Source organism: Amphiura filiformis, chromosome 10 (assembly GCF_039555335.1).
Source record: "Amphiura filiformis chromosome 10, Afil_fr2py, whole genome shotgun sequence".
In the NCBI taxonomy this organism is placed as follows: Eukaryota; Metazoa; Echinodermata; class Ophiuroidea; order Amphilepidida; family Amphiuridae; genus Amphiura; species Amphiura filiformis.
In genome coordinates, this window is record NC_092637.1 from 19,619,108 (window position 1) to 19,691,196 (window position 72,089).

The following is a 72,089-nucleotide window of genomic DNA, read 5'->3' on the forward strand; positions in this document are numbered from 1 at the left end:
TCATACCCTAAAGGATTGCTGTGTTATTTCACAACCTTAATATGGATCAAGGATTTTCGAGAAAATTTCAAATTTCCACCACAAATTTTTACATGCTTTAGGAAGATCATTCCTTTCATATTTATCTCTAGATCTATTAAAGGAGGATTTTGTGATCCTAGCATCCTCTTTTTATGACATTTTTCAGTAGGTATCCACGAAAAAAGCTTATTCCCAAAATTTCAGTTGATTCCACATTTTGCGTTTGAGAAATTTTTGGTTCATAAACATTATGTAGCCAGAGGTTTCCAGTGGTATAAATATCTCAACTTTTTTTTTTAGAAAAGTGGGGGGATGAGGCTGTGGATCACGAAATGCATTTTTAATTTACATACTTCCGGGTATTAGCACATTGGAATTTTGCTACCCTTTTTTCCAATTTTAGGCCTAGGCCTACATGTTTTTGACACCCTAAACACGATACTCGCGTATCGTCCCTACCTACGAAAAACTGCCCTTTTTACGCGTTTTTTTTTCTCGCGGATAGTGTACCCGTTGGCACTGTGACACAATACAGAAGAAGGCGTAATGCAAGATACAAGATATTTTTTATTTTCCCCATAATCCACATGAAATCACACAAGTATGAATTTAAAAAAACAAATAAACAAAGGCAATATCAAACAAACGAATTATGGAGGGGTGACCAGAAGGCCACCCCAAGCCTGGTCCTGTTCACTGTTTGACATCATTCTTAAACATGTCCGATATGGCTTTCCGTAGTTGCCACCTATCATGGATGTCGCAGTGTGGTGCAATCAGGTACGTAATACGTCTAAATATAATCATAGACCATTTATGGTCTATGATATAATTATGTATGGTGCAAGTTACAGTACTAGTATAGTATACTGATAATTTCACACCAGAGCAAGTTCTGCAATCATGGCCGTTGGAGGAAATATACACGAGTGGCAAACAGAATTATATTGTACACAGGATAAATCGTTTTGGCCGTGGAGGGGACGACATATACTGGCACAGTACGATGACGATACTATTGTTGTGTATCAAGCATTTAACTCTGATATCGCTGATTATGCCGTGAAAAATCAAAAGTAAGCAATATATAGCAGATGAAATACATAAATTACTAATAATTTTCCAATTTTCATATCTCATGGTAAATTTGTCCAAGCGTTTCACGATTCAATAGCCTATAGATCTATTTGCCCGTCTATTTGTTTAGGCCTATATGGTGTATTTTTATTCGAAGTGGTAATGAATGTATGTCAACCGTTCAATGTACCTATGAATAATTAAGCAGGTGACGTAAATGAGGATGCATTAATTTCGCTTGTTTTGACGAATACAAGTACAACCACTGTAGAGTACCATAAGAATATAATAATAATAATAATAAATAGATATAATAATGATGATACAAAAAAATTATTATTATTATTATTATTATTATTATTATTATTATTATTATTATTATTATTATTATTATTATTTGTTATTATTATTGTTAGTATTATTATTATTATTATTATTATTATTATTATTATTATTATTATTATTATTATTGTTGTTATTATTATACTAATAATAAAAATAATACTAATACTAATACCTAGTATTAACAATAATTAATAATAATGTTAAATAATAACTAATAAATAAGTAATTTAAAATAATAATAATGGGGGGGGTCCGATTTTTCCCCAGTTGTATAAAGAATAAATGTGATATTTTAATATTTAAGTGTTCAGGGTGACACAAAAGTTATTACAGGGGGTAGATATTAATGTATTTTACATGACTGGAGTATGATATTTAATCTCTTTTACAAAAACCAAGCTTGCAATTCCATGTTTTATATCTTATCTAAAAATATGCATTTTTCTTTTAATTCTGCAACATCACCCTTTCACCCTTGTGTAGCTTATGCTGATACATCATTTTAAAATTGGTATAACTCTGAATCAATATCACTCTTCTGGAAGGGTATCAAGATGGGCTATATTAAAGCTTTAATGTGAGCACACATGTTTGCCTACTATGAAAATGTTTTCATATGTTGTATGGGTTAAGGGAAGGGGTATAGGCCCTATGGACGTTTGGACAGTATTTATTGTGGGACATTAGAGCACATCAGACATATCGAATTGCATTCTGAATACGAAGAATGGCCTTCTGATATCAAATAATTTTGATTTTTTGAAATTCGCAATGTAATACACATTTATGGCAAATCATTAAAAATTGATACTTTTGATATTTAACAGTACTCGAAGTAAACTTTATAAATCTGATGATTTATACTTAAAGTGTATGTAGGTGGGATGAAAAGCCGACGATCAATTGAAAATTGTGACCTTTCGTATTGAAGATATGGATTTTTTTCCCCAAAACACCAAAAAAATTAGGTCTTTTTGGGGAAAAAATCCATATCTTCAATATGAAAGGTCCAAATTTTCAATTGATTGTCGGCTTTTCCTCCCAGCTACATACACTTTAAGAATACGTCATTAGATTTATAAAATTTACTTCGAGGACTGTTATATATCCAAATTTGAAAAATATCAAATTTTTATAATTTGTCATAAAATTTGTATTATATCGTGATTTTCAAAATTGAAAATTATTTGATATCAGAAAGACATGCTTCGTATTCAGAATGCAATTCGATACGTCTGAGGTGCTCTCATGTTCCATAAAAAAATACTGTCGAAACGCTCAAAACGCTCATTCCAGATCCCTTAAGGGAGGTCTAATGAGCGTGAACCTGGTTTGATTGCAGAGGGAGTGTGCCTGTAACAGACACAGCCACCAGAAAAGGACCAGCTCAGATCGCGCGCCAAATAAGTTTGCAGTCCAGAAATTTCATTTTTTTTCTCAGCCTGAAAATTGGCAGAGGTGGGAATCGAACCCGGGACCTCCGTGTTGTAAAACCTACTGCGTTACCACTGAGCCAACTGACAATTAGCTATGAGAAGTTTGATAGTAATCCTTGATATTGCTGAATAGAATAAATCAATACTGATAGGTCTATTTATACGATACTATTCAAATTGGCCTATAAACTAGGAATATAATGTGAAATGACTATCAATCGATCAATTAATCAAGTTGTCAAGTTATCAACAATCAATAATAAACCGACGTAGGCCTATCATGGAATATTACTATTAAACTAGGCCTACTAACTAATATACCAAATAAATAAAATAAATAAGTCAGTAAATAGATAAATAGGCATAGGCCTAAATAAATAAATAAATACATAATGCAGAATGCAGTTAGTATTTTAGTTGCAAAATTCCAAACATTCTATTCACACATTCTATTATAATTTTCTGCTATACACGCAAAGGACCTGTGCCTTTAATATGTCCGCGCCTAATCAATAATGAGTCTTTCACCATGCTCACACACCATGTTAAACTATTGTATCCCTGTATAGTATTATCTACTGACCAAGTCCTAATACCTCAATGAAATGGATGCTATAACGTACCCAATCAAGCGAACATATCAAGGTCATATCAGGGCGTTATACAAAGAATGGTCAAAGGTCAACGTTTCCAAAGAAGTATAGTAATAGATGTAGACACAAGCTTTCGTGCGGGAAACATAAACACATAGTCGTCAGTCGTCGTGGTTTTTATGAGATTTGATACGGCGCTGAAGTCTATGGCTGTCCCAAAATCAGTACCAGACCCGGTTACCAGACGGCAATGTGTGTGTTGTTACAAGGAATACAAACTCATTTTACCAATAAGTGAACCACATAGAGGAATACGACATCTATCGTGAGCCGATCTGCATTCTGTTGCCTGCAAAAGCCGACGATCAGGTAAAAATTCTAAAAGCAGCGTGACTAGATATTTGCGTTAATTTCATGATACGTGTAAAACGCATTGAAAACGCCAAATTGCAGTCATAAAATATATAATATTAGTAAATCACCCAATCGAATGTTAACGTAGGTATGTGGAAAAGAACTGCAATAACAATAACAAACTATGTGCCCAAAGAGTTGTCTTTGGCATGTCGCTTTTTTGAAATATCACCAAAAATATCAAATTTTGGAAAAACGCCCCAAAATTTAAAACAAACACGAACCTTCCAAAATAAATATATATTAGCACTCGGCGGCCCAGTCACTACCTGCCGCTGTGATTTGGGGTAACTCATTGCTTCCCCTCTCCAGATACCGGTACTTCAAGGTCGCTCATACCCCAGCCCTTAAGGTTACCGTATATATTAGGCTATTGAAACTTAACTTGATGTTGAGTTTAGCGTCCCATTTTTTTCAGCTCTAAATGAGGCAACTATTTCATTATTCATTATTTTCAAGTTTTCTCAGCGGCCTTTTACCAATGCTTATGCGCTTTTGTTCATTCTATTTATGGTGTATGTTAGCATTATCTTTTAAATTACATGTAGGAACTGATATTGTAAATACGGAATATCTAAAAGAACTCACGTATTGCCCAACCTGACGTGCAAACTTAAATATTTTGGGCACTCATTAATATTGTTGTATATTGAAATATACAGCCTATTTTAATAGTGTACCTATATTAACCTGATTAAAAACATACACGTCGCGTCGAAGTTATATTTTGAAAATAGTTTATTAAAAAACTGTCAGGGGGGCCTGAAATATTTGTCAGTTGTAAGGGGGGGGGCGAAATAAATAATAGCAAATAGAACAAATATTATGAAGAAGGCCCATTCCCCCTGCCATAAATAACGATTGCTCCCTAAACATTTTGCAAATATTTGTAAATTGTAATTCGATACATATACGTCGAAAATAAATCGAAAAATATTTCATTATGTAAAAAAAAGAGACCGTTTTAAACAGTATTAAAAGTGGCATCTGAGTCCATAGGAGTCAGATCTCAAACAATGGGCTATTCCAGATAAAACATGCACCCCCCCTATAGAGGGCAAAATTTTTTTTCTCTAAAATGTCTGGAATTCCAAAGCATACTTGAGGAAGAAACCTGGATTTCCGGCCCTGTTTAGTGCATGTAAAATCTGGAAATCCATGGAGGGTATAGAGGGTTTTTAAAAATTATCAAAAAAAAGTTGGAATTTTCAATTGACTTACCAAAAAAAATCTGGAATTCCATCGCCCTCTATAGAGGGTATCTAAAATTACACAAATAAGTTGGAATTTTTTAATTGACTACCAAAAAGTCTTGAATTCCATGTTAGGGTTTTTAGAGTTATTTTAGGCGTGTATAGTAGGTGTTTATTGTTGTAAAGGTTACATTATATTTGCTTTATCTGCATTTATTCCAAGTCATCTATGATGTTTTACATGTATAGGCCCACCACCAAGGCGTGTGTTTGGCAGTAACCAGGCCCGTACGCAGGGGGGGGGGCGGGGGTGCGACTGCACCTCCCCAAATTTGCAAAAGTATCCAAAAAGTCCCCAAATTGAAGCATTTGCGAGCGTAGCGAGCAAAAAAATCAGGTTTTTATGGTTTTTGGTCAAAAAGGTCCAAATTTGGGGGAAAAGTCCACATTTCACAAAATCGCCCCCCCCTTTGGAAAAAAGTCCACTTTTTCAAAATCAGCACCCCCCCAAAAAAAAAATCCTGCGTACGGGCCTGGCAGTAACATACGCAGGTTTTCAAAGTCTGGTTCAGGGGTCTCGATTCTCTGACTGTTTTAAAATTTAATAACTAATTCCCCAGTTTCCCCCGATTGGGTGCATTATTTCCCCGATCTTTTTGACAAAAGGGGGGGGGGGCACATCCCCCTGTCCCCTTTGCGCACGCCACTGGTGTTGGTATCCTAGGTAACCACTAAAATTAAGCTTCTCTTTTGTGAAGGGTTGCTGTTCTCCTTACAGGTTTTCAATAACAATATGTGGTATGTAGGCCTACTAGTTTCTATATTAGGCCTAAAAATGTTTGATTGGCGTAATATAATTTTAACATTCTTGTTAAACCGGGTCTTTAGATCCATGAACTGAACCACACAAAGGGACGCATACTTTTTTTTAAATCTTTCCCACAAGACACAAAGTGCCCTGTGCTTTTATTTTCATTATATATTTTCAAAATCACAAGAATCAATAAAAATCACACAAGAAAAATCACAAATGCAGCATCAATATAAAAATGTTACATCACTCTGTCGGCAGCACACATTTCGAACTATAAAAGGATTGTATTGTGAAACTCAGTTTCTTGCTTCAGCTCTTTCTAAAAATTCATTAGGGCAAAATTCTTTCTTTATGTCCTTAATTATTCTTTATTTATTCCTGTTCTTTCTTTCTTGAGGCCTAGATCTTTTTACCCTACTTTACAACACGAATATTGTTGTATTGTCAATGGAAGTCCGTAGAACGTTCGCCTAATGGCGCTATGGGCCCCTTTGATATAACTGGTATTTTAGACACAAACTTAAAGCGCTCTCCCACAAAATTCCCACCAGCAAATAAGGGCATGCACACACCCTTAATTCTTGTTGTGATTTTTAGAGTAGGTAGCTCTCTCTTTGTACATGAAATTTACCCCAAGGCAAAGGAGCCATGTGCGCCATTAGGCGAACGTTTACGGTACATAAGAATTCAAACTTTCTTACTTTGGTTTGAGCTGAGACTAAAATACCTAAAGCCTCAAATGTTGTTTTTATATATTAAATACATACCTGTATTTGAATGAAATAGAGATATTTATAATAGGCTGCATGATAAATACATGAAGCCACATCAAGTAGAACGAGTGCAACCTTGCTGCAGTACCTTGTACTACGCAGGTGCTCCTTTGTTAAAAGGAATTCCCTGATTGGGGAGTGGACATCAAAGAGCTCATATCTAAATTCGTTGGGGACTGTTACTTTTTAAAGTTTCAACGTCCGTATACATACGACATGTAGCCTATGAATAAAATACGACATGAATCAAGTAATAATAAAGTGACCTAGTTCTTCCCTTGCCCTGTTATAGCTAATATTATAAGATGAGCTCAAAGTGTATATTTCTACATTTTGAGCTCAAAATATTTAATCAATGATAATATAATGTATATTAGGCCTAAAAAATGTTTGATTGGCGTAACATAATTTTAACATTCTTGTTAAACCGGGTCTTTAGGTCCATGAACTGAACCACACAAAGGGACGCATACTCTGTCGGCAGCACACATTTCGAACTATAAAATGATTGTATTGTGAAACTCAGTTTCTTGCTTCAGCTCTTTCTAAAAATTCATTAGGGCAAAATTCTTTCTTTATGTCCTTAATTATTCTTTATTTATTCCTGTTCTTTCTTTCTTGAGGCCTAGATCTTTTTACCCTACTTTACAACACGAATATTGTTGTATTGTCAATGGAAGTCCGTAGAACGTTCGCCTAATGGCGCTATGGGCCCCTTTGATATAACTGGTATTTTAGACACAAACTTAAAGCGCTCTCCCACAAAATTCCCACCAGCAAATAAGGGCATGCACACACCCTTAATTCTTGTTGTGATTTTTAGAGGAGGTAGCTCTCTCTTTGTACATGAAATTTACCCCAAGGCAAAGGAGCCATGTGCGCCATTAGGCGAACGTTTACGGTACATAAGAATTCAAACTTTCTTACTTTGGTTTGAGCTGAGACTAAAATACCTAAAGCCTCAAATGTTGTTTTTATATTAAATACATACCTGTATTTGAATGAAATAGATATATTTATAATAGGCTGCATGATAAATACATGAAGCCACATCAAGTAGAACGAGTGCAACCTTGCTGCAGTACCTTGTACTACGCAGGTGCTCCTTTGTTAAAAAGGAATTCCCTGATTGGGGAGTGGACATCAAAGAGCTCATATCTAAATTCGTTGGGGACTGTTACTTTTTTAAGTTTCAACGTCCGTATGACAGGGTTCGAGGTTTGAGGACGGTTTCACTGCCAAATGTGTGAAAAAAATATTTAGGTGTGAAGAATCTCACCTTTCATATTTAACTGCAACCCTGATTTCCCTCCGCACTGTGTTATATTTTGCTGTTATATTGTTATTTGTTTCCACTACCTGGATATTCAACTCTTAAAACGTCCAGTTATACTTGGTCTCATTTATCATATTTTGCAAAATTACTTTCCAACATTCCAGGCATTTATGCTCCACAAGCAGTGCTTGTTTATTCTTGCTTTAAATAGTAAGTTTGTAAAATCATTCTCAGTTGTAAGTTGTTGTAAGTTTAATTTTTGTAGTTTATCTAAGATCTTTGAGCAATCGCTGTTCCATCGTGTATTTGATACACATTGATGTGCTCAATTGTAATTTTACTTAACTTTGTATAACTTTGTTATACAAAGTTATATTAATTTTGTGTTATTATCTGTTTTGTGTTTTATGTTCAACTTGTCTAACGGACCCAGATTTGACCCATTTAAATTCAATAGTACCCTCAACCCTCATACCACGACTTCTGATGATGACTGTAATATTGACTCTATTCAAAGCCCCATTGTAGCTACTACCTTTGTGACGATCTCAATGACAAACTAAAAACCGCGCGCAACAGTTACCCTGAGCTTTCCTTATTTCATCATAATATCCGCAGCTTGAATAAACACTCTAACGACATCACCAATTATCTTTCCGCTATCAATCACAAATTCCACATTTATGGCTTTTCTGAATCCTGGTTCAGGTCTGATGATGATTCTAATTTAGTTGACGTCGGTGACGGATATAGTGTTATAAACTCTATTCGTCATGGCCGTAACGGCGGCGGGGCATCCCTTTTTATTGATCCCGATATTGACTATACAATTAGACCTGACCTCAACATCGACTGCCCAGATTGTTACTCTGTTTTCATTGAGATAAACAACTCCAAAAACCCCTCTCTCGAAAGAAACACAATCGTTGGCATTATCTATCGTCCTGATGCGGTCATCCTGGACTCTTTTTATACCGAGCTTTCACGCGTTCTTGATACAGTTAATAATGAAAGCAAACCCTGTTACATCATGGGAGATTACAATATTGACTTGCTTAAATTTGAAACCAAATCTTATGTCAGCGATTTCATTAATCTGATTTTCTCACATGGCTTTTTTCCAACCATTGATAGGCCTACCCGTGTTACCGAAACTTCTGCAACGATCATCGATAACATCATCACTAATGATCCTTCGGGTCGCATTGATTCTGGCGTGCTAGTTACCGATATCTCGGACCATTTTCCAATCTTTTCATTAAAAAATCGCAATATCAATTCTAGTAACGCAACACGGCCCAGCTCAGATTTCCAAACGCGGCAAACGCGTCAATTAAAACCCAATAACATCAAGGGATTTCTCCACGGTCTGTCGCTTACCAACTGGGATAGTGTATACAAGGATGACAATCCGGAAACCGCATTTAATGAATTCCACGACAAGTTATCTCAAATATATAACATCCACTGCCCTATCAAATCAATAAAGCAATCTAAACGTAAAACACCTAAGAAACCCTGGATAACCATAGGACTAATTAATTCAATAATTACTAAAGATAAACTTTTCAGGAAATACCGATCAAATCCCAGCCACGACAATAAACTTAAATATACTAAATACCGTAATACACTCAATCATCTCCTTAGAGTCTCCAAAAAAAATCATATCACTGCTGAGCTCGATGCCCACAAAAACAACATGAAGAAGACGTGGCAAACCCTTAACCACATTCTTGGCAGGAATAAATCCTCCAAGCCACCTTCTCATTTCATTGACAGTGATGGTTCAGAAATCAAAGACCCTGTCCAAATTGCGAATAAACTCAATGACTTCTTCACCAACATTGGTCCGTCCCTTGCTGCAAAAATACCTCCGCCCAATAACACCAAATTCAGCAATCCAAATTCACTAAATCACAGTATCTTCCTATCCCCCACCACGGAAGAGGAAGTGCTAGATATTTCTTCATCTCTCAAATCTAGCACCAGTTGTGGCGTTGACGGTATAAGTTCAAACCTCCTCAAACAAATCATGCCTAAAATTGTCGGTCCTATTGTTCATATTTTCAATAACTCCATTTCTACTGGCATTGTTCCATCAATTTTTAAAACTGCCAAAGTAATCCCTATTTTTAAATCCGGCGACAAATATTTATTTAATAACTACAGGCCAATCTCCATTCTACCTGCGTTGTCAAAAATTCTTGAAAAATTGATTTACAAAAGGATCATTAACTTTGTCGAGAAACATGACATTCTTACCAGTGACCAATTTGGTTTTAGGCCAAAACTTTCAACCTATATGGCCATTAATAAATTATATGATAAAATTGTCACATCTCTCGACAAAAAGCTTTGCACGGTAGGAATTTTCTTAGACTTAAGCAAAGCATTCGACACGTTAAATCACCAAATTCTTATTAACAAGCTTGATAATTATGGTATTAGGGGAATTGCCAATCTTTGGATTCAAAATTACCTGAATGATAGGAAGCAGTTTGTTGTTTTTAATCAACATCGCTCTTCCACCTTGCCAATTGAGTGCGGGGTTCCCCAAGGTTCGATCTTAGGCCCCCTACTCTTTTTATTGTATATTAATGACCTCCCTAAATGCGCTCCAAATCTCCTTTTTATCATGTTTGCAGATGATACTAATATAATTTATTCGGATAAAGACCAAAAATCACTGGAGTCTAAGCTGAATAAAGAACTTAATGTTATATCTGACTGGTTTAAATTAAACAAACTTTCTCTAAATATTAAAAACTAATTTCATGTTATTTAAAATAAACATACCCGCTTTCCCCGTCAACTATTAAAATTTGCATTGATGATAAATTAATTGAACAAGTTAATGTAACTAAATTTCTTGGCATTCTAATAGACGACGACCTGTCGTGGAAATCACACACATCCCATGTTACAAAAATTGTCTCGAAATACAATGGTATCATTAGGAAGGTTAGACCCTTTCTCCCCTGATTCTTTGATCACTCTCTACAATACTCTTGTTTTCCCTATCTTAATTACTGTGCCATGATCTGGGCTGACAAAAACAATTCCCATCTCCATACACTTTTTTTTGATGCAGAAGAAAATTATCAGAACATGTACCTATTCAGTTTGGCTCGCCCACACCGACCCCTTATTCAAGTCTCTCAGGACGCTTAAAATCCAAGACCTGTACTTTTTCCAAACCGCCCAATTTATGTTCAATTACCTTCATGACCAACTACCATCTCATACTACTGACCCAGACTATTTTATAACCAACAAAGACATCCACACCCATGACACCCGTTTTTCGAATGACCTTCATGTAAGCCTTACCAATACCAGGCTGGCTGAAAATATCCTTCGGATTCAGGGTGCCCTGCTCTGGAACTCCCTCGACCAATCATTGAAACAGTCTCCAACATTGGCTATTTTCAAACATAGACTTAAAGATTATTTAATCGAATCTTATACCACAACTGATTAAGGGTATTTTCAAACTTTCCATCTCTCTTGGGTCTGTCTCGTCCTGTCCTGTCTTGTATTGTTCAGTCTGTCCATACCCCATTAATTTATTTGGCACAATATATTTGATTCCGATCTTGTCCAAATTATCTTAATGTGAAGGAATCATACGCTTCTCTTTTCATTCAGCTTCACGCTCTGCGTCTTTGCGGCATCCACATCTCTTCACTGCTCATGTTCTTATATTGTATTTCTATAAGTAATTATCATTAAGTATTTCTTATCTTGCATTTCCATTTGTATAACTTTTTGTGAATTGAGATGAAATCAAATAAAACTTGAACTTGAACTTGAACTTGAACTTGAACTTGAATACTTCTAAAAATGAGCATATATAGTATTTCTAAGGTAAAAATGTCTGAATTTTCAATTTTTCTAACTTAGAATACTGTATCTTAAGTCGTTTTGGGGTTAAACATGGATTTATGGCCATTTTTTACTGAAAATGACCAGTTTTAGGTGAAAAAAAAATTCACCATTAATTTTTAATCCCTAATATTTTCTACTATATAGATAAATGTTGTCTTTCTCTGCTATTTTGTATTACCGGATGGTTTATTTGTTCAAATAAAACTGTTTTTAATTGATTTCATTGCTTACTTTGTATACCATACCCGGATAAAGTTGAACTTGAAAGTGAAAAAACGAAGCCCAAAAAAGGTCATTTTCGAGAGATTTGTATCTTAGTTTCGCCATAAAATTTGATGTAAAGGGGCTAGAGACCTCATTAACCCCTCATTTTAGAAAAATTGAAGAAAATTGCAAAAATGTTACCCCTACCCCTAAGCGTGAAAAAAATATGGCAAATTGTAAAAAACATTATTTCGGAAAAACTGATGGAGGTACAGCTCTGAAAAGTTAATCGATTGTGCACTTCACCAATCCCCACAAACGATTAGATTTGTGAAATGATGCCATGTATACTTTTTTCAAAATAATTTTTTTTACGACTCAGATTTTACCCCATTTTGAGGTTCACGCCACTTTTCTGATGTATCAACCCCTCAAACCCAAAGGTCACACCCATAAAAGTTATTCCAGGAAGAGCAGTCAATGCCTTTCATGTTGTGCCCTCAAATATGTAATTATAAAGGGATGATCTGATGATAATACGACCACCGATGATGAAGAATCTTTCACACCGGGAGATGTAGTATGGGCAAAGCATGGTTGCTTCTGGTATCCAGCTAAAGTCATTTCCCCAACTGATGTACCTGAACATCTGAGAGTTCTATCCTGAGAAAACTGAAACAGAATCAAGTAATAGTCAAGTGGTATGGTGAAGAGAACTTTAGTTCTGTACCAGCTCATCACATCAACCACTTATCAGAAAATAAAGTTGATGCAGCCCGTGCCGCTAGATCACACAATATTCAGTTGCGCTATCAACTAGCCATTTCTGATGTCAGGGGTGAATAAAGTGCTATGCTTCAGTATAAACATTTTAAGATTGTGTAAAGGTAATCAGTTATACATTAACACTTTAAGAACATCATTTCTTTATGAGTTTAGACATCAATAGATTTATTGTCTTGACACCAAACCTGCATGACCGCTATATGTTTACTAAATGTATAGGAATACAGGGGCCTCAGTACCAACATCATTTCATTTTCATACATGAGAACAGTGTTTAAGCAGTCTTTATAGTTTGTTTAACATATTTATAAATTCAAAACAAATTTAACTGAAGTAATAATGCTCTGTAACTTTTTTTAAATACAGGATTGGTTAACATTTTCATTTTCATTCTTCGTAAAAACAGCATGCGCTTAGAATTTGTTACATATCTTTAAAATGGTGATACCCTGTGTATTAAAAACTTCAGAAATGGACTCAGCACAAAATTCTAGTCCAGAAAACATGTATAATGTTATGATAACATGAACTTCATTTTCCCCCCATTTTGGCAGTAAAACCGTCCTCAAACCTCGAACCCTGTCGTATACATACGACATGTAGCCTATGAATAAAATACGACATGAATCAAGTAATAATAAAGTGACCTAGTTCTTTCCTTGCCCTGTTATAGCTATTATTATAAGATGAGCTCAAAGTGTATATTTCTACATTTTGAGCTCAAAATATTTAATCAATGATAATAGGGATATCATATGTCTATACTGTGATGCGCATGCATTGTGTGTGGGGGTGTGGGCTGTGGGAGTGAGTGTGATGCTGTTTTAAACAAATAGGCCTATAAAACAAAATCTTCGCACAAGCTAGAATGAAGAGTGAAGACCCAAGTCGGGCTGGGGATCACCATTGCAGGGGATGAACCTATCGACCCACACCACTCTTCGTCATATATAAATTCCCCCAGCCACATTTTCCTAACATAATATGAAATTTAAAAAAAAGAGGAAATTTAGTTCGGCAGAGGTGGGGCTCGAACCCACGCTGCACCGCTATCATGTATACAGTATCGACATATTACCAGCGCCTGTACGGTACCCTGTTTACCGCTCGGCCAACTGACTTGTTGGGCCATCTTGAAAATTTGAACATATAATCACAACTTCAATTACTTCATTACTTCAACATACCACGTGACAAGCAAAGACAGAACACGTCATACTGCAGTTACTGTCCATTTTCCTATACACAATACACAGTGCTCTTACCATTGACGCGTAACCTCTACAAATAGCGTACGTTAGAAGTATGGGTAATTGCCTAGTTAACGTCGGTGTGTGAAAAATAACCGGCCAATTCTAGAAAATATAGTTTTGTAACATGTCCTAAATTTTTAGCTAATTTAGATGTTTGGAAATATTCGTACTTTGGTGTTTTAGGAAGGATATGTAAACGACAGATAACACCAAAAAATATGAAGAAATTATTTCCAACCCGTGTTAAGTCTGCAAACCACCATGCTTCTCATTTTCAAGAACGCTGGTTAACAATAAGCAGAGTATTGTCTCATTTCGTAAACAAAAGCCCACACAGAATTGTTCTCTAGCGTTCGCTTTATAATCGTTCACCCAACTGAAACTATAATACCAGCTCATTGCTCCATTGTACATGTAAAGCAGAAACATATGTTGTGTGTATTTAACCAGAGAAGATATGATTTAATCAGTTGAGCTGTTTTCAATGAGTGTTATCTTGGTTTAATAGCTTTTAATGGGGTTTAAGTTCTGCAAAGGTCATGGTGAATTCCACTGTAGACATGACTGCATCATGTACCGTATTTTGGAATTTTATCTGCTTAAAAACATTAATGTGTAGAGCTACCATTAGGCCTATTAATATTGTTTAATTCTCAGGCGCATACAAACAATACGAGGGGCCTATGATACATACACAATTCATTTCGTGCATGCACGTGCCCTGCAAGGTAGGGAGCCTAGCCTACCATTTTTCTTGTAAGACGGTCTGGATTCGTAGTCCACGTAGGTCCCCAAAGTTCTTTCAGATATTAAAAGATTAAATTCCCATAAAGACGAAACAGTAATCTTTAGTGGGGACCTACGTAAATTTTACATCAAATTTCCGCCATCAATTCAGTGTTAATTTTTATTATTCAGAAAATATTTTGGCGTATATAAAATTGAAATAAATTCTCTGCTTCCTAAACCACATAAACTGAAGCATGATTGGGTATCACGAATCGCTATATATGATGTACAGTTAATATTCAAATATTCTTTTACACATTATGATGCTTCAGTTTTTACACAAACAAGAATTTGTCTTTAAAAAAGATAAGTTCACGGATCAGGTGTATAGTACATATACTTTGAGCTACTTTGGTCTAACATGTAATATTCATATCTAACCTACTCTGCACTTATTTGACAATAAATAAGTGATATGAGGCTTAATAATGATACGTGTGTCTTGACTCTGAAAAACAATATTTTTTTAAACCTCATTTTGCATTTAGTTTTTTAAGCCACCTCGAAGCCACCTACACTACAGGATCTCATTTTGCATTTAGGGTTTTTATTGCGTTGCAAAGTAGCAAAACTTTCTGGCCCAATTCGTGACTGGAAAAGGCTATCCCCTCTTACAACCTATCAACAGGTCTGATTTCTATAATGAGGTGTCACCGGGTTTCATGAGATAATAATCATAATACCAAATCTAAACACCATGAAATTCAATACATCACGACCAAGCTCACATTGGGCGCCCCATTCCTTTTTTAAAGGAATTTTTATTAAGCCACCTCCAGGAAACAAATTTGGCTATAAACTACGAAGTATAAAGTCTAATAAATAAATAAAATTAAATGAAAATTGTACATGTATGCAAGAATATTACTAAAGTAAACAAATTACACAGCCATTTGCTCTTGCTAGTTTTTGTCAGGGTCATGGATATTTGTCTCATAGTCCTGCTTTTATGAACACTAATATTATACAGGTTACTACACATGGGTTATTACAAGAGTCAATAAACATTTGACCAATTAACTATAGATAATGGACTTAGTTTTATGCAATGTAGTTATATTGAACCTTTTCTGAAGTAAGTCGCCTGCTGCATAGTTTTATTTACAGATGATATGTTTACTTTGTGATTAGGCCTGACCATGACCTGCTAGTTTGATTAACCAATCAGTTATGTGCATTGTCAGCATGTGATGGCTATAAGCCAATTGCAAACATATTTATAAAAAAAGGCTAAAAATTCCTACACTGAGCAGACTCTTTGCTGGGTTTAAGGGCTAAATAGTAAGTTGTCATGTGGGGCAAGATTAGATAAAGGCATACAAACTAGGGTATGAGATATTAGGAATTATTTCCTAGCCTCTTAACCACAGGGTTGGGCTATATAGCTATTCAAGACACAGGGTATGTAAGGGATAAACTGTGCATATGAGATGTGGGGGCAAATGGCATCATTTCACTGACATGAAAAAATATTTCATTGAAAACCCTCCCACTCAGCTATTTTAAAAAGGTAATCAGGCTTCCTCAGCATATCACACATGTTATGGTATTATTTTGCGAATTGCCCTGTGGTACTTTATGGAGGGAGCCTGGGAGGGGAGACTTTTATTTAAATACGGTATAAAGGACGAGTGGCCAGTATTCGGTAGGGTCTACATAGCCGCTTTACAAATTCAGAGTCTTGCAATTATGATTTTAGAGCCAAAATTATAAAAGGTTAGAAAGTCAGTATTAAAAGCAAGTCAGTAAGATACACCTCTACACTACAGGCTGCACTCCATAGTAGGCCCACAGCTAAAAACGACACTGACAGAAAAAAAAACTCTAAAAAGGGGAGAACTTTTTCATTTTTATTTTTTCTACAATGCAAAATTGATCATTAAGAGGAGGAAGCAAATTGTATTGCCAATATGTTAACTTTAAGGGATCTAAAATGAGCGTTTATTGCGTTTCGACAGTATTTTTTGTGGGACATGAGAGAACCTCAGACCTATCGAATTGTATTCTGAATACGAAGCATGTCTTTCTGATATCAAATAATTTTCATTTTTGAAAATCACAATATAATACAAATTTTATGACAAATTATAAAATTTGATATTTTTCAAATTTTGATATATAACAGTCCTCGAAGTAAATTATACAAATCTAATGATATATTCTTAAAGTGTATGTAGCAGGGAGGAAAAGCCGACGGTCAAATGAAAATTTTGACCTTTCATAATGAAGATATAGAATATTTTCCCAAAAGGACCAATTTTTTTTTTTTTTTTTTGGGGAAAAAAATCCATATCTTCAATACGAAAGGTCAAAATTTTCAATTGATCGTCGGCTTTTCATCCCACCTACATAAACTTTAAGTATAAATCATCAGATTTATAAAGTTTACTTCAAGTACTGTTAAATATCAAAATATCAATTTTAATGATTTGCCATAAAATGTGTATTAAATTGCGAATTTCAAAAATCAAAATTATTTGATATCAGAATGACATTCTTCGTATTCAGAATGCAATTCGATATGTCATATGTGCTCTAATGTCCCAAAATAAATACTGTCTAAACGTTCATACCCCAGCCCTTAATTTTCCACTTTTATGCAAGAAATAAAAGAAGAAGATACAAATTCCCTTTAAAAGGGGAAGCCAGCTTCAATGCAGAAGAGCTCTTGTAATTAGTTTAGGTGGAAGGCATTTTAGGATCACTCTTCTGTGATCCTTCTGCTAAAATAAAGCACACAGTAAATTTGGAAACAGATAACACTTTGTACTGCATGGATGAAGTGTGTGTGCACTATCTATGTGTGCAATGTCCCATGAACAAACAATTACGTAATAGTATTGACTTTTGTTGAACTTGTGAAAGGTCAGTCCAGAGAGTTTCTCTGCTCGTACTAAATTACTGTTCAAGTGGTAATTTTCGCGTACAGTTATTGTCGCGATTTGGAGTTACAGAGACATTTTTGCAATTGTTATTTTCGTGATGCTTAGTTTTGCCCTATACTTGCAATACATTATTATATATATTCGCGAGGTGTTAATTTCGTGGATGGAACTCCATTCGCGAAATCCGCAAAAATAAACCCCTCGCGAAGTGTGCTTGCTTTCTGTGAACTTGTTTTCATTAACTTAAGATAGTGCACTTGCTTTAAACTGTTTCTTTACTCAATGAAACTCTCATTAATTGAGTAAAGAAACGGCTTATTTTCAGGGCAACCATTTTCTTGGGGGTGACTTCATTTGGAATCTACACCCCCTGTGTGAGAGACTTAAGTAATGTCTTCCATACAGGGTGTATGTCTTTCAACTGAATAGCCTAAAATGTGTATATCATATACCTGGTATATGGCCGGATTTACCTTTTGATGGTCCTGTGGGCAAGGCAACATGATTGTCGCAGATCTACTCACTCAAATGGCTTTACCAAGATTGCGCGCAAAGCGCGGCAATTTGGTCTAAAATAGGCCAAAAGGAGATGCAAATTGTAAATTTTGTCACAACATATCTGTCAACTGAGCAGGGGAGGGGTCTGATTCGCCACCCTGCGACTTGTTTTCCGTCAAGTTGGTGTACCCTCTTTTTCTTTCCTACTAATAATTAGAGCTTACTCAACAAGAACTGAAGAATGTTGGTTGTCATGGTCACTTGGGCTGTCAATCATGATGATTATAACTACTAGTACCACCAACTTGTGGGGGGGGGGGGGGGAGAAAACGCCCCCAACATACATTATGCACATACATAATGACAAATTGCATTAACCTGGAAGAGAATGGAATTCCTGATATCTATTTGCACAAAAGGCTGGAAATCCTGACAAATTACTAACAAAACCATCTGGAATTCCAGCACCTCAATGGACAAAAATATGGATTATTTTATTGACCAGAGGCAAAAAAGTCTGGAAATCCAACCAAGGATAAACACAATAAACCTGGAATTCCAAAACCCTCTATGCCTTCAGACTAACAAAATGGTGGAAAAATCTGGAAATTTTGCACCAAGCATAGGCAAAATAGGCTGGAATTTGGAACAGCATAAGTAGAATAGGCTGGAATTCCAAGCCCCAAAGACCACCAAAAAATCTGGATTTCCGTTGCCCTCTATAGGGGGGGGGGGTGCATGTTTTATCTGGAATAGCCCAATACAGTATAGGCCAAGCCTAAGTGTTTGTTAAAGAAACCCTGACTGCTATGGACTCTGATGCAACTTTTAAAACAGCCTCTTTTCTTACACAATAATTGTGACTGAACGCAATGATGTGTGACGCTATAAATTGGTGTGAAACAAATAGGGCTATCTTTTTACATTTTTACATTTCGTAAAATATGTTTTAACTTATTCTAAAAAGTATTAGGGGGAACTTTATAAGTTGTGGACTGTATATCTTATAATCTTTCAGACTTGGTGGGGAATACTTCAGTTTTGATCGGATGTCTTGGATTAAAACTAATTTCCTGTGGATGATGTACAGATGTGGATGGGCTAGAAAAAAGAACCAAGACAGAGTCTTAGCCATCAGATTGACCCGCGCTAGGTTTAATGAAATACTATCTAACGCATTCAATTCTAAGGTAAGTAAGATATATTATTATGCATTAGAAACAAATTAGTTCGATCTTTCGATCGAAAATCTATGCTTGGTCTATCCTTATCATCTATGAAATCTATTAATTAAACTACTGTTAATTGTAATAACATAATATTTTTGCCTGAAGTGATATTGACCAATATGAATTTTATTCTGATTAATTAGTTGATAGTTAATTAATAACAAGCATCGAATCATCATCGACGGTCGATCCAAAGATCGAACAAATTTGTTTCTGGTGCCTTATTATGAATATAATAATTATTGTTACGATTGTTAGGTCATTTGCTGCCTTTTGAGACGCATTTTGTGTTTTAATCTTTGTTCATAATTTGTGATAAGTTTTGTTTTTACCAATCCGCCATTAAATGATGATGTGTATTAGAGAAAAGTGCGAGGGCTTAGAGCCAGAATTAGCTATGTCCACAATTACATGTTACTCATTTCGGCAACAAATAGACGGTTAATTCTGCCCTCTACAATATAATGTAAGTGACTTTGCCTTTGGGGTATGTACATGGTCGAGTCTACCTAACCATGCTAACTGTTTTTAAACTTAAAAGTGACCATGCATATACCCCAAAGTCACTTGCATTTATTATGGAGGGCAGGATTAACCATCCATTTGTTGCCGGAATGAGTAACATTGTGACATAGCTACATCTGGCTCTAAGCCCTCGAGTGTTAGCATGTTAGGTGAACATGGTGAATATAGGACTACTCTGTTGCTATGGTTGCCCCATTTGGTGAAACAAATATCAGTGTGGCCTCAGTTGGTCAGGAACACGGTTATCGAGGCGATTGCAACCGCCTGGTAAAACTAAAAAGTAGATTAAACATGGCACGGTCGGTTGTTGAAACAGAAATTTAATATGACATAATTTTGGTCACGTGATTTTAACTGCTTAGAGTGATGGTCACGTCGACTCTTGTCACGTGGGACCCACAGAAACCTATCCGAGGGGCGGTCAGTAAGTAATGAAAGTTGTCTTGTGACCCCATATATGGATTATTTTCAAGCCATTTCTGTATGGTTACATACGTGTTTTTCAGATTCGGACTGACGACGTGTTTTTCAGATTCGGACTGACGACGCGGGTGACGACGTTTCGGAGTGAAGACGTTTAGGACTGAAGACGTTTCGAACTAAAATAGTGCATTTCATTTTCGAACTGATGACTGTTGTGACTGAGGACATTTCGGACTGAAGACGTTCCGGACTGATGCGGGCACCCCACATATTACATTGTACCTTTGTCTTTCAGATGGAAATTGATAACGCGACACTATACTAGACCAAATCTGTTACAACATTAATTACACTAAAGTGTATGTGACATGTTATATTGACATATATTTACCATACCGTGGCTTGTTTCTAATAAAACAATTCAGGGTTAACGGATATACTTTAGAATTTTTTGTTTTTTCAAATCTTAATAGATTTATATTATAAATCTGTTTGTTTTTAGTTACTGAAATCTAAAGAGCATGGTACGATTCGTGTACGTTTACAGTGGGATCCGGATCATGCTCCCTCAGGCGAGAGAGTGTACAGGAGGGCCATACAGCTCGGTCTAAAGGGGGAGGTTAGTATCTATGTAACATTTATTATCGTAATAAACAGCAGCTGAAGGGAGTATCCCATCATGCATCTGCTTGCTCCATAGCAAATACATACAAAACATAAGTAAGAGCGGCTTAGATATTGAGAGCTATGAATAGTTTCACAATACTTTGGAGATCATCGTAATATAAACAATGTCAATTGATATTGATCAATTCTTACCACAAATTGATAAATTGGGTGTATGAACCTTGTTTTAGGGTCAAGACAGGATGATTTGTGACGCGTCAAAAGGAGACACTTTTGGGCAGGATCGTAAATGGAGAAATAGCCAAAACTCTGCCCGGGGTGATTTTTTCACAATTTGGGTTTGTTGCGAATTTGTGATGTTATTAACGTTAAAAAGATTGTCTGATAGTTTCAGACCGGAATATAACTGGCATCTTGTATTTTTTGAGACATTTTTCAAGGTAATTCCTACTCTCAACATTGTCAATAATATTTTTAAAGGCTGATATCTCAATTTCCAAATTTTTAATACCATAACTTACGAACTCAATATCTTCGCTTAGGAATGTCCGATTTCATTGGGGGAAACGGCGGTGTGGAGCCAAATATCTCTATATTTAAGATATGTACGACGTAAAAACCTCAAAATTGATAACCTGCCCAAAAGTGTCTCCTTTTGACATGACACGTCACATTTATCCTATAATTAGACATCCATGTCTGAAAGACGGGATGCCTATAATACCACTCTTTTCAAAGAACCCAATCTTACAGGTGCGAGTGATTAGCATTTCTTGACATCTATGATTCAATGCATAGGTACCGCGCAAACGTTGTAGTGCAGGGCGATCTATTCAAAATTGTATTCATCTATTGCTATTGTAATACGCTGTCCAAGTGATGATGTAACAGGATTAATTACCATAGCAATATATGAATACAATTTATGAATAGCTCGCCCAGCACTACAACGTTCACGCGGTACATAATTTTTTTATGCATTGAACCATAGATGCCAAAGAGAGGCTGATCAATCGCACCTGTGTAGATTAGTATTTTTGAAAAATGCGGGATTGTATTCAATCTATGCAGACATACACAGGTGCTGAGTGCAACCTGCTTGCAATGCAGGGGGATCTATTAAGAAATTGTATTCCTCTATTGCTATGGCAGTTAATCCAATTATTACGTAACTTCGACAGCGTATTAATCCTGTTACATCGTCACTTTGACAGCTTAATCAAACTACATGTGGCTGATCGGACTCACAATCGGATTTGTTTGTTCTTGCATGATTCCTAATCTTTAGCTTATTGATTTTGCAGATTTTACGAAAATATGGAAAGGAGTGGATCGTTCAGATAGACGATGTCACAGAATTTGTCACAGAACAATATCAAAAGATATTCAAGAAAAATAGCAAGAAATACCTGAAATCAGGCGTGACCGGACTGCTCACTGCGAGGGAAAGAGTGTACCATGTGTCCGACCCCGACCTAATATATCGCTTAGAACTGGATACTTATGAGGATAAAAACAAACATTCAGTTGTTGCGGCAGACTCAATGAGTGTTAAGACATCTAGTGATGTAACACCTTGTGAAGACAGCACAAATGCAGATGAAAGCTCACTCGAAAAAGGTCATGATATAACCACAGATTCAGTAGAAGATGAAAGTTCACCTGGTAGTACTTGCGATATAACGCATTTAGCAGCAGATACATATGGATATGACAATGATGATAACACAGATTTAGCGAAAGCTGCAGCATTAAAACCAGTGGAAGTAGGACATTCATCTAAGAGTGGTATTGATTTACAACATTTAGGAGATGAGCATAGGCAATGTCATGATAATGACGATAAGGCACATTTATCAGAAGGTACACCGCACAATGATAAAATAGATTCAACGGAGGACGATGATCTATCATGGGATTCACTATACCCAGATTAATAAAGCCATAATTATTGTAGCATTTCCATATAAATAGATTAGTATTCTCCATAATAAATTAGTATTCTCCATAAAACGTTAGCTTTTACTTTCTAGATATGTCCCCTTTTAATTTTGATCCAAACAACTGAGGTAAAGCAAAAAAAAAAAATGGAATTTACTACCAGCTCCGATGCCGCCAATGCGTGTCACTCCGTTGGTTATGCTACGGCACGGTCCTTTGAAGTGTACATAACCGTCCCGCACGCTGTGTACGTACTATGTCATGAAACATTTTTTCTATCGTAATAATTAAACGACGTTTCTTGCGTTTTATTCAAAATCTCGACGAAACTGCAGCTTGATTTTTGTAGGGTATGTGCATTTAATAATGTATATTACAACCGTGTCCAAAAACAGAGAGGGCGTCCTTCTCAACAAATGTTACAATATGGCTTTAAGATTAGCAGTCCCAGAACAACGCCAAATATGGATTAAAAGACCTTTGACCTTGGATGTACAACAGCATGTTATGATCTAATGGGAAACTGTGCACATCAACAAACACCATTTCTATCAAAAAGGCAACGTCTGATATAATTTGAAACCACATAAATTACTAGAGTTGGTTCTTCTCTTGGATTTGGACCAAGCTTTAGAATATCGAATGTTGCGTTTTGAAATAAAACAAACCAGAAATTTATCACCCATTGTAAAAGATATGGCACATGTACCGAATACATGTACATACATTGGCTGACCTTGTGGATTTCCTGGTCCAGCCATGCTAACCACATAAGGAGATTATACGATTAACCTAGTGCAGCTATTGTCATAGCAGGGTATTATTATGTAATACTCCTGATCCATATTTGGCGTTCTCTTGGACTGATTAGTAAACCATGCATTTCCTGATTATAAGTATGACTTACATATCGGCCACACGTAGTTTTTGAGGCTTTGATGTATCTGTTTTCGAGTCTTGTTATTAAACTCTAGGTCCAGCCATAGTATGTCAGACCCAGTATATTATTCTGTTGAACAGATAATTAAATTTGTTCAGTTTTATTTCGAGAGTTCAGTCAGGAAATGGAAAATATTCTTACAGTATATAACACAGCAGCGAATTCAACTTAAAAACCCCAAACAAACCTAACTGCAAATTGTTATTCATTTCATTATGTTGATGGAGATACAGCCTGCAGAAATGCCTTCACCAAAAAGTGTTCCTCTCTAATGACCATCTTCCTTTATCACCAAGAGCAAGAGTCAAGATGCTTTAAGATATGCAATATTTAATTTGTCAATGTGATTCTTTCGTGCAATAAGTTTTTATGAAAACAATAAGAGAAAACAAAGAGCAATAAGAAAAAATATGAATATGAAGATGTGCTTGTGTTCAACTTCCGTTATACAATATTTTTATGATTAGTCACACCTATGTCATCTTGCGCTCATAAGTTAAGTTACTTTTAAGATACAGAGTTGAAACTTAATAAGCAATTACAAAAAGGATGAATAAATGATACCTGAAAAAAAAATGACATTGTTTTGTTATATCATCGCAAAGTGTGGCTCATTATTTTTGTAACCTTTTTATGAGACACCTTGTACAAAAGTACCCAAAGTAATAACACTATGGTGCCCAAGGAGGTGGGGGTTCCGGGTGGGGTTTTGCCTCGATTGGCCAACACAGTTTGCGCCCCAGGATATCACAAAGAGGTGTATAGGTAAGGAAAGGTAAAAAAAATGATTTGGCACTACTCGACTGTCCCATTACATGGGGGATTGGCTTAATCCATACACTTTAAATTACAAGAATTTAAAAATAAATCCCTAAGGATTGTAATTAGGGACCAATCAATTTTAGATTTAAAATTAAAATTGATTTTTATATGCTTAAAGATTGAATTTTAAATCTAATACTTGATTGGTCCCTAATCACAATCCTTTAGGATTTATTTTAAATCCTTGAAATTTAGAGTGTAGACAATAGAAAAATCCCTTTCTCTGCTGTCTACATATGGACGACAGACTTTGTAAGAGCAGCCAAGAACAGCACAAAACGATCGCTCAATACGTTAAGTATGTGCAGGGAATGATCGAGTGCTGCAAGGAAAACGAAGCTTGCTCTGGTCACCACACATTCCCGGAACGACCCAAAAGGTATGTTATTACTTATTATTAAAAACACATAAGCAAAATGAACATTGTAGCCTTACTCGACTAGAGGTGTGAAGTCCAAGGCACTTTAATCTGCGGAGTACTTCTTCTTGAGCCGGGCCGCATAACAACAGTACGCTATCTACGCACTGGTTGTACTATACCCACACATAACGGTAACGGTATTGCCCAATATATGCTCTGGGTATCTCTATCACTGTGTCACCGACTCGTCAGATGGTCGCCCCGGAGAGAGGGACCCTTCTCGACCACTCTCGACTGGATATCATGTCCACTCTCGACTCGCATAGTGTAGTTACGCTGCACAGCAAACATGATTCGACCTTTGCAGTACTTAAACCTGGATAAGAGTAAACTACTCCAGCAAAATCAATCTATAAAGTCTTGTCTATCCTCCACATTGAATGGTGGACTGAACTTATGCCCAAATATGGCACTTGCCAATCAATAATCACCCACTTGAAATCCGCTGACTCGCTGCACTGACCAAAGTTATGGACAGATATGGGAGCTTTTTTTGCTGTTATCTGTCATTTACATATTCAGGGATATATGAACATTAATTAAGAAATAAAGGGTAATGCATTATCCTTTACACAAAAATAATGTGTCCGAGGCAGTAAAAACGTATGCGCCTCACCCATTATTTGAACGTTTTTACTGCCGAGGACACATTATTTGCGTGTAAAGGATAATGCTGCACCCTTTATATCTATTCTATTACCACAAAATAGTGCGATTTAAAGAGAAAATATCACATTTTTGCCCAAATATTTCAAGTTGTTTACTTCAAGGTGGCAGCGCGTATCGCGGAAATAATGCACGCGCAACCAAGCGTAATGCTGTGCGTAGAATGTGTTACGGCGATCGACCCATTATTGAAGAACAATGGACTCTCACGTGACGCGTTTTAACAAATCACAGTGCGAGATTTTGAATAATGGGTCACGGGGGTAATAGAATTGCAGATACTCCACCTACTCAGTTTTTAGCCTAGAGTCATGTAATGTATACATTATTCTTGATTGACAGCAAGTACAAAAAATATCCGTCAAGTGGTTTAGCTTTAATGCCCTTCGGAAGAGAGCGCTCTACAAGTGAGTTGAAAAAGTTGAATTCGATTTACACAGGGAATTTTGCAGGCCATGCCGTGCCTTCCTTACTAAAACACCAAAGTGCGAATATTTCCAAGTATCTAAATTAGCTACAAATTTAGGACATGTTACAAAACTATATTTTCTAGAATTTCAGAGAGTACAATAAATATTGGCCTGATTTTTTCACACAGTGACGTTAACTAGGAAATGCCCTATACCTCTAACATACACTGTATAGGTCACGCGTCAATGGTGAGAGCACTGTGTATTGTGTATAGGAAAAAGAACAGTAACCGCAGAATGGTATAAGGTCTTGACTTCGACACGGTATCAAGGCTTGCCTCGACTAGATACCAGGTCCTCTTGCGACTCGATATCATACTTCGTCTTTCGTCTGCACAGGGGCTCCATCTGTGGTAGCGTCGGGAGCCGACGGGCTTTTAGGGATCCGCCCAATAAACTTTAATTGAGTCCTGTTGTCTTCTACAGGTGATGGGTAGCACCGTGTTCACTCGACTTATTCTACAGTAGAATTCACCACGACCTTTGCAGGACTTAAACCCCATTAAAAGCTATTAAACCAAGATAACACTCATAGAATACAGCTCAACTATGTTAAATCAGATCTTCTCTGGTTAAATCCACACTACACATGTATCTGTTTTACCTGTGCGATATTGCAATGAGCTGGTATTATAGTTTTAGTTGGGTGAACGATTATAAAAGAAACGCAAGGTAACAATACTGTGTGGGCCTTTGTTTCCCAAATGAGTTTGCATTCTTGAAAATGAGAAACATAATGCTTAACACGGTTTGGAAATAATTTTTTCATTTTTTTGTGTTATCTGTCATTTACATATCAGGGAGGTACGACCATTTGCAGATGCCCAACCTACTCAGTTTTTAGCGTACATGTAATGTATGCATTATTCTTGATTGACATCAAGTACAAAAAATATCCGTCAAGTGATTTAGCTTTAATGCCCTTCGCAAGAGAGCGGTACACAAGTGAGTAATAGTGTCAGTAAAAGATCCATTCGATTTACACAGAAATTGTGCAGGCCGTGCCGCACCCTTCCTGAAACACCAAAGTGCGAATATTTCCAAACACCTAAATTAGCTAAAAATTTAGGACATGTTACAAAACTATATTTTCTAGAATTTCAGAGAGTACTTTAAATATTGGCCGGTTATTTTTCACACAGTGACGTTAACTAGGCAATGTCCTATACCTATAACACACACTGTTTGTAGAGGTCACGCGTCAATGGTGAGAGCATTGTGTATTGTGTATAGGAAAATGAACAGTAACTGCAGTATGCCTATCTTAGAGGAAGTTCTTCAGAGGGTCCTCTAGCAGGCATCCCTTGCATTTACACCTTGTACTAGCTGATTTCGTCTAAAGATGCGAGTCGGTCCCTACCGACTCTTGTTGGTGAAGAAAGTTGACACGAAGACGTTGGCATTTAATTATGTTCATTGTGGACTCGTCACCCACTCGATAGTGGTCACCCGCTCTCGGCTTCGTCTCGTCTCCCAAACTGGAGTTCACTAGTCAATTTCAAATCAAATTATGCCCACTAAATTTTCCACTCCATTTTATATGGATTTTAACTGTACCACGTGACCTAACTTACTCTATTTTAACTGTTCACCACTTGTTTAGCCTCGTCAGTGATCAACACTGTTGATCCAGGAGTTAAACAAAATTCATCAACATACATTACATACGAATTTCCCTCCATAAAATCTGGGCATAAAATAATACCATAAAAGCTCATAAAATAACACACCCGTACTAGCCACCTGCAATGTACCAGTATCCGCAGGCTAAATGCTTCAATTAATGTAGGAGCAAAGCACTGACTCGGGCCGTGGAGGGAAGTGGGCAACCAGACAAAAAAGCAACCGGCTGCTAAAAGAAGCCAACAGAAGTCGGGAACTGCCCCCACACAGCAACACATGGGACATGACAGCTCGCAGCAGTAGCTGACCAACATCATGTAGCAACAAAACAACTACAATTAACAACACGAAAAACTACTTTCTGCTAAGTAAGAAATGAAAGAGGAGAGAAGATAAACAAAGAAGTCATTTAGTACTCCCGGGATTCGAGCCTCAGACCCCCCGCGTACCAAGCAAACGACCGGTAACCACAGGGGTTTCGCCGGCCCGGCTAGCGATTCATGGGCATATAGCGCTTAGGGTGATTGCGTCAATGCATCATTTGGGATTCATGCATGCGCGGTGGTTATCCTCGTGGTATTTTGTGATATTTAGCAGTGTTAAGCTGAATTTATACTCGATCGCTTTTACAGAAAGCGATTCTCACGCATGCTCAGTGTTTACTCACATTTCCGGAGCGTCAAGCCGATCAATCGATTCAAATCGCTGAGGCAAAAACGACTTCGCTTTTGCGAGTTGAAGAAATCTCAACTTCCCAGCGATATCGCTTGACACGTGAATGCGTCAACCAATCATATACAACCATCTGGATCTATTATTTTGCTAATTAATTTACCTTTCTCGATTATTAACTTTTGGTATGAATTAATTCAAAGCAATAATTATTGACAGCAACTGATGTTTTAAAAATGTATTTTGTGGCATTTAGAATATTTTAATTGTCGTCTGCAATCGCTGTGATAAGTATAAATGTAAAAGCAACGAGTGATGCATCGCAAAATTCGGCGATTGCCCATCGCTTTCCAAAAGCGTTTAATCGCAATCACCCGGCGATCGAGTATAAATTCAGCTTTAGGGTTAAACATAGATAAATTATAAAACATCTATAGATAAACACCCAATGTAGATGTGTTTATTATATAGTAGTTAGTAGTTGCGTCGAATGACCAGAGGGTAAAAAAGATGGCTGTCCAGTCTTCTCTGTTGGAGCATACTACAGTTGGGATGCTTAGCATTCTGGAGGCTGTTGTGGATGTGTTTGGATTCCTCATTCATGTCTCTGAATGAGCTGTAGACCAGCACCAGTTCATGTCATCTGACCAAAGTTCTTCTGTTGGATTAGAAGTGTTCTTGAGATGATGTCAATACCTGCATGCATTAGCGAAAATTAATCCATTAATATTCGACGGATCTTCCCTTGTTGGTAGATAGCGCGGACTTCATAATGAAGATACCGGTCCGACTGCCTAATCAGGAAGTACTGCCGAATCAGGCATTTTTAGCTGTGCTTCTTTATTGCAGATTATACATAGCTACATCACCAGAGGTGAGACTAGTGGAATATGAAACCATCAGATGCTTGCCATCTTCTGTGAAGGCAAGATGTCTGGGGTGACCTGGGATGATGATGGAGATATCTCCCAGGTATTCACCAGATGGAGAGAAGCAATGGATGCACTTCTTAATAAAGTCACAAATACAGATGATGTCCTCAAAGCAGGTAATTCCTTTAGGTTTCCAGCTTAGTACATGAGGTGGATGACTGATGACAGTGCGCAAATATTGTCCACTGTCTACATGTACAATATGCACTGAGTTGCTAAAGTCACATAGGATGATTTCATCCTGTGATGTTACAGCCAGTGAGTATGGTTTGTTGTGTACCTTGATGCTTGCAATGTGAGATCCATCCTGTCTGTGTTTGCTGATATATCTCTGTTTGACTTCTCCTACCAGTAACTGACCCTTAGCATCCATGGTTAGGCATTCAAGACAAGCATCTTCAGTATTTGAGGGCTTGTCATTAGGTGATACTGCAGGCCACCTTTCTCTATACATTCCATCTGGAGCATAGACTTGAATGAACTGTGTGTGATCAGTAATATAAAAATTACCATCTAAGCCTACTTCTACTTCTCTAGGCTGTGAGCATGTCCCTGGTTCCAGACCTTGATTGGTATTTATGCTGAATTTGTGCACTCCTTGTTGACTGTACACCTGTATCTTGGCTGCATCCACATCTGCTACACACACATCTCCTTGATGGTTGACTGCCCGGTTAACTGCAATGCCAATTGGCCGTATCAGCTTACCAAGTTCACCCCCACGAATTGTCCTGTCAAGCTTCCAGGTTCCATTAATCAGTTGTCTTTGTCTAGCTGCCTTGGCTTCTGCTTCCTTGACTACTGCTTCTGCTGCCTTAGCTGTGTCAGCAATCTGTAGTGTTAAGAAAGTGTTTAGGTGATACATTGGTGAAATGTTTACTTTGTAACATCAATTTATTGCATTATTGGAATTTGAAAAAAATAATCATTATCCAAAATAATAATTATTAAATTTTGAAACACATAAAAATGAAAATATTCTTCTGTTATCAAGTTTTATAACAATCTCTTTTAAGAGCAGAGTAACTAAGGGGAGAGAACATGGACCTAACGTTTTCGACTTCAAATGTTTTTGTCAAAAGTATGAGGATTTGTTTTGTAATGTCAGATTTAAAAAACAAAAAAAGCAGTATTTTTGTGGGACCTAAGAGCACATCAGACATGTCCTGATGTCAATATTTTTTATTTTTTGCAATTCAAATATTACGGCAAATTATTAAAAATTCATATTTTTGACATTTAACAATCCTCGAAGCAAACTTTACAAATCTAATGATATGTAAAGCCGACAATCATTTAGAAATTGTGACCTTTTGTTTGTATCCGGGGTTTGTATTGAAGATTATACATTTGTTCCCCCAAAAGACCAAAACAGGGCCCGCGGAAGGTTTTTGGTGGTGGGGCTAAATATGGCCGCGGAGCGTCCATCTCGTAGCGATTGCGCGACGCAGGGGGATGTGTCCCCCTGAGAAGTAAAAAACTTTTGCAAAATGAAAACCTAATTCAAGGGATTTGGTGGACCATTTTTAGTGTGTAATATGTTTTACTTTGAAAAGGCCAAGTATTTGAGAAATGAGCGGTTCGTGAAGCCTTTTGTTGACAGATCTTGCCTATTATGGTAGGCCTATAAATTGTGTTAAACATAAATTCGCAAATGTCAAAAGCAAAAGCGAAAATGGGCACTTGTTTATCCACTACGCAGGGGGTGTCCTCAGAAGTTGGAAAATTTTGTAAAATGAAGGACCACTTGAAGCCATTTGGTGCATTATTTTTACACTATTTAAATCATAGCTTTAAACAGAAAAAGTTCCGAACTCAATTTGCAAAATTTGGAATGTTACGCAGGTCCACTGATACTTTACAAGACTTGTGATTCGCTATTAGTTAAGTATGCATGGATTGATGTTGAAGTCAGCATGGAGTGACAAAATATGACGGACCTTGCATATCGGCAGGCCCGAAATCATTTTCACGTGCTAATATTAGGACGAGGACCCGCCTTCAAGCAATGCCTAAAATAATCGCAGGCCTATATATTATAATTATAGGATCTACTTCCCGATCGAACCAACTGTGCGGTTTTTTAGGCATGGGCCTACTCAATTATGTGCAATTTATATTTTCTCTCCTTCGTTTTCCCCTTTCTCTTCTCTACTCTCCATTCCTCTTTTTTGGGGTGGGACCGCTTCCGCAGGCCTTGCTATTAAAAGTTTTATTAGAGAGATTGCGATTTCCAAACGTAGGTTTCGGACGTACGTTGATCTATTCAAAACCACTCTCCTGTATCGAAGCGAGGTCACGTATTTAGCCAGTTTTGAAGATTTTCCACGTGCGAAATAAACGTAGATACATCGTTGATCTATTCAAAACCACTCTCTTGTATCGAAGCGAGGTCACGTATTTAGCCAGTTTTGAAGATTTTCCACGTGCGAAATACTAGATACATCGTTGAAAATGCACAAAATTTGTCCATTTTACAATATGTTAAAGACAGTCAATGATATATACGAAGAAAAGTTTAATTACTATTATGATCCTTTTTGTTTGTAACAAATCATTATAATAAAGGTACAGCGATGTGTTGAAAATCGACTAAATTTATACGCGATGTCCATACGCAGAGATTGCCCATTGAAATGTGTATGATACTTTGCGTACAAAAAATGACATTGCGATTTCCCATTTTGGATTCCAACGTAGTATAAAACGCAGATGCTGCGTTGAAATATGCTGATTTCACCTCATGTCGAAGTTCATGCAACGCGCCCAATTTTCAGGACGTAAAAGCCTCATTTTGAAAGTAAGGTCATAGTGATCTTTAATCTACCAAAATATACGTTTTTGGGAAACTATAATATTTGGGGAGCACAAAAATACAATTAAGTTTAAGCAGCATGTTATGTCAAAATTTTAGTCAAAATCAAAAGCGAGCTGTTTGAATTAGGCAGCGACTCAGTAGCCTATGCTTACTGTTAATTTTTCAATCAATATGCCCTCTATCGACCTAGATTAGATTAGATCAGATTTATAGTCTTTATTCCATTCGCCTTATTCGCCTTCATGACGAATGAGCACAATCCAGTTTGGAACCGAGACTAGCAATATTTAACACCGTATTAACGTACGTAAAAACGTAGGTTCCACGTGCTGCGTTTGGAACATCGCAATCTCTCTATTATCTGATATCAGAAGGATATTCCTCGCATTCAGAATGCAATTTGGTGTGTCTGATGTACTCTCAGATATTACAAAAAAATATTGCGTAAAAGTAACGTAGCTATCTGATCCCATAGGTTTTTGAATAAATCACACCTTTATACCCCCAAGTATTTTGTGACAACATAAAACAAGGTCTTAGAAAAACACTGCCCTCACTGGCGCATATGGGATGCAGTTACTTTTAAAAACTAAAGAAGCATAAAACCGTTTTCCCGGACCTCTAATTCTAAAATGTAAAAGAGGACGCAAAGTTATATAGTTCCCAGCCCATATCATAGCATAGAAAAAGAAGGCTCAGTGATCGAGTTGGTATTTTTGTAGTGTTTTAAGTTGAAAATGTTGGTACATACTCGATGATTGTATTACGTGATGCTTTACCAGTGACCCCTCTCCAAATCAGGGGCGTAGCAAGCGGGCGGAAAGGGTGGACGAAGTCCATGGGCCCCGAGGGTTCAGGGGCCCCGAGCACTAAACAAAAAATTACCCTATGCATGCTTTTGTAATTGTAAGATTTTCCGCGCTTCGCACGCATTGAAGTAGCAAAATTCATGTTGATCTGGGGCTAAAATAGTATGTAATTGAATTTTCGCGTGCTTTGCGCACAAATGTCCTAGTAACATAGGCCTTCGTAAACCAAAACTTGGCCACTGACTTGAGTGCACACGCCTTCCTCGGCATGTGAGTTCGGGGCCTCCAAATTTTGGCCTGGTCCAGGGCCCCCATAAGGTAAATCCCGCCCTTTATAAAAGGGCGCGTACTGCTCCTTGTCCATGGGCCCCTGATGCTCTTGCTACGCCCCTGCTCCAAATGTATTTATTGTAAAGATGTAAATACTATGATGATGGCCTTCGATCAAGATGGCCAGGTCAGTAAAATATATTTGGTTTTGACAAGAAGAACATTCTGTTAAATGTAAATACTTACTACAAAAAGTACATGTTCAATGCTAGGCCTCTTTCTCCAGTCACTATCCCAACATTTCTTCATCAATTCAGCTATTGCTTTGGGACAGTCATCAGGAATTGGTAGTCGCTGATTCTCATGACATACTCTCCATGCTATGACCTGAGGCTCTAAACCTTTATGAGGGAAGTCTGTTGTCCACATTTCCCACCCCACTACACCAAAAGAGAAGATATCATAATTGGGAGAAAGTTTCAGATCTTTCAAGAGCTCTGGAGCCATCCATGGATATGATGCTGTTACTGTTGCATTACTCATTGTGATGTCAATTTCCTTAGATGTACCAAAGTCACTCAATTTAAGGATATTTCCATATGTAATCAGGTAGTTGGGCGACTTAATGTCTTTATGGACCACGCCCTTCTCTCGTAAATACTGAATAGGAAGAGCAGCTTGCTTCATCCAATCCAGGAATTGAGTAAACGGTAATCGGTTCATCGTAAATGTATTTAGATATTGTCTCAAGGTACCTCCTGAACAAAGTTCCAAAATCAGGAAAAAATCTGGAGCTTCATCAACTACCCCAAGGAGCTTTACGATGTGGGAATGATCAAGTTTAGACATGATTTCTAGTTCTGTAGTCTCTATGTCGTTGAGTTTCTTCACAGCAACTTCTTGAGTTGTTTTTGGTTTTAATAGCGTCCTTAACCCTGTTCTTGCTGTTGCTAGCGTCCATATTGCATGGTATACAGTACTGAAGCCTCCTCTACCAAGCACACGACCAAACTTGAGGTCCTTTCTTTCTACTTTAGCATAAGGCATGGTGGATCAAGTTGAGCAAGATCTGTCAACATATGAAAAAGAATGATTCTACTTAGAGGGTTATTATTTGGTAATAATGTTTGCGACAAAATGGGTGAAATTTAACTTATTTTTGCTCTGTTCTAATGTACCGTGTTAGTCAATGGACACTATTGTATATTGTCAACGGCAATTACAGTCACTTCATATCTAACAAAAATCTCAGGTGTTTCATTACCTGGGTAACAGGGTAAAAAAAACCCCAAAGCTCATTGACCTATTAATTGTGATGTTACCCAGGTAACAAAGCACTTGAGATACCACTATTCTTTGTTTAAAATGTTGTCCTAGCGGAACAATTTGAGACCACTTTCATCAAAATCGAAGCATTTTTTATTTAGCCCTGTGGATAATGGTGGAAACCAAAATTTGACATCTGACCTTTATGCCTATAACTCAAGAACTGTTTTCTGAATCATAATAATGAGAGGAATACATTTAGATGGGTTTTTTAAAATCCGTAATTGCCCAATTGCAAAATTTGAGCCTTGCATTAGCAACCTATTTGTTGTTCAGGAGAGTGTTCCAATTTTGTCTAGCTCAAATGTAATGATTGACTCAGGGCTCATCTACCATGGTTGTAGGAAACTAATTGAGTTCAGTCAAACCAAAGTAATTTTACAATATTATTTACCTTGTAAATTTTATCCAAAATTATTAGTATACTGCCTATACATTTCATCTTGTGAAAACCAAAAATTATATTCTGACCTGAAAGTTTCGACCATCTAGGGCGATGGTCATCTTAAGAGTGATGTTTTACGATCCAACGGAGAGCGCACCAGCGCCCAGGAGTGGGTCATATACGTGACTAAGGTAATGGGCCCCCTCGTCTCTATTCGGTGGTCTCTTTCTTATCCAGATTGCTTCTCTGATACGGCGGGCTCCCAAATGTCATTCACGGTTGTTTGATAGCATGTAAATCTACGTCATTTTTGAGAAAAGGTGAAGATTGATGGCGCTATTTATCTTAAATCGTGAATGTCATTCCATTAAGTCAGTACGTCATTTTTAAGAAAAGGTGAAGATTGATGGCGCTATTTATCTTAAATCGTGAATGTCATTCCATTACCTCAGTACGTATATGACCCACTTCTTGGCGCTGGTCCTTTGGTGTTTCCCTCAACCATTCCTACGTTGGATCGTAAAACATAAATCTGAAAATGGCCATCGCCCAAGATGGTCAAAACTGCCAGGTCAGTAAATAACTTTGGTTTTGACAAGATTAAATGTATATTATGAGTTTCTACAAACCTAATGAACCTCTTCAAGAAATATACTGCCTAATTTAAGCCCATCCGATATGCAGGGTTTAGGTTTGAATAGCATTTGGTAGTATTGTTTTAAATTATAAGTTCTACATTATATTTAGCTTTCTTAGGACGTTTCTAATCAGGATTGGCACGATTTAAATCACGATTTAAATCAAATGATTTTTTTTAATCACTGATTTAAATCACCTTTTTTTTTTAATTTTACCATTTTCAATTTCTTTTTTAAATTGACTGTTTTACTTCATTTTTAATGCTTCTACATATTTTGGATATAATTACAATACCTCTATGATGTCAATTGAAGAACTCAAGATCAATGTGCAGCTCACCAAACCGTTTTTTCCCATCATGATTTTCCAATTTTTTTTCTTTGAAATTTTCACATATAAACACATGTTTTGATTATTTGTATATAAACACTAATCAATTTTAGAGCATCTGGACTCTTGGTGGTAACAAATAAAGGAAGATATGGTCATTGGAGAAGAACACTTTTTGGTGAAAGCATTTCTGCACACTGTATTTCCTGTCATCAACATTAATAACAATCGTTTGCATTTAGGTTTTGTTTAATTCGGGTTTTGTTGAGTTGAAATCGCTGCTGTGTTATTACTGTTAGAATATTGTACATTTCTGACTGAACTCTTGTAATAAAACTGAACAAGTTTTATTCTCTGTTCGTTAGAATAAAATACTGCATTTGCCATGCTATGGCTGGGCCTGTTCGAATAAATGCACTGTGCTGTGACGGTGGTAATGCGCTTCGTGTTACATTATGTCACGTAACCAGCTTGCTCTGGAATGCGGGCTAATTACGTAGGTTATGAACTTGACATTCACAGGGATACTAGTAGAGGGTACATAGATTATTTCATGAAAAGGACATTTATATTTGTTAACAATAAACGTAACATTAAATGTAAACAAATTAAAATTGTTTATAAATTCTTAAAAGTGAAGGATAAGTCATTCAAATTGTCATTTGGTATTTTTAAAACGACAAATTTGGCAAAAGACGAAGAAAACAGCAGTACTGAAGAAGTTGAAGCCCCATTCAAATACATGTAGCTAATTTAGATACTGTCAGTATCTAAATTACAGATTCGTGTAAAATATCTTATTTTATCTTATAAATACACGACTTTCGGCTGAACCACTCGCAGGCTATGTTGGCACATCTATGACAATGACAAAGGTACGTGAATCTGAATTTTGATGATTTTTACGATCGTCCTGATGAGCAAATCACTGAATGGGCCTTTAACTTATATTATTTTCAAAAATCTACATGTAACCATTTTGGGGGACGCCCGGTACATCATGCAGTTATTGTTAACTACATGTATGCACACAACACAGGGGCAATAGGCAATTGAACCCTACTGGTAGCGCTGTGTTGTAGCTATACGGGAAGAACTAGTTAGCATCATAATTCATATATCAAAAAGTATAAAAGCTATGATTTTAGAACTTGCTCTATGTTTCAATTACTTATTCTTTTCCAAATATCTGAATCTTCAACCCGGTACAAGCTTTAATAACGGGGGAACATACATTTTTATTAAAAAGAAATCCTACCATCTACCATCAAAACTCGCCGTGTTATTCCAATGCACATTTTGCTTCACCGGGAAGCCCTGGCTTGGTCATATTTGGAAGATTGGTGTCATAAAACCGTCATAGGTACAAATTTAGTACTTTCTGTCAATCAAGTATGGCTTATTCTCTACATGTCAATCATTAAATAATTGGCATAGGCCTTATAATAACGGTGGTCTGCCTTGATGAGTAAATGGCAGCAAACAGCTGCCTTTTAGTGAAAAATAACCCAAAACTCTGTCAGTGGAGCTCCACTCGTACATGTCAATAGCGTCATTATCGATTGGATTAGTCATCCGTAGCGGACAATTCGGTAGCTGATTGGATTAATATTATCAGGTGGTAATAAATTTGCATTGGACAATAGATTACTATATAATGGTTTAGTACTGCATATATCGGTTTAATCTTTAATCAGCGGGCTTATGGCTGGAAAGGTCACGGTGATTTTGCCGTTGACGAAACTGCACTATGATAGGCCTATTTTTTTTTTCAAACACGGTACAGATCTTTCTGGGACACTCTGCATAACATAATTAGGGCTGAGAACCAGAACATGTCATAATATCGATGTTTTTAACTTTAACCGTTCGGGTATTTCTGACAAAATAATAAAGATCCCATCAAACACAATGATTCTTTAACAAGTTCAATTCCTTGGCATAGCACACCTCTGGCACAGTGCCCAAGTCCATGATAATGGACAAAATCTACATACCCTTAGTTATAGTTGGTATAACCAGTTCTAGCTCTATATATGAGACCTGCATACTAAAACCCCAGCTTATAACAATTGCCATAATAAATGAGTTTAATCTCTTAAAGTTACAGTTAGCTTTTTAAAATCTACAAGGAAGTACCTACCTACATGTCAATGAAATTTCTGAAGATAGGAAACTCACAAGCACATTGGAAGTTGTACTTAAAAGGCGTCTTTTGCATCACATCAATTTTTGTGGCCTAATGGTAGACAAAATCTACATACCCTTACAGTGGATATAACGAGTTATAGCCATAAGTAGGGCCTACTGGATACTAAATCCCTAGCCTACATGTATAACAATTGTTCAATCAAATGAGTTTAATCTCTAAAAGATGCAATTTGCGTTTAAAAATCGACAAGGAAGTACCTACCTACCTGTTATTAACTCATAAACACCATGGATTTGCATCAAATGGGATTTTCCCCGGTTAACGTTTCATAATGCACAGGTGGTATGCGCCATGCATTCTCTAAATTCAGTAAATTTACATCGTCAACCGTGTAATTGAATGGGATTATTTTGAAATTTTAAAACGCTTGAAATATCACAAACAAATGGGCCTATGTTAATAAATAATATAAATACAAGCTAAAACCGTTGGGGTTCAATAATGAACCCCACGAAACCAACCGAGTGTATTGAAAATGCCATGGCCGAGCGGTTTTGCCGGCTCGGCTCTCCAACCATCATGCCACTCGCCGCCTGAAAATGCAGTCGGTAAAAAACCGTTGCCAAACATTACCCGTGATCATGACCGTGACTTTGTACAGTAATTTCAATTTCCTTTTCAAAGTATGACTATTCACATGCCTCACTGATCAAAATCAATACAATCCATAAAATATGTAGTGTGTTGTATTTTAACATAAAGAATTTTTCACAATGTTGATATTTTAGTTAAAATAAATACTTTTTTATTTTTTTTAGAAAGAAAGAAAAAAAGCAGAAAGACATACGAAAAAAAGAAAGAAGGGAAAGGAAAGAATAAGATAAAAACTTAAAAATGGATTTGATACATATTTAGGAAATATTTGCATGTGCGAAATTTCAAAACATTTATGATAAGAATCACACAATGATAATAATACTGATCGGTCCAATATCGAAATCAACATGGCTAACGTTCCGGCTGCAGACGCTTTTACTTCCCATAGTCCAAACCACCTCAGCTTGGATCACTATTGGTTGGTTATAAACATGGCATGGCAACGTTCAAACCGAAACGAAATACTTGCAAAATGGATCGAGGATCATTTTGAATTGAAGATTGTGAATATTTTCTCTGAAAGGCTTGGTGATCAGATTGGTATAAACCAGCCGTTGCGAGTACTTGGTGTCGGTAGCGGTGCAGGTATGATAGTAGCATGGAGATATATAAATAAATGGAGAATGATCTAGCCAAGCATCTTTTGTACTACGTTGGTTATGACCAATTATTGTTGAATAGGCAATTTCAGGGGATATTGATTATGCTAAGCTGATTACATTGTTAAGTCTGTTTCACTGGTCATTTATTTCAATGGGGTGCAAAATGCAGTTACTTATAATGTTTATTGGAAAGTGCTCATGTTTCAGAGAATTTAATATCAAAATGTCATTTTCGCCAAAAAAATGCATTGAAATCAGTCTTTTTGTATAAAATAAACACCCTATCTGTAGGCCTATATCTGTGGTCATATTGTGACCCCCTACATTTTGGTCATGATTCTTGAAAAATTAAATTAGGCTATGACCCCTATTTTTCTTTCCAAAAGTTATGACCCCCAGGTATAGGCCTATTTGGAACCTCCCCTCCAAAAAAAATGATGGCCCCTAATAATATTAATAATCATTTAGGCCTAAATACTGATAATTATTTATTATAAAATGAGAAGTTTAATGATGATGAAAAGATTTTAGCTGAATTCGAAGTACTTCCGGTAAATTTTACTCGCTCTTAACTCAATTGGCCCAAATTGGCCCAACATAATTTTTCACAATCGGAAGGTAAAAACGTTTTGCTTTCATTTGCACTATATTTGTACTCTCTCAGACCCCTTTAAAATCTTAATATATTAACATTAAAACTAAGTATATTTGTCAAGTTACGGCACAACTAGTGTTGAAAACAGTTTCATAACTTGAGAACAGAACATCCAAATTTCATCGGGTTTTCGCACAATCATACATTGAAACTATAAGCTATCAAAACTGGCGACTTTGAACAGCTAATTGACTAGCTGACGTCATTATACAGTCTCTTTTACAAGCCTTCCGGTACGGGTCAATGTAGGGTCAATTCCTATGAGGAAATTTTGGGAGTGACGATCAATGAACCATGGTAGAGTCTCATAACCATCGTGGAGATCAATAGCTTGGCTGAAGTGGCTAGTCATTCAAGTTTGGTGACTCAATGAATAGAGGTAATCGGATAATCTCCACTTAAGAGATTAGAATTCTGGCGATCATTCTCCATTTATTTATATACCTCCATGATAGTAGTATATAGATCCCGTGTATAGTCGACCGCAACCGCCACAATGTGGAGCTGCTACGCGTTGCTTAATATTCGCTACGCGGAACTAAATTGACCGATCATATTAGAGCTTTTTATTGCTAAGAGCCAGTAGATACAGGGTGTATCAAAATGATTGGTACCCATCAATATCCAATGAGTATGAGTAACTGCCATATCAAAATACAGCATAACATCAGTATTTGCAAATTTATGTGATAACATGGATAAGGGGTCATAAACCTATAAATTGTAGTCGTTTCAAACTGACCTAATGTTGAATTTGGAAGAAACAGGCGTTGCATTAGACACTATAAAGCTGATGGGTACCAATCATTTTGATACCCCGTACATCCTCGTTCCAGAAAGAGAAAACTGCTCAAAATTAAAGTTTAAGCCTGTTTATTCCCATCCCTGATTTAATGCGGGGATGTATTAAAATAAACCACCAGTTATAAACAGGATCGGCCAGCGTTGATGATGTGGAAAGACCACACCACTCTTCGCCATACATACATTCTCCCAGCCACATTTCCCTAACATAATATGAAATTTAAAAAAATAAATGAAATTTATTTTGTCAGAGGCGCCGGCGGGGTTAGAACCCACGCTGCACTCAGCCGCTATAATGTACTCCTATACGATATTGACATAACACCAGCGCCTTAGACCGCTCGGCTATCAGGCTTGATGGTGTCATGATGAAAATTTTAAAATATAATCGCAACTTCATTACTTCAACATACCAAGTGACAAGCAAAGACAGAAAACGTACCATATTTTGGAATTTTATTTGTTTAAAAACATTAATGTGTATTAATAGCGCTCAATTGTTGATAACTACGTGTTATAAATGAGGCTATACACGCACAATAGTCGGGACAATACATATCGATTTTGATTCACACGTGCGCTACGAAATCGCAGAATACTAAAAGCATAGATTATCAATGTGGCGTGGCCTACCATTTTTCTTGTAGCTTCTTTTATACACGTCGATGTTTTCATCAATTATACAATTAACCCACATTAGACCCATAATTTTATTTCAGGAAATAAAAGATTAGATTACCATAAAAACGAAACAGTAATCATTTGTTGGGTCTAATGTCATTTATACATGGAATTTTCAACGTTTTTTCTATCGCCATTCTCGCTCAATTAGAAAAATATTTTGGCGTATATAAAATTGAAATAAAATTCTCTGCCTCTTGTACGACATCAAATGTGCCACAATTGGGTATCACGAATCGTTATATATGATGTGCAGTTAATATTCATATTTTCTTTTATACAGAGGATGCTTCAGTTTTGACAGGAAAAATATTTTCTTGAAAACCCTCTCACTCGGTTATTTTAAAAAGGTAACCACGCTTCCCTAGAATGTGCAATAAATTAGCATTAAAATTTTTCTTATTCTAACAGCAAGCGTTTCTAGAATGCATTATGGCGAAATGTGCTGTATGGAAAGACCTAGATCATAGTTCTGTTATACTTAAGTGATCTTCAGATAAATACTCCATAATGTCGCTTGTCCTCTTCGTGCAAATTCAAGTAATTAATAAATTTGATTGGTCAGTTCTACCTTCGCGTAATGAAAAACTCGAATCTGGTTGGTTAATTTAGCTCCAAGAAGCGAAAGTAAGCTACGCATACCAGCTCCACGTTGTGGCAGTTGCACCATACTCGTGCATCAATTTTGGACAAAGGTGCAAGCCGGGTAAAATTAATAGTTAGAGTCTCCACTATATATTTAACCCGGCTGGCAATTCTGAAAAGTGACGTAGACTGAGATATTTTGGTTGAAAAATGTGTTTTTTGTGATTTTTTTACCCAAAAATGTCAAATATTAAAGTAGCCATAACTTCAAAAGAAAATTGACTGCAAGCTCAATAGAGGGTATGTTCATTTTTAATCTGTGAACAAAAATTCTCCATCATTAAGGCAAAAATTCTTTTCCATGATTTTTATAATTTTTTTACCAAAAATGCCAATTTTTACGCTATTGTTTTTGGTGTAAAATGTATTTATTTGACAGGAAATGTATATCAATGTATTGAGCTGGATGTTTCTATTGAACATGTTAATAGTGACATATTTCTGTGACTCATCGTTTTTGACCTATGACCTCCATGCTCCAGATAGGCCATTTCAACAAGAAATACATATTATTTGGATTTTCCCACTTTAATACATGTAAATACATTTAAGGCCTATAGCAGGGCCGTAATAACAAGTCCTATGATTTAGAGAATAATTACCCAGTGGGCACACCTGAAGTTGAAGTCACGTTGAAATCAGGCTTGAAATTTCGACGTCGAACGGTCAAAATCAGGTTGAAATCACGTTGTATTTGCAAATGGACTTCAACCTGATTTCAACCGCCTTAATTTTTGCATTGAAAGTTGGTTGGTTGAAATTTGAACGTTGTATCAACGTTGAAATTTCAACCTGATTTTGGACCTGCCTGTAATATCACACGGTAGAGGATAGTAAAAACAACTAAACTCAACCCAGAAAGTAACGAAACGATTATAGATGGTCAGATATATCGGGAACTGAAATGTATAGCAAAAAGCTTTCTCCTGAGCATTTTGATACCTCTTTTGTTGCTCTACAATATCATTTGGTCGAGTTATGGGCGCTTGTGTGGCTTCAAGTCGGATTTTGAAAGTTGCACTTAGCTCGAGTACACGGCCACACACACAAAATCAAGACAAAGGACACGATGTGCTCTGTTTACTTAGCCATGAACTTTACTTTATTTTACTCCTTCGACTTCCAACTTCAATACTTGCTACCCTTTACTTATTTCTGACTTATCTCATGAACTCTTTCTGCTGACATCTCAATACTTGGTGTGCCCACCATCACTGTCTATCACTGCCTGGATTCGTCGTCGCATGCTCTGAACAAGATGTCTTATCTTTCCTTGGTCAATGTCTCGCCATTTCCTGAGCAGGACGCGCCGAAGGCCTTCTAAGGTGGTGTCAGGCGTGATTGCTTTGTTGGCTTTCCTCTTAAGAGTGTCCTACAAGTCCAGCAAACACAAAACGTTTTCGACGTCATTCACAAAAGGTTATAAAAGGTTATCAGAAAACGTTTAAATGTCGGGTTATATAAAGGGTATATTAAGAGTATAAAACGTTTTCATAACCTTAAAAAACATTTTTTGATAATTTACTGCTCAGCAAACAAAAGTGCTTTACAGAAAACGTTTAAATGTCGGGTTATATAAAGGGTATAAAAACGTTTTAATAACATTCCAATAACATTCTTGAAAACTTGATACAAAACATTCTAAACACGTTAAAAACATTTTCATGACCTTTATATAACCCGACATTTAAATGTTATTAAAAGGTTTTAAAAAAACTTTTGTAAGAACATTTCTGTGTTTGCTGTTTAACATAATGTTATTTAAGTATTGACACAATATTTGGCAAAAATGTTTGCAAAAATAGTTTACAATAACATTTTTTAAAACATTTAAAAATATTGTTGTAACTAGTGTGTTTTTCATACAAAACGTTTTAAAAACGTTATCATGACTTTTATATAACCCGACATTTTAATGTTACTAAAACGTTTTTACCTAAACCAAAAGCTAAAATATAACGTTTTTGTGTTTGCTGGGAGTGTTCTATAGTGGATTAAGGTCAGGGCTCTTTGCAGGCCAGTCGAGAGTATCTGAATTTGAATTTGCCGGACAAAAGCAACGGTCATTTTTTTATTGGTCACATTACAACGCATTTGGCTTGAATAGGAGCGAAGTGCAACTTTCAAAATTCGACTTGAAGCCACTCAATTAGCTCCCATAACTCAACCAAATGATATCGTAGAAAAACAAAGGAGGTATCAAAATGCGCAGGAGAAAGCTGCGCTTTATATACATTAAGTAAGTGTTTGCTATATATTTCAGTTCCCGATATATCTGACCATCTATAATCGTTTCGATACCTTCTGGGTTGAGTTTAGAAGTGAAGTGGTCCTTCGACCACAAGGACAATCGTTTTTACTTTTAGCTCTAATGGCACGTGGGCAAATTTGTGATCAGCCCATATTATATACATAGCTGAATGCAATGGGATCATTTTCCCCGAGTTACAGCCTAATTGGAGCAATTTTGAATTTGATGTCATGACCTTTGTCCTCAGATGACCTTTGCAGTTTCATACTCCCCAAGTGCCGTGGATCGTTTTCCCTGAGTTGCAGCCCAATCGGAGCAACTTTAAATTTGACCTGACCTTTGAAATTGGATGAAACATGAACAAAAACATGCCAGGAGATCCTTCCTATACCACTTTCAATGGTCAAAACCCCTAATTTCCGGATGCTCCGCCCCCTGGACCCCTGCCAGGGGCTTTTCCCCTGGACCCAACCAGTGGCCCTAAGGAGGGACCCTGGACCCCACACAGTGTCATCGCCCCGATATCTTCATGGCAGAAATCGCCATGGTAGGTTGAATCCACCGCCACGCATAGCCATTTTATATCGACCTGTTTAATAGTTTTGTGTCGCATAAGAGCCGAAGGACATCTGACTAAGGCTACTGACAATAGCCCAGATTAGCCCGGTTACTGTCCTCGCTGTGTGTTAGTCAAGCATGGTACACCATAGGTCATATGGTTTTAGACTACCTTCACGATTGGCCTATACACTGCGCTATATAATTCGGCACATATAAATCAAAATTATTGTCAGTTTTTGACTCAAGACACAAGCTAGTATCTCAAAGCGCAAGCTAACGACTATCATATCTGTTAAAAATATATATTCAAGTGCAAGGTTTCTTTATACGAAATCATTTACGGGAGATATTCATCATTTTCAAACCCGGTATCCAAAGATTTATCGTCTGAATATCAATCGTGCATAGCACATCCACGTGTATCGATCCCGTGTATTCATTTCAGTGTCTCTTGCTGTATAGTGTAATTATTAACCGGGCGATGTCGGTGTGCCCCACCCATGAGACGCTACGCTCTATTTGAGAATGCCTGTCGAATAATGTTCGATTTTCGAGTGATGTAAATTTACATTTGATATTGTGCCCCCTCCCCACCCACTTTTAAAGGTGTGGGGGCACGTGTCCCCCTGTTCCCCACCGGTTTGACGCCCTTGAACGTAACGTCAAACCAATAATGTTTTAAACATTAACAACCAGTATACCTATATAGGCTGAGACTATCATGTGACGTGTCATGTCAGGAGACATTTTTGGGCAGGATCGTAAATGGAGAAACAGCCAAAAATTTGCCCGGAGGTGAATTTTTCACAATTTGGGTTTGTTGCGAATTTGTGTTGTTATTAATGTTGAAAATATTGTCTGATAGTTTCAGACGGAATATAACTGACATCTTGTATTTTTTGAGACATTTTTAAAGGTAATTCCTACTCTCAACATTGTCAATAATATTTTTAAAGCCCGTTATCTCAATTTCTAATTTTATAATACCATAACTTACAAAATCAATATCTTCGCTTAGGAATGTCCGATTTCATTGGGGAAAACGGCGTTGTGGAGCAAAATATCTCTATTATTTACAAAAACCTCAAAATTGAACCTGCCCATAAGTGTCTCCTTTTGACATGACACGTCACATATCCGTACCCAAAATGTTTAGAAGCTAACCATTACGTATCTAATTCCTTAACATCAATGTTCAATGGCTACATATTAGCTTTACTCCAAACATGTTTATAAGTAAAAACACGTTTACAAAGTGAAGTTAAGAATGTGTTTAGAAAAATGTTTAAATGCTACCCACTATTTTTGCAGGTTATTTTTATTCGGGATTTGATTTCAACAGGTTACCAAGAAATGCTACAGATGAAGATACTGAAATCCAACTTCTCTCAAATATCTGCAACCGTCATTGAACCCTGCACAGAACAGATCACTAAATATCAAGACGCCGTCGCGAAAAGTTGTGATTTGGATGGAGTCGATTATGATTGGCAGATCCAAACCTTCCAACAGTATTTCAAATCCCCGGGAGCAAAGCAGAAATATCATTTCATCACCGTTGTTGACGCCATCTATTTTGTTGGTGAGGTAGAGGAAGGGGTCAGAAACTTGTATGAGTTATTGGAACCTGGCGGGATGATACTCATCATACTTGTTACGGGTAAGCTCATGTACCCCCCCCCCAATATATTTTTCCTGAGGGTACTAATATGCTAAAATACGTGAATAAATAACCTGTATACGCCATAATGAAATTGTTTCTAAAAGTATTTTAGAATAAAATTCATTTTAATGCTAATTCATTGCACAGCTTAAGGAAGCCTGATTACCTTTTGAAATAGCCGAGTGGGAGGGTTTTCAATGAAATAATTTTGGGCAAATACTGAAGCATCCTATGTAGCCTATAATAGAATATAAACATCTCAAAATAAGTAACCAACCCCCTTAAATAATGGCCTTTATTCAAAAAGGGGCTATTGTATTACAAATCTGTAAAATGCGTTGGAAGCAGAATTTATTCCTGCGCATTTTGACACCTCATTTGATACGACAGCCCAAAAAACAATAAAGCACCTGTTAATTTAAAGGAAGTGTCCGGCAATCACAACATTATGTCTTACATGTTAGAAAAATAATTATCAAGCACGAATCACATGATTTATTTAAAACAAAGTCATATTAACCATAATAACGAATAAAAACAGCCATCTCTCAACACGCGATATTCCAAATTCCCGCGCCGAAATTGTCTAGAGCAATGACGTCCTAATAATTCAATGCAGCCTCATAATGAATTTCGGTCTGAAATTTATCTTTCAAATGACTATTTGTGCTGAAATGTATGCAACAATTTTGACTTTTATCGGCGCTGGAGGTGAACAATCGATGCTGAATTGGTCAATTCGGCCCCCCCAGATGGCGCCCAGTGCACATGCCCCGTTTTCCCCCTAGCTACGCCACTGGAGAAACTTTAGAAACCCACACACAGGCGTCAACATTGCGGGGGCTGATTGTATGGACCACCTCCCTAGCTGGCAAAATATTGGGGGATTTACCCACCCACCCCTCCCCGCGATCTACGCCTATGGCAGTCGAATAAAATGAATGATCAGACAGTTTTCCTTCAGGCATTCTAACACAGAAAAGGACTTGGAATTAATATTTGTCTTTGTTTATATTTATCTTTATCTTGTATGTATAGAACACACAGGCTTTGGTAAATTTTGGAAGTATTTCCCAAATCTAAAACGAAATCCAGGAACCAGTGAGTCCCTGGCAGGACAGACGAACTACACCAACTCCGCCGATGTCAAATCAGTCCTCACCAAGCACCGAATTGCCTATACTCAATTTTCGTACACCCAATCGCTAGATGCAACTCCCTGTTTCACCGACTCAGACACAATTGCCGCTAGGCTTCTGCTTGATAATATAACTCTTATTAAGAATTGTAAGGAATCTCTACCTGATGAAGTCTTCAATCGGGTGATGGATTTCCTTAAACATAACACACGTTTCGTGAAAAGTGACCAAGGTGGTGACACATTTTACTTTGATACAAAAAGTGACATTATATTAATATCAAAATAGATGAGGTAACAGGATTGGAACCATAATAACTATTAATAATAGTACTCTCAAGTCACATAGAATGATGTTTTTGGTTCTTGGGCATTGATGAACAACCTGATATCAGCAGTAGATAAGGCTACTGATGAACTACCCAATATCAGCAGTAGATAATGGCATTGATGAACTACCCGATATCAGCAGGATTTCCATGAATTGGCGAGATTTTTTTTTTCAATGCAAAATTTGCATAACTGTCTAAATAACAAACTAGCAGTTGTAATTCTTTTTGACTCATTCTTGGAAAACGATGAGGAGCTTTTTTATTTGAAGATTCCGAGATCAAAAATACCACACAAACTTCTGTAAAGTGATTCATGTTCTTTTATTAACTTTTTTATCATTATAATGAATTACTGGAACTTTAGATCAATAGTTACGGGCTCGGTGACCCACCTTGGCACGGTATTTTTGTGGGACATGGTAGCACATCAGACACACCAAATTGCGTTCTGAATACCAGGATTGTCCTGATGTTATCAAATAATTTAGATTTTTTGAAATACGCGATATAATACAAATTTTATGACAAACGACCTAAAATTGTCTAAGGTCTTTTAGAAAACTTCATGTATATCTTCAATACGAAAGGTCAAAATTTTCATATGATGGCTTTTCATCCCAGCTACATACATTTTAAGTACATATCACTAGATTGATAAAGTTTACTTCGAGGACTGTTAAATGTCAAAAATGCCAATTTTTAATAATTTGCCATAACATTTGTATTATATCGCGAATTTAAGGGGGTACTATACCCCTGCCTAATTTTGTGCCTATTTTTGCATTTTTCTCAAAAATTATAGAGCATTGGTAACAAGTAAGATATGTATATTATAGGGGCAAGGACTGCAACTGCTACACTGGAAATTTTATTTCAGCACAGACAACAGTTGTGGAGTTACAGTCAAAAATGAGGGAAACCAATATTTGATCAATAAATCAATAACTGCTTGCCTTGAGTTGCTGAATTTTCAGTGCAGTATTTGTATTCCTTGCCCCTATAATATACATATCTTACTTGTCACCAATGCGCTATAATTTTGAGAAAAATGCTAAAAATAGGCAAAATTGAACAGGGTGTAGTACCCCTTAAAAAAATGTAAATTATTTGGTATTCAGAATGCACCTTGTTGTGTATGATGTACGTAAAAAGTCAGTGGTCGCATATCTGTAGGATCATTGGTTAATGAGATAGGCCTATAATTTATGACTATTTTTGCATTTTTCTCAAAAACTAATAAAACACTGGTAACAAAAGATATACATATTATAGGGGCAAGGAATCCAGTTACTACACTGGAATTTCAGTGACTCAAGGCAAGTAGTTATTGATTCATGGATCAAATATTGGTTTTCCCTCATTTTTGACTGTAATTCCACAACTGTTGTCTGTGCTGAAATAAAATTTTCAGTGCAGTAGTAGTAGTCCTTGCCCCTATAATATACATATCTAACTTGTCACCAATGCGCTATAAGTTTTGAGAAAAATGCAAAAATAGGCAAAAAATTGGCCAGGGGTGTAGTACCACCTTAACCCTCTATCTTTTTAACCAAATATCCTAGAGAGTCGTGCCATATGTCAAACTTTTCCTCTGGTCATAAGGAACAAAAAAAGTCAGTGGTCGCATATCTATAGGATCATTGGTTAATGAGATAGGCCTATAGTCACCTTTTTTATTTTGTGCGCTTAATCCTCTATTTTTAAAACCAAATAGAGTCGTGCGATATGTCAAATTTTTCCTCTGGTCATAAGGAACAAAAAAGTCAGTGGTCGCATATCTGTGGATCATCGGTTAATGAGATATAGTGACTTTTTTGTACGTTGTGTACTTAACCCTCTTTTTTTTACTTCTGGATATCGTTTGGAGTCAAATGATTTTTCATTTTAAAGCTTATGATATATATTTTCTAAACACGAAATAAAACAAAATTGACCGCGAGCCGACTTTACAGCCGTTTCGTGGTGGACGGTCACATATAATCATTAACATATTAAATCGTTTATCTCTTTGGTCAACATCGAATTGGTTTGTGGCTGACTTAGCTTGGGACCAAATTGGCATATGGCCAAGTCAACTGTGACCGAATTGGTTTGGGTACGAATCGACCTGCTTCCATGTTGAATAGCACAAAATGGCGAAAAATTACGTACTTTTACAAGGCAAAAAGCAACTTTTCTAGGCATTGTTGACATGGTGCCTTCGCGAAGGAAAGTTTCCTACTGTAAAGACCAAACTTTTGAGATGGTTCGTATGTTTGAAGGTGCAAAATTAACAATATAAAGGCGCCCGGTATATACCGCCGCGTTCAGCAAGTCATCATCACGACATTAGCACTACCACTACGTGCTCTATATTATTAGTCCATGATAAATATGATAGAATTCGCCATCTTCGTCCTGTGAAACATTTTGAAGAATAAGACGTAGGCTTATGTAGGCCTAAGTGTAATGGTAAATGAACTACCACTAAATGTTCCTGTCAGTGCTGCAGTGCAAAACTTCTCATGCAATTCCATCTTTAACATTACATTCAAATATATAATAATTACATTGTAAATTGGAACTGACACCAATTTTTTTCAGGAATATCTTGTTTCAAGTAAAATGCTAATACCGCATTGATAAACAATCTGATATCATCAGTAGATAAGAGACTACCTGATATCAGCAGTAGATACGGGCATTGATGAACTATTTGTATCAGCAATAGATAAGGGCATTGATAAACAACATAGGCCTAATATCAGCAGTAGATAAGGGTATTGATGTACTACCCGATATCAACAGTAGATAAGGCCACTGATGAACTACCTGGTATCAGCAGTAGATAAGGGCATTGATGAACAATCTGATATCAGCAGTAGATAAGGGCATTGATGAACTACCTGATATCAGCAGTAGATAAGGGCATTGATAAAATTGTCTGTGCTGAAATAAAATTTTCAGTGGAGTAGTAGTAGTCCTTGCCCCTATAATATACATATCTAACTTGTCACCAATGCGCTATAAGTTTTGAGAAAAATGCAAAAATAGGCAAAAAATTGGCCAGGGGTGTAGTACCACCTTAACCCTCTATCTTTTTAACCAAATATCCTAGAGAGTCGTGCCATATGTCAAACTTTTCCTCTGGTCATAAGGAACAAAAAAGTCAGTGGTCGCACATCTATAGGATCATTGGTTAATGAGATAGGCCTAGTCACCTTTTTTTTATCTTGTGCGCTTAATCCTCTATTTTTTAAAACCAAATAGAGTCGTGCGATATGTCAAATTTTTCCTCTGGTCATAAGGAACAAAAAAGTCAGTGGTCGCATATCTGTGGATCATCGGTTAATGAGATATAGTAACTTTTTTGTACGTTGTGTACTTAACCCTCTTTTTTTTTTTACTTCTGGATATCGTTTGGAGTCAAATGATTTTTCATTTTAAAGCTTATGATATATATTTTCTAAACACGAAATAAAACAAAATTGACCGCGAGCCGACTTTACAGCCGTTTCGTGGTGGACGGTCACATATAATCATTAACATATTAAATCGTTTATCTCTTTGGTCAACATCGAATTGGTTTGTGGCTGACTTAGCTTGGGACCAAATGGCATATGGCCAAGTCAACTGTGACCGAATTGGTTTGGGTCCGAATCGACCTGCTTCCATGCTGATAGCAGAAAATGGCGAAAAATTACGTACTTTTACAAGGCAAAAAGCAACTTTTCTAGGCATTGTTGACATGGTGCCTTCGCGAAGGAAAGTTTCCTACTGTAAAGACCAAACTTTTGAGATGGTTCGTATGTTTGAAGGTGCAAAATTAACAATATAAAGGCGCCCGGTATATACCGCCGCGTTCAGCAAGTCATTATCACGACACTTGCACTACCACTACGTGCTCTATATTATTAGTCCATGATAAATATGATAGAATTCGCCATCTTCGTCCTGTGAAAAATTTTGAAGAATAAGACGTAGGCTTATGTAGGCCTAAATGTAATGGTAAATGAACTACCACTAAATGTTCCTGTCAGTGCTGCAGTGCAAATATATAATAATTACATTGTAAATTGGAACTGACACCAATTTTTTTCAGGAATATCTTGTTTCAAGTAAAATGCTAATACCTCATTGATAAACAATCTGATATCATCAGTAGATAAGAGACTACCTGATATCAGCAGTAGATACGGGCATTGATGAACTATTTGTATCAGCAATAGATAAGGGCATTGATAAACAACATAGGCCTAATATCAGCTGTAGATAAGGGTATTGATGTACTACCCGATATCAACAGTAGATAAGGCCACTGATGAACTACCTGGTATCAGCAGTAGATAAGGGCATTGATGAACAATCTGATATCAGCAGTAGATAAGGGCATTGATGAACTACCTGATATCAGCAGTAGATAAGGGCATTGATAAACTACCTGATATCAGCAGTAGATAAGGGCATTGATAAACTACCCGATATTAGTAGTAGATAAAGGCATTAATGAACTATATACCTAATATCAGCAGTAGATAAGGGGCATTGATGAACTACTTGATATAAACAGCATAAGGACATTGATAAACTACCCGATATTTATAGTATAGATAAGGGCATTAATGAACTATATACCTGATATCAGCAATAGATAATGGCATTGATAAACAATCTGATATCAGCAGTAGATAAGGGCATGAATTATCTGATATCAGCAGTAGATAAGGATATTGACAACACTACCTGATATCAGCAGTAGATAAGGTCATTGATAAACTACATTACAACAAGTTGCAATACACAGAGTGACAAACTTTAATAAGCTGTCACCCAATTACATCTCGCCGTGTATTTACTGTGCAAATAACCACTTTCCTTGCTCCTAGTAGAGAGGCCACTTCCTGGCTCTATAGGATCCCGTGCCACATTTTTGGGCAAAGGTGCCATCGCCAGCGGGGTAAAATTAACAATAAAAGTCTCATCTTTCTGATTAACCCGGCTGGCATTTCTGAAAAGTGACGTGAACTGAGATATTTTGGTTAAGAAATGTGTTTTTTCGGACTTTTTTCAAGTTTCTACACAAACATGTCAAATCTAAAAGTAGCCATAACTTTAAAAAAAAATTACCTGCAACCTTAATTTTTGCTCTGAGTAATAGAGGGCATATGAATATTTTATATCTGTGAACAAAAATATTCCATCGAATCATAATGAGGCGAAATTTGGGTTAAAATGTTTTTTTCATGATTTTTATCATTTTTTACCAGAAATGCCCATTTTTACGCAATTTATTTTGGAGCGAAAATTGATTTATTTGACAAGACATTTATATCAATGTATTCAGCTGGATCTTTGAATTAAAAAAGTTCAGTGACTTATTTCTGTGACCCATAGTATTTGACTTATGCTTATAAAATGCTTGTTTTGGGCTAAAAAAATGGTAGGGCCCCTAATTATTTTTTAGTTAAAAATGGTCATTTTTTAAAATTGTTTACTTGCTATACACAAGCTTTTATTGCAACTAATATTATTTATATGAACTAGGAGAGTTGCAGGAGTCACATGTTGGTTACCATAGCAACCACATTTCCCGCCATTTTCCGTCGATTTTGATGGCAAAACTGCCACAAACAATAATTTTGTGTTGACCTTCGATTGTCATAGGTCAAAAACCTCTGGATTCAGGAAGTTTTCATGACTGACTTTTTTGATGTGCACATTCATATCAATGCATTCGTATACATTTTATTTCAAATATCTTAAATATTTTTTTAAATTCCATTTTTTACCATGTAAAATTTTTTTGGGGTCAAAATTGAACAAAATCATCAAAATAATGCATTTCACCCAAAATATTGCATCAAGATGTTCTATGATGAGATCTAGGTTCAAACAGTAGTGGTGCAGAGGAGGAACGTAACGGCCTGCGGTCAGTCTGTATTTGGAGCATGCTAGCAAGATATTCAGGAGCTTGTTGGTGGAGAGATTTGTATGTTAGAACCATGATCTTAAAGTCAATTCTTTGCTTAACAGGCAACCAATGCATGTTGATGAGATACCTGATATCAGCAGTAGATATGGGCATTGATGAACTACCTGATATCAGCAGTAGATATGGGCATTGATGAACTACCTGATATCAGCAGTAAATATGTGCATTGATAAACACCTGATATCAGCAGTAGATAAGGGCATTGATAAACTACCTGATATCAGCAGTAGATATGGGCATTGATGAACTACCTGATATCAGCAGTAGATATGGGCATTGATGAACTACCTATTATCAGCAGTAGATATGGGCATTGATGAACTACCTGATATCAGCAGTGGATAAGGGCATTGATGAACTAACTGATATAAGCTATAGATATGAGCATTGATGAGCTACCTGATATCAGCAGTATACATGGGCATTAATGAACTACCTGATATCAGCAGTAGATAAGGGCATTGATGAACTACCTGATATCAGCAGTAGATACAAGCATTGGAAACTACCTGATATCAGCAGTAGATACGGGCATTGATGAACTACCTGATATCAGCAATAGATATAGGGCATTGATGAACTACCTGATATCAGCAGTAGATATGTGCATTGATAAACACCTGATATCAGCAGTAGATAAGGGCATTGATAAACTACTTGATATCAGCAGTAGATAAGCATGATAAGGGCATTGATAAACTACCTAATATCGGCAGCAGTTATGGGCATAGGTGAACTACCTGATATCGGCAGTATAGTAGATATGGGCATTGATAAAATACATAATATCAGCAGTAGGCCTAGATATGGGCATTGATGAACTACCTGATATCGGCAGTAGATATGTGCATTAATAAACACCTGATATCAGCAGTAGATAAGGGCATTGGTAAACTACCTGATATCAGCAGTATATAAGGGCATTGGTAAACTACCTGATATCAGCAGTAGATAAGGGCATTGATGAACTACCTGATATCAGCAATAGATATGTGCATTGATGAACTACCTGATATCAGCAATAGATATGTGCATTGATGAACTACCTGATATCAGTAGTAGAGAGGGTCACTGATGAACTACCTGATACCAGCAGTAGATATGTGCATTGATGAACTACCTGATATCAGCAGTAGATACGAGCATTGATAAACTACCTGATATCAGCAATAGATATGTGCATTGATGAACTACCTGATATCAGTAGTAGACAGGGTCACTGATGAACTACCTGATATCAGCAGTAGATATGTGCATTGATGAACTACCTGATATCAGCAGTAGATACGAGCATTGGAAACTACCTGATATCAGCAGTAGACATGGGCATTGGTGAACTACCTGATATCAGCAGTAGATATGTGCATTGATAAACACCTGATATCAGCAGTAGATATGGGCATTGAACTACCTGATATCAGCAGTAGATAAGGGCATTGATAAACTACCTGATATCAGCAGTAGATAAGTATGATAAGGACATTGGTAAACTACCTGATATCAGCAATAGATATGTGCATTGATGATCTACCTGATATCAGTAGTAGACAGGGTCACTGATGAACTACCTGATATCAGCAGTGGATATGGGCATTGATAAACTACCTGATATCAGCAATAGATATGTGCATTGATGAACTACCTGATATCAGTAGTAGACAGGGTCACTGATGAACTACCTGATATCAGCAGTAGATATGGGCATTGATAAAGACCTGATATCAGCAGCAGATATGGGCATGTGATGAACTACCTGATATCACTATCAGCAGTAGATAAGGGCATTGATAAACTACCCTATATCAGCAGTAGATAAGCATGATAAGGACATTGGTAAACTACCTGATATCAGCAGTAGATAGGGCATTGATGAACTACCTGATATCAGCATTAGATAATGTGCATTGATAAACACCAGATATCAGCAGTAGATAAGGGCATTGATGAACTACCTGATATCAGCAGTAGATAAGCATGATAAGGACATTGGTAAACTACCTAATATTGGTAGTATCAGCAGTAATCGGTAATATCAGCAGTAGGCCTAGAATGGGCATTGATAAACACCTGATATTAGCAGTAGATAAGCATCGGTAATCTACCTGATATCAGCAGTATAAAAAGGCATTGGTAAACTACCTGATATCAGCAACATATATGTGCATTGATGAACTACCTGATATCACCAGTAGACAGGGTCACTGATGAACTACCTGATATCAGCAGTAGATATGTGCATTGATAAACACCTGATATCAGCAGTAGATAAGCATGAAAAGGGCATTGATAAACTACCTGATATCAGCAGTATGCCTAGATATGGGCATTGATGAACTACCTGATATCAGCAGTAGATATGGGCATTGATAAACTAACTGATATGAGCAGAAGATATGGGAATTGATGAACTACCTGATATCAGCAGTAGATATAAGCATTTGATAAACTACCTGATATCAGCAGTAAATATGAGCATCGATGAACTACCTGATATCAGCAGTAGATACGGCCATTGATGAACTATCTGATCAGCAGTAGATATGAGCATGGATGAACTACTTGATATCGGCAGTAGATATGTGCATTGATAAACTACCTGATATCAGCATTAATGAACTACCTGATATCAGCAGTAGATATGTGCATTGATGAACTACCTGACATCAGCAGTAGATATGAGCATTGATGAACTACCTGATATCAGCAGTAGATAAGGGCATTGATATACTACTTGATATCAGCAGTATAGATAAGGCATTGATATACTATCTGATATCAGCAGTAGATACGGGCATTGATGAACTACCCGATATATCTGATTAATGCCTGCAGATTACAAAGTGTAAAACAAAGGGATCGCATCAATAAACAGGTGACGGCAATTTCACATCCCCTGTCTTCAGGTGATGATAAGCATTAACCTTTGATTATCACTGAGGAGTATATCGTCTTTCAGGAACTACCTAATATCAACAGGGAGATGAATTATTTTACTATCAACTGTAGAACGGAGGAGAGTGTTGCGTGCCGAGGTTCGGGGCCACAACGACAAAAGGGTGATGACCAGAATAACACAAATTGGTTTACGTCGGGGTTTCATGGTTTATTTCAGGAACAGTTTTATTATTCATCTTAATCACTAACACATGCGGGATTCCATCGATCTTTCTCCTCTCTTTTATCCCGCCTAATCGGGGGAGAACCCAACAAGAAAAATCGGAAGAACCCGCTATGGCTGGAGGGGGCGCACGACCATATATCTCCACATAACCCCCTCGCCCTCCAAGCGAGATCCACCGAGCTGAACTTATTTACTTAAAACTTTGAACAGCATTATTGCAATTGTTACTTGATAAAAGACAACCACTCCAAAATTGCTCACAACCCAACCAATGAAGGCAAGATTGTGTGCAATTCTTTTTTTTTTTTTTTTTTTTAACATTTTAACTGACAAATATCCTGAGATTTAAAACATGGAAAAGGTAACATCAAAGTTAAAATGTGGTAAATAACATTTTAAGTAAGCAGTGGTAAATCACCTTATTTACAATGAACACTGGTATATTAGAAGGGTTGAGAAATGATACAAGCACCAAAATCTACATCAGTGGAGTGTGGCCACAAACCACCAAGTAGAAGGGAGCCTGGGAGGTGTATTCATAATTCCCAAGGGTGATCAAGCCCAAGAAACCATGAATGACAACAACCTAGGATACTGAAAAAAAGAGAAGAAATGTGAAAAAAATGTTTGTGAAAATTTCAAGACCCAAGTGAACAAATCTCCCCCCTTTAATTTTTGTAAGTGAACACGCTCAAAAATCTGAAGAAAGTTACCCATACCAAAAATATGGCAAAAGACCAGGGATGGTCCACGGATCTCTTTTAAAAGCAGAAATACTGATTTTAACAGAGATATTTACAAAGTGCAAACTATGCACCAACATGGAAAAATGGGCAAAGTTGAAGTGTCTGTATCATTTCTGAAAAACAAGTTCTCGTACTAGAAAATGATTTACATTATGAAGTATTCCATTTGTACACCATGTTATAGTGTTTGTAGTGACACAATACATTACAAAGATTATTATGAACAGTACCCCCAAATGGATTGGTATCGCTAAAGATGGAGACAATTAGTTCTGTACATCATAATACAATAATACATTTCACTGTGTCATCTATCTGAGGAAGAACATCATCCAGTGAATAAAATGAATCCTAAACCGCCACCTGTTGCAAGAACTTTCCATAGAGTATTTTGGAACTCTGCATAAAAGAAAGTCAGAAGTATGCACAAGGTGATTTAGAACACTTATATTATAAGACACTGGAGTAAAAACTTTAAACGGTAACCTGATGATTTTATCATCAACATGAACTTTCCACTTGGACAATTTTACCTGGCTTGCCCATGTACATTTTACATATCACAGTACTCATACTTGTACATATCAGAAACCTACAAAACATACCATTTACCAAGCATTACTCACATACATGTGTCCCTTACACTGTTACATGTATGTAACACCCATTTCATCACACATTTTGAAATGAATACCAAAACCTTTCATACACATTGTATACAACACTATATAAAACATTACTTGAAATTACATGACTTGTAATGTCAACCTACATGTATCAAAATCCCACCACACCAGTGGTTGTAAATATAAAAGCAAAAATCTGCTTCTAAGTTAAAAATTGTTTCTTGTGCAAATCACTTAAATTTGGATCTCAATTTGGAATATGTCACCAAATTAAAAGTAAAACTTTATAATCATCTGAAAAAGATGTTAAAACTTCTAAAATGTTGCTGTACTTTCAGCAAAAACACACCATTTATGCCACAGTAATAGTACTTAAAGCAAGAAACAAAATATCATACCATGACAAAAATATAAAATTAATTTGCACCTTTTTGTACTCATATTTTGAGTGCATGTGTTGCGTACTTCAAAATTATGTTTAATATTTTATTCATGGCTCAAAACACCTGTCTGTGGTGATGTGCTCACATCTCCCTACAAAGGCACCCAATGATTTATAAAGCATTTTGTCATACATCACATGGCTGGACACCATCAGACATTGTACAATATCAAACCCCTGATTCATTGAATCCTGTTTATAACAACAGCAAATTTTGTGAAAGAGAAAAGTATCAATTGAAAACACACTGAAATTTCTTGCAAATACAAACTTTTGTACTGGTGATGTGGGAAGGTGGGATTATTTACCTAAAACAGAGATGACACAAATTTGCAAAACCTGGTGATACAAATTATACTTTATATATATATATAATCTATAGAGTGAACACCACTGCAGTACACATAATAATACCTCACCAAGTTTGTATTGAACACTGATGTACTTACATGTATAGATTGACGCACCCAGGAATTTTATTTACACATGTCTTGGACATAAAATCACTTTGTACCATGACAGTTCATCTATCTGACACAATTAATTTACACATGTTGGGTACCAAAAATCATTTTGTACCAAGAGTGTACATCAGGCATGAGACTGCACTTTCCTAAAAAATTTTAAGAATGCACATGAAATTGGGCAAAAGCACCAAAAACAGGCCTAAATTAAGTAAACATGCAGAAATTTTGACTACACTGAATTCAGTCTTAAAACTGATTATTCTCATGCCTGTGTACATGTATCAATAATATGCACTCATGTTTATATAGTAGGGATGAAAGTCCACTTTTTGACCAAAAACCCAGAGAAACAGTGTGAACTCTACCAAAATGGTCTCAAAACAATACTGTGCAAATCTGGACTACCAAAAAACTTGCATTCAGGCAGACCTAAAAACTTGCATCCCTATTATAGTGTACGCTTTTTCTTGTTTGTGCATCTGCTTGTGCATACAGGTATCTTGTCTGTAGAAGTTTTGACAAACTGCTGACAAGAAGGATTAAGGTCAACAAACTTGACCCAACTATTGTCGTTTGTGGGAAAATTTCGCCATTTAACGCGATACTCCCAGGCATCATCTAGTGATGAGTATCGCTTTCCCACAATCTTTTCAATTTCAAAGTACACTTAGCCCAATGAACATGTGTGATAATAAAGTACAGCAAACAATAAAAGCTACTATAAACTAGAGCGGTCCTCGGCTTTCGCGGTTCTCGGCATTCGCGGTTCTCGGTAGTGTGGGTTGGTCCGTATGTGACGTTTCTGTTCAGAACCTTGTGTGACCCTTCCCCCCAGAAAAAAATCATCCGCCACCACTGGTTATAACAAGGGCCTTGTAAATGCGACTGGTGAGACAGAGCCTCCCAGGACGTTTGTGTTTTCAGTCTGATTTCAGTTCCCTAACAGGTACAAAGTTTACGCATTATCATTAGGCCTACCAAGTATTGTATGTCCTATAATCTCTTATGTATGACATGGATCTTTACCATGATTGTGCAAGCCAAAAAAATATAATTTCAATACCCCAAACATGCGTTAAAAAAAGACCATGTTTTACACATGCAACCTCAAGTTTAGACATATAATTTAATTTTCCTAAACCTTCATGCACGGAAAAATCATGCCGCCACCATTGGTTATGACAAGGGCCTTTTAGGGTGCACACCAGTAAATAACCCCCACTGACTTTCTGTACAGACATGGGCCGGAAAACAACTCAGTTCTTCAAAACTTCCCTTTCTGCAAGCAGAAGGTCAGATGACGACATCCATTGTAAAAATTAATATATGGATTTCAGGATTTTTTTCCAGAAATATTGTAAAAAGTTCAACCTATAACCCATACAGCTAACGCCACCTCACAAACAGCTTGGTGTTTCTGAAATGTAACACATTTTGAAAGTCGTCATAAAAAGTCGGATCCTGCTAAATTTACACAGACAATCTAATTTACAGGCCTAAATGATGATTAAATATGAATCAGGGCCTAATAGTTGCCTTTTAAGCCTTTTCTAATGTATTACATTAAGTCATATTGCACATTTCCTCGTTTCAAATACTGTTTTTTCCCTTCCAGGGTGTAGCTAGACTTCTCCGTACTCCACTTGCCAATTGTGCTTCTGGCTATTGCATTTAAGCTTAAAACTCTGATTATTATTTGTGCACAATTGATAGATTTTCACATCTAATCTTTTCAGTCACCGTCGCCCTCTGTTTGTTAGCTTCCCAAGTGGACTACTGACTTTGGATTGCGGATAACTTTTTAACACGGGATTCTATGGAGAGTTAGGCCAATTTCTGGCCTAACTAAAATTGGTCATGATGTAATGCATCTTTCAATGAATCTGGCTTGTGATTGGTCCCCCAGATATCGTTATTGATTGAACAAATTCATCAGGATCGGTAGAGTAAACTAGTAAACCAGAGTTCGTAGTATCTGATCCAAGAAAATGCACTTACTGTGTATGCGTTTCAACAACCACTGTTGTCTTTGTCAACACTTGATGAGGAGTGACTGCAATCTACTGACAACCAACGCTAGAGGGATATGTAAAATCAGGCGGTTTTTGGCGATTTTAGCCATTAAGCCCCCCCACCGCATAAATCTGAAAGCCCTCTGAGCCCCCTCCTGGAGACGCTATTGCAAAATCAATGGAGAGAAACTATACTACCTTGTTTCTTAATCAAATTTAATACACACCTATGACGTCGCGCTATTGTTTTACCGCTCCATTATTTTCCACGAATGGAGCGATGATTACAATAACACGCCATTCGTGAATGCCTTTCTCTTTTTCTGAAAAGCAAATACTTTTCAGGAAAAAGTACTGGCATTTACGAATGTAGTGTTAATAACAATTGCACTTTCGAAAAGCATGTATTTGCGTAAAGTGCAGTATTGTTATCATCACTTCATTCATGCAAAACAATGATACGAAAAACAACAAAACTATGATTTTCATTAATACAATAAATTAAGGAAGCGGATAGCAACATTTGCACATTATTGTTATGGGACATGAGAGCACATCAGACATATCGAATTACATGCTGAATACGAGGATTGTCCTTCTGATATAAAAAAAAAAAATAATTTTGATTTTGTGAAATTGTGATATAATACAAATTTTATGGCAAATTATTAAAATGTCATATTTTTTAATTTAACAGTCCTCGAAGTAAACTTTATAAATCTAATAAATGATATGTAATGAAACTGTAGGCCTATGTAGGCCTAGCTGGGATGAAAAGCCGACTTGAAAATGTTGACCTTTCATATTGAACATAAACATTTGTTCCAAAAAGACCTACATTTTTAGTGTTTTGAGGAAAAAAATCTGTAATAATGAAGGTCAAAATTTTCATATGATGGACAGCTGTTCATCCCAACTTCATAATCTTTAGGTGCATATCGTTAGATTTATACAATTTACTTTTTTACAATTTACAATTTTTAATAATTTGCCATAAAATGTGTAATGTATATATCGCGAATTTAATAAAAATCAGAATTATTTGATATCAGAAGGACATTCCTCGTGTTCAAAATCCAATTCGATGTGTCTGATTTGCTCTCAGGTCCCTCAAATATATTATATAGGCCTACACGTGAAAACGTCGCTATCCGAGCCCTTAAACATAAATTTACAATGCAATCTGTGAAAAGTAAGGCAAGATCAAAACGGGCAGGTTAAAAGTTGTATATAGGCCTACTTATTATGCAAGATGTGTTTTACCCTCACTTTGGTGGAAAATCGTGGCTTAACTTAGTAAGCCCGTAACTTTAAATTATTTGGACCTTTCTTTCTACGCTTAGTGTTTTTTATATCATTTTTTTTTGTTCTTTATATTTTTATACGTTTTCAGTGGCTTGGGACCAACGTTTAATTTGTTACATTTTGGGCAACATTGCTACATAATACACATTATGTATCATGTATTTAGGCCTATGTATCTGTTTATTTTTAAATCGTTTGCTTTGGGCATGTTTAATAATGATAAAAGCCACAGTAGGTCTATTTTCGGTATAATTTTTATTTCACTTTAGTACATCTGATGTTTCATCTGATAGTATTTTGGCATGTTTGAATATTTACTTACATCGATCGGTAGGCCTATCCGATAATTAAATATTATAATGTTAGGGACGCTCCAGTTGATTTCGGGAGGGGGACTGGAAGTTGAGCTTTTATTTCGCGTAGGAAGCGGCGAAGTTTGTTTGTTGTTTTTTTTGTCACGTCGAAGTTCAGGGACATAATAGGCCTAGGTAAAATGGGTTGCAATAAGGCCAACCAAATAAAACAAAGTTTACACATTTAAAATTTTCGTACCTTACTTAAATTAAAGTAGAATCATACCTGCTTTAGGTCCTTGCTGGGAATCAACGATACATATCCTCGGAATGATTCCATCACAAATTATAATTACTAGTATCCAAGATAAATAAATAGTGTCCATAATTGCAAGGTTGTCCAAAATCGAACACTCGATTCATAGAGAAGAATATCATTGCTCATGATAGCGGCAGGTCTACCTTTCTTGAGGTACAAAACTGCAATGATCTGCATTTAACTATTTCATATTAACCTATGACCAGTTTGCCAATTTTCTTTATTATGCAAAATACAGACCTAAACGCAACTACTTCAATCATGTCAATAGTTAACACATTAGAAGTGGGCATAAAGAACTATTGATTGTACTTCTAATCACTTTAATGATTTTACGAATCTACGTTTATTCAATTTGGGTAACAAACATTTTAGATCTTTATAATTCAAGAACGTGGTTACGGATGATTTAAACTAAACACCTGGATCGTGATATGATGGGTAATTCTATAGAAATTTTACATAAAGCTGAGTCCGTGTATTTTCACCCGCACCTAGTACGATCATTCTATTAGTGTATTTGATAGTGTATTCAGTGTGAGCAATTGATCAATTTGTAAAGAGCATCAAATTTCAATAACACTCCATTCGTGAAAAATAATGGAGCGGTAAAACAATAGCGCGACGTCATAGGTGTGTATTAAAGTCGGTTAATGGCGCGGATTAGAGCGTGAGTGGGTAAGAATGGCTTCGCCGCTCCGCGCTCAGCCATTCTTACCCACTCACGTTCTAATCCTTGGCCATTATCCTATACGTAACGGGGTACATCAGGCAACTATGAGAGCCAAAAAGGCCTCAAATTGAGCAAAGAAAGACATTAATTTTCACGTGCATTTCAACCAAGGCGCTTCATTAGTGGTGTTCGCCCTTAATGTCATATTATCATGACCGTTTTATTTTGTTTTATGTTAAGGGCTGGGGTATGAACGTTTGGACAGTATTTATTGTGGGACATTAGAGCACATCAGACATATCGAATTGCATTCTGAATACTAAGAATGTCCTAATATCAAATAATTTTGATTTTTTGAAATTATGAATGTAATACACATTTTATGACAAATCATTAAAAATTGATATTTTTGATATATAACAGTCCTCGAAGTAAATTTTATAAATTTAATGATACATTCTTTAAGTATATGTAGCTGGGAGGAAAGGCCGACGATCAATTGAAAATTTTGACCTTTACGTATTGAAGATAATGGATTTCCCCCAAAAAAATAGGTCTTTTGGGAAATAAAATCCATATCTTCAATATGAAAGGTCAAAATTTTCAATTGATCGTCGGCTTTTCCTCCCAGCTACATACACTTTAAGAATATGTCATTAGATTTATAAAATTTACTTTGAGGACTGTTATATATCAAAAATTTGAAAAATATAAAATTTTAATAATTTGTCATAAAATTTGCATTATATCGTGAATTTCAAAAATGAAAATTATTTGATATGAAAAGACATTCTTCAGATTCAGAATGCAATTCGATATGTCTGATGTGCTCTCATTTCCCACAAAAATACTGTCGAAACGCTCAAAACGCTCATTCCAGATCCCTTAAGTATATGTCATATTACATGTTTCACATTTGTACGATTTTAAATAATGCTTTATCATGTTTATAGGACATGCTCTGTTATATTTTTATATCCTCTTTTCATTCTTGAAAAGATAGATCATGCTTTTTATTTCACCCATTGGGTATTTCTTTATTAATTTGTGTTTATATGGCGATTTCAGGTGGGATAATAACTCCTGGATGACGTAAGCATAATGTTGATAGATTTAAATATCATTATAAATAGGCACTTAATAATAATGATATTGAAATAAATTGATAAATAGATAAATTAATAGATAAATAAATAAAAGATATATAAGCCTAGATAAATAATAAATAAATGATAAACTAGTAAATTGCAAACATTAAATATCTTAGAGCAAATGAGCATTTAATAAGTTTTTATGCGACAAATATTTTACCCTTGTACGTTTTATCATTATTTTATCTTTTACTAATTTTTTTTTTGGGACATGCTCGCTTATTTATTTTTTATGTGTTCCTCTTATCATTTGTGAAGTATTTCTTTATTTTTGTTTTAGTACAAGTGATCACTGAGTATGTTTAACTGTGGAAATATCGGTAGATAAGGTGTTTTTATTTCACCCTTGAGTATTATTTATAAGTGTATCAACATACATTTCACATGTCATGATTTTTCATTGTTTTATTTTAAAGCAATTCTTTATTAGGGTGCATGCTCTCATATATTAGGTGTTTTTTTTTTCATGTTCCTCTTGTCATTCTTGATAGATGGCTGTTTATTTATGTCGCGTGTTAAGTATTTTTTTAATTTTTGGTCGAAGTGTATAATTATCATCAGACACATGTCACATTTTTATGTGTGATTTTGCATTATTTAATTTCAAATTATATAATTTTTTAAGCGTATAACGTAGTTCTTTATTTTTGTTTCTGTGAATATCATCCGAAAAGTAGGCCTCCTGCACATTATGATTTTGCCTTGCTTTATTTAACTCTTTACTGGGGTGCATGCTCTCTGCTGGTTTTTTTCATGTTCCTCTTATCATTATTGACAAGATAGCACCTGCTGTCGCTGTTTATTTATTTACGCCCTAAATTATTTCTTTACTTGTGTTTTTAGATTTTGAAGTTTATATCATGATAGCACACGCTATGTTTTTATACCAACCGCGTTTTCTTTTTGAAAACAGTTCTTGTTTCAAATCCTGGTCCGCAATGTCAACATTCAGTTCGTTCATAAAATATGGCTATTTATTTATGTCGCGTGTTAAGTAGTTCTTTATTTTTTGCTCGAAGTGTATAAATATCATCAGACACCTGTCACATTTTTATGTATGATTGTTCATTATCTAATCTTAAAATATATAATTCTTTAAACTTATTTCTTTTTTTCTGTTTCAGTGAATATCATCCGAAAAGTAGGCCTCTACACATTATGATTTTCCTTGTTTTATTTAAACTCTTTATTGAGGTACATGCTCCTCTTATCGCCATTGACAAGTCATCACATGCTGTACGCTGTTTATTTATTTACGCCCTCATTTTCTTTACTTTTGTTTTTAGATCTTTAGTTCTTTATTTTTGTTTCTGTGAATATCATCCGAAAAGTAGGCCTTCTGCACATTATGATTTTTCCTTGCTTTATTTAACTCTTTACTGGGGTGCATGCTCTCTGCTGGTTTTTTTCATGTTCCTCTTATCATTATTGACAAGATAGCACCTGCTGTACGCTGTTTATTTATTTAGCCCTAAATTATTTCTTTACTTTTGTTTTTAGATTTTGAAGTTGATATCATGATATCACACGCTATGTTTTATACCAACCGCATTGTCTGTTTAAAGACAGTTCTTGTTTTAAATCCTGAATACAATGTCAACATTCAGTTCGTTCACCTCACAATCTACGCGGTGCGATGTTATATAACTGTATATATTGCAGGGTTGCCAAACCCAGCGATGTAATAGGCCTAGGTCAATAGGATGAGTTTTGAAGATTTTCCTCGCGACAATTTCCTGTCCTATAGACACCAATTGATGGTTAAGAAAATATTGCATGACTTCTCAACATTGGCTTCGCGACTTCTGGTAGTTTTTATCTCATAGAAACCAACGGTTGATAAAAAAAAAATATTGGGCGACTTTTCAATGATTTGACCCGCGGTTTGCCCTCATTTGTTTGGCAACCGTGGTCTGTGTTAAGTGAATATATTTCGGTAAGAAAATAATTATCATAGACCATGTAGACAGAACGGACAATAGTCATAGGCGCTCTCCTCCATTTTGAGAAATATACTTTTACACACACACTACATTTACCTTAAAGTTTTACCTTTTAGTGGGTTAAGCCAAACCTATGTGGATGAAATATAAATCAACACTTCTGGCACTGATTGGTTTCCGTAGTTGTTATATGGAATACGAGCTGTCTGTAGCTACAAAATTGTCTGCAAATCGGCTTTTGCCGGGCCTCTCTTTTTCGGCGTTTTTTCATTAAATTAGGGTCCCGTTCAAATAAAAAATAAACTGGTGTCTAGATGTAATCACAGTTAACACACCAGGAAAATTATAGAATATACAACAACCTAGTTACACCTGTAGACTGCGAACAAACATGCACCTGGCCAGACCTGGCCGTAAAACAAAGTGTTCTCCCTACGGATACCCTTAAGGGTCACACAATGACAATGTGTTGGTATCAAAAACTAATGTTGAGTCAAATACAAATACAAATCTATGTCAACATGTGCATGTAGGTACACAGTCAGTAGATGTTTTGCCCAAGGATGCTGTTATGATGTCAAATGAATATGCAAATGTGAGTGACATGTTAAATAATGAGCATGTTAGGCCAAGTATGTGTGTTCCATTAAATGGTGAAACTTATGTGTCAAATAATGTTGATAATGATATTTCAAATTTGCATGTCAAGTCAACTGATGTACATACCAATCCAGGTGTAACTTTTAGTACAGGCAATGTTATGAATTGCAGTGAATTGCAGTCTCATACGTGTAGGCCTATATCACACATTTCTTCTCAGGTCACTAACTGCAGTCCTCCTTGTGATAAACCCCGTGTTGCAAAGGTCCATACAGTCAAGTCACCTTATACATCTGTTCAGATTCAAACACTCAAATTGTTTGCTCTGGTTGATTCTGGAGCGGATATTAGCTGTTTCAATCCAGACTTGTTTAAATATCGTGAATTTCAGAGGCTCAAAATTCATGCCTCAGACAGGGACTACATAGAAACAGCCACCGGTGACCGTACACAAATTCAGGGTATGATTTTTGTCAAGTGCAAAATTGCAGGTCACATGATTCAATGCCCTTTTATGTTGTACCCAATGTTCAGCCATCTCTCCTATTAGGGCAAGATTTTCTTACTGCGTATGAAGTTGGACTGCAGTTTGGCAGAGACGGAATGATGTCATTGTCAATAAACCCAAAACGTCAAATTGTGTCAACAACCCAGGTCACTGTACCCCCAAAGTCACAGGTAGCATTTATTGCACGTATACGAGGCTCACCCCTACCCCCGGCACAGGTGTTGGCCCTGATCATTTGTTCGTATATCCGCCATTTTGGATTTTTGCCATTTTGTGCATTTTGAAACCAAAGACCAATTTTTTCTTCATTTTTTAAAGTCCCCAATTAATCTGTATGCAATTACCTATCATGTGAGACATGTTAATGGCTTGGCTTCGATTTAGTTTTCTTCTTCTGACAATTTTCATTTTACGGCCGCCATCTTGGATTTTGGGTTGAATTTGCATACATTTTCAAGTTTTACCGGATTTTTAAGCCGAAGGCGAATTTTTTCTTCAAATTTTGAAGTCGCCAAGTAATCCTTGTACAATTATCGTTCATATAGTACATGCAAATTGGTTGGCTTCGACTTAGTTATCTTTTTTTTGAATTTTTTTGAACAAGTGATCAAGCGGTCTATGTACATCAACCCCTGTGCCGGAGGTGTGTGGCGTGACTTCGGGTTCATCTAACTTGTTGTCAATGGGGCTTTTGTCTACCAAGTCATTATCTGTTAATAAACAAGGACTAATACAGTATGCATGTGCAAATTTCACAGATGAACCAGTGCAAATTTCAAAGGGTGCAAACCTTGGTAAGTTCACAGCCCTATCACGTCAACATGAATTGTATCGTATACCTGATGATAGAGAGGTGGGCACACAGGTTGCTACAGTACATGTAGATTCAGTGCCAGTACATGTTGGTAGGCCTAAACAAGAGTCAAGTTCTGTTGTACAAGATACTGTTCAAAATATTACTTGTGTACAAAATGGTGAACCAATTCTTTGTAATGTGCCCAATACCAGTCATGTCTCAATTGCAGATGTTGGTGCCACCAAGAGTAACCAGGTACAGGGTGCGACAGATGTAAAATCTAGTAGTGATCATGGTGATACATGTAGTTCTCAAGCATATAGGGTGTCACAAAATCTTGATTTAACAAAGTCGAAAGTTACTGACCAAGAAAAACAACAACTGTGTACCTTAATTGATAAGTATGAACATGTCTTTGTGGGGCCTGTATAGAGGACTGCTGGTAGAGAGTCTAGGAGATTTATCACCCCCCCCCCCCATTCCCCAGGACTCAGCTATCAGTCAACATTAATAGGTAAATTTTCACGGAAAATTTTCTGGACACGTGACCAATGCGTATCAATGTGAGTGTAACCTCGAGCCTGATCTCTGACCCCGGCGGTGACCTCGCTATTCAAGTCTTAGTAATTTTGAATTGGAATAGTATTTTTGACCGCAATTTTGATAGAAATTTGTGCATTGCAAATTTATTAAATATTATGTTATCTTAATTTCTTCACAATATCATCAAAACGTAATTTCAAAAATATCTATCTACGGAAAAAAATATTTATCTACGGAAACTCTTACCATAATATTATTATCTTGCAACAAGTAACCTATTTTGCATCAAAGGAAGAATTCTTCGTATTCAAATACATTAGAAGAACACCCGCTGTGCTCGGGGTCACATTCCATAATGCTAATATGTCTGCGCCCATGGCTGTCACGTGTCCAGAAAATTTTCCCGTGAAAATTTACCTATTAATTCTGACTGGCTATGTGAATATCCCATTTTCCACTCAGTAATGCAAATGAACCCTTCATCCCACCCCCACCCCCAGTTGGGCCAAACTGCCAGAACTCCTGTCTGATTTTGAAAAGTTAAAAATTAAAATAGTAACACAAAATGCTGATTTCCAAGTTTAAAAAAAAATTCTTGAAGTTAAGTGAATCCACCACCTTTTGGCGACAGAATAAGTTTATGGTACAAATGTGCCAGAAGCGCAGGAAAATTTTGGCAACTGATGAAATATGGTGCATAAGTAAAATAAATTCGCACAAATTGCGCAAAAATTTGCACTTTGGGCCTAAAATGGCCAAATATGAGGTTTGGTCAGAAACCATGATACATCATCAACTTGGGGGGGGGGGGGTGATTGTATGGACCATCCCCCCACCACCAATGTTGACGACAGTATCATGGTTTCTGACCAAATTAACCCCATATTTGGCCATTTTAGCCCCAAAAGTGCAAATTTTTGCATTGAGGGGGATCATTAGGCCTATCCCCCATCGCCTGCATGGGATCTACGCCTAGGCTATGGAAAAGTATAAATCGCGTTGGGTCTAAGGGTCTATGGTCTAAGGCTGTGCTAAAAATTGTCTTTGATAGACTTTGAACACAATTTTTTATTTTTTTCAAATATCTATACAATCTAACCTAATTGAACAGACATTAACACAGTGCATAATGCATATATACATTCATGACATTATTTCAGTACTCACACGGAGTCTTTGTACCCATCGGCTGCTCTTGGTGTTCTTGTCGACATCGTATGTCCTGTCACAGAAAAACCAAAATAACTCCCCATTTCACCTTGTTTTACCACAGGTATCCTAACATCCAGATTATATCCTCTAATTTCCAGTACAAAACACAGTATTATTGGTAGAAAACACGACAATTTCTGTACGAGATCCATTTTTCACGTGTAGTGGATTGCCACTGGGAACTCAATGTTTTGATTGGGTTTGGTGTTTCTAGAATTTAGTAAAAAGGTAAACCCCATTTTCCATGAACTTAAAATTAATCCTTAAACATCTATATTTGGCATATTATTTTATTAGTGATGTTTGTATTGATGCTTTATTACTAATTTGTTACATTCAAATTATTTTTTAAATGTTAAAAGCGATCAATTTAGAGTTTCTTTTAGGCATAGATAGTAGAGAGCTAGACTGTATCCTTCAGTCTTTCAACAACTACGCACGTCATCGGGTTGAAGTTTGCAATTTATAGCCTACACATGTGCTTCAAGTGTCACATGAATGTGGACCATTGTAACATTAGAATTTTTGATGTGGGTAGGGGATGGAAGGGGGGTAAGGATCCAAAAAAATTTTCGGCACTTTTTTCATTAGTAACTAGGCCTACTACATCAAAGATATATTGCATAACAACGTCCCAAGTCTGCAACAACCTCACACAAAAATCTCACACAAAAAGCTGGAAAGTGAGTAGAACCTCACGCATCGTCAAAATAATTTGTTGTCCCTTCAACCCCCCACCCCCGCTTTTCAGATTCTCGTGCGCCGTGGCTCAAATAATTATGGGTCAAAATGAACATTGTAGTCAGTAAATCTCGGTAGGCCTACGCCTTTTTCTCACGCCAAGCAATTGCAAAAGGTTGACACTTGACAGCCCTGGCCAGGGGGAAATCATGTTGCCGTACCCAGGGGCCAGCATGAGGTAGGGCCTATTGGGTATTTTTATGAACCAACTGTTTGTCTATTTGTGGTTCATTTAATTTAGTTGTTGGGATACGTTTATTCATGAATTTGTTGGGATTGTCAGGATCTTTTTGATGTTGTTTGCCCAAATGCCAAATCTTCTGCCCCCTGCTGGCCGACTTTTGAGCACGCCTATCGCTAGAG

At 36.6% G+C, this 72,089-nt stretch overlaps 3 protein-coding genes across 3 annotated transcripts; 2 read left to right on the plus strand and 1 right to left on the minus strand.

Annotated features, from left to right (window-relative positions):
- The first annotated feature begins 886 nt into the window (after window positions 1-886).
- Window positions 887-23,201, plus strand: LOC140162619 (uncharacterized). The gene is made up of 4 exons (XM_072185886.1): window positions 887-1,097; window positions 19,267-19,438; window positions 20,928-21,044; window positions 22,357-23,201. Exons 1-4 carry the CDS (start codon window positions 925-927, stop codon window positions 22,987-22,989), a joined length of 1,095 nt encoding a protein of 364 aa, XP_072041987.1. The 5' UTR covers window positions 887-924; the 3' UTR covers window positions 22,990-23,201.
- A 5,899-nt stretch (window positions 23,202-29,100) lies between these two features.
- On the minus strand, window positions 29,101-38,756 carry LOC140162622 (uncharacterized). The gene is made up of 3 exons (XM_072185893.1): window positions 38,534-38,756; window positions 33,683-34,505; window positions 29,101-30,371 (listed from the first exon to the last, which is right to left on the minus strand). Exons 2-3 carry the CDS (start codon window positions 34,481-34,483, stop codon window positions 29,448-29,450), a joined length of 1,725 nt encoding a protein of 574 aa, XP_072041994.1. The 5' UTR covers window positions 34,484-34,505; window positions 38,534-38,756; the 3' UTR covers window positions 29,101-29,447.
- A 512-nt stretch (window positions 38,757-39,268) lies between these two features.
- LOC140162150 (histamine N-methyltransferase-like) lies at window positions 39,269-48,416 on the plus strand. The gene is made up of 3 exons (XM_072185424.1): window positions 39,269-39,510; window positions 46,467-46,784; window positions 47,826-48,416. Exons 1-3 carry the CDS (start codon window positions 39,273-39,275, stop codon window positions 48,212-48,214), a joined length of 945 nt encoding a protein of 314 aa, XP_072041525.1. The 5' UTR covers window positions 39,269-39,272; the 3' UTR covers window positions 48,215-48,416.
- Window positions 48,417-72,089: the final 23,673 nt, after the last annotated feature.

What these genes read in the sequence shown, in the direction of transcription:
- LOC140162619 (XM_072185886.1), top strand. Translation starts at nt 925, where the DNA reads ATGGCCGTTGGAGGAAATATACACGAGTGGCAAACAGAATTATATTGT. An exon ending in CTAACGCATTCAATTCTAAG is followed by an intron (nt 19,439 to 20,927) that starts GTAAGTAAGATA and finishes GTTTGTTTTTAG; the next exon opens with TTACTGAAATCTAAAGAGCA. An exon ending in AGCTCGGTCTAAAGGGGGAG is followed by an intron (nt 21,045 to 22,356) that starts GTTAGTATCTAT and finishes TTGATTTTGCAG; the next exon opens with ATTTTACGAAAATATGGAAA.
- LOC140162622 (XM_072185893.1), bottom strand. Translation starts at nt 34,483, where the DNA reads ATGCCTTATGCTAAAGTAGAAAGAAAGGACCTCAAGTTTGGTCGTGTG. An exon ending in TTGAACATGTACTTTTTGTA is followed by an intron (nt 30,372 to 33,682) that starts GTAAGTATTTAC and finishes TTAACACTACAG; the next exon opens with ATTGCTGACACAGCTAAGGC.
- LOC140162150 (XM_072185424.1), top strand. Translation starts at nt 39,273, where the DNA reads ATGGCTAACGTTCCGGCTGCAGACGCTTTTACTTCCCATAGTCCAAAC. An exon ending in TGGTGTCGGTAGCGGTGCAG is followed by an intron (nt 39,511 to 46,466) that starts GTATGATAGTAG and finishes TGATTTCAACAG; the next exon opens with GTTACCAAGAAATGCTACAG. An exon ending in ACTCATCATACTTGTTACGG is followed by an intron (nt 46,785 to 47,825) that starts GTAAGCTCATGT and finishes TTGTATGTATAG; the next exon opens with AACACACAGGCTTTGGTAAA.